Below are 72,089 nucleotides of genomic sequence, written 5' to 3'. Positions count from 1 at the left end.
GTATAACAACATTATCCACAGATAAGCATACAAGCTATATCCACATTCTACAACAGATATGTATATCCACAATACCCACAGATAAGCATATAAGCTATATCCACACTTCACAAAGATAAGCATATAAGCTCTATCTTCACTTCTCTAGACAAGCATATGAGCTGTATCTACGGAGTTCATCCCCTATCTTCTCCCAACACTATCCGATTTAGAGGTACATCCCCTATCTTCCCCTAAACCGCGGAGTACATCCCCCATCTCCTCCTCTACACATAACGTATACAAACACATGGGTTCTATATACCATCACTCAATACATATAGTTAATGTATTCTATCAACCGTCAAGTTCCATGACACAATTCATTGATTAGTTTCGGTTTGCCTAATCATCATGCATTGTCTACAACAATCACGACTATCCTCCACCGATAGCCCAAAGCAGTTATTTCTAAACAGAAAATAAATGCACAATAGATATTCAATCAACATTACATTTCCTCATTCTTCTCAATTAATTATCCCAATTAATTAAACAATGTAATTAGGTCAATTCCCATAATTAACATTTCAACCCTTAGGTCCCATTTTCATCAATGACTTAATATTTATTCCATTTCTCTATGCCAAACATGCATTCAGGTTTATTATGAATAAAACCCCAACTTTTGTAAAATTACACAAAAGCCCCCAAACTTTCACAAAATTACCAAACCAACCCCAACATCTCAAAATGCCAAAATTTAAAGACAAAACCCATAGAGAGGAGTAGGATATCCCTACCTCGAAGTTTGAGCCACAAAGGAGATGAAGACTCGAAGACCAACGTGCTCCAAATCCAAACTTTTTCAGATTAAAGCAAAGCTCTCAACGCCCTCTATCTTTTTAACAAAGGCCCTAGGCTAGAATCACACTCTAGGGAGATCAATTCTTAGAGAGAATATAAGTGTAGAGAGAGAGGGTCTCGGATCTAGGGTTTGATAAAAAGAAAAGGTGAAAAAGTGATGTTTAAAACGCTACTGTCCGCTGATATAAAACACGCTCGCTCGAGCGAAGACTTGGTCGCTCGAGCGACCAGACACAGAAAATCTCGCTCGAGCCAAGGAACTCTCGCTCGAGCCAAAAACTCAGAAGTGCGCTCGAGCGAAAGAATGCTCGCTCGAGCCAACAACTCGAACCCTCAGGTCTGCAACCACAAGCACGCTCGAGCGACAGACCGCTCGCTCGAGCGAAGAACAAACCAGACCGCTCGAGCCAAGAAAAGCTCGCTCGAGCCAAGAAACACAACTCTCAGGTCCAGAACCAGACGCCATCGCTCGCTCGAGCGAAGCCACTCTGGCTCGACCCACCAGACAAACTCAACTCTCGCTCGAGCGACAAACTCCTCGCTCGAGCGAAGGTCCAAAAATCTGGGCAGCAACACTAGGCTCCCAAACACAACCAACCTGTAACAAACCTGCCCAACACATCCTATAACTCAATATGAAGTAAAAAGGATGCAAACAAGATAATAAACAACTACCAACATCTACGGACACATGTCCGGATCACTGTACAACAAGGGTAAACCCGGGATCGCTATATTTCAGGTGCTGATGGTTTGCTTCTGCTAAGAGGATAGCTTGGAAGGAAGTTAGAGCTGAACGCTCATCTTTTGTATCTTATTTTGTGCTTAGCCTTAGGCTTTCATGTACTGTGCTTAAGTCCCACTTTTGTTGTAACCAAGTATAAACTTGAGAGCTTGTAGGCATCGACTTGTAATAGTATAGACATTACTACTTAACGCTCACATGCTATCAATGAATGTATTATGCATGTGTACTCGTTTTGTAGAAGTATAACATTGATCCTTATATATATATATATATAACCGATCTTGATTTATTTACATCTCTATAAAGTTTAAATGTTAGGATTTCAGGTAATCCGTATGTCAATATTTTGGGGGTGTCACATAATTTCAGCTCCGGTAACAGATTTTATTTTGTTAATTTGTTTCTTTCTCTGTTTCTATCATTTTGGTTTCATAGTACTCTGTTTTTAATGGTTTAGGGGAGAGAACATTTGAGTTCTTAGGCACCCTTGTTTTGTACAAAACATTAAATGGATTGAACAAAAATGCAAATCCTAATAAAAAATTAAGATATGTTTAACTGAAAGAGAGAGAGAGAGAGAGAGAGAGAGAGAGATGTTTTGTTGAAGATGAATGCATGGGCTCCGGTATTGTAAATTGAATGCAACTTGCCTATAATAAATTTGATGTTACATTTGCATTTTTTGACTATTTGTTCTTTGTACATAGTTTTGTTGATGATATTACTTTAGTTTAGATAGGGTTTTAATGTAATTGAGTTGTATTTTTGTTTTATTTTTGTATATCTATCAAAAACAATTATTCTAGCCTAGGATTGGGATAAAAGACAAAAGCTTTAAAATTGAAATGGACAATAGACCAAAAGATTATAGAGTGTGTTGCAAGCGGTGGACAATATACTAAGTGAGAAACAATGGAAGAAGGGGCAAACAATGGAGAAATCAGGGACAATATACTAGATGTGTATTTTTTTTTATTATTTTTTTTAAAGATGTGTTCAGAGAAATATTGATATAAAATTGTAGGTGTGTTTTGAAATCCATTATAGTAATTTTACTTTAGGGTACAATTGTCATTAAAATAATATTTCATTAAGTGTGTGCACAGTGTTATGTAAAAGTGTGAAAATAGAATTTCCCTGGGAATAGAGGCCCAAAAACGTGGGGCATCTTTTGGTTTACTATTTGTCCTTTAATAATTGTCAGGAAAAGTAAATGTATTTGGAATTACAAAATTGTTTAAGTCTTTTCTTTTTTTTCTTTTTCTTTTTCTTTTTTTTTTTCAACAAGAGCAAAAGGAATTTTATTAAAAACATCAATATATATTCGAAAACACGGTTAAAACAACACTAAGATGATAAGCATTCAAGTATAGAGCAAAATAATTTCAATATTTAACAATAATTTCAATCAAATTGAAAATAAATACAAATATTTTCAGAAGCTGTACAATATTAACAAAATATATACACATATTAAAAAAAAATAATACATAATGAATCCATAGAAAATATAATTTTGGTGGCATGAGACTGAGAGTAATTGAAAATATATATAATATATAGACCAATCTAGTATTATTTAATAGATTGTGCAAAGACTAAGATAAAAAGTAAAAACCATAAAGATACTAACTTTAGTTTTTTTTTTATGTAATTGATTGATTGTGTTATGTATGAAGACAATGAATGTTAATATCATTGAACTTTTTTTTAAAACGAAAATTAAAAATTAAAAAATTACATTTGACATGGGTCCCGTTTGGTAGAGCTGTGGAAAAGTGATGATGTTATTCCTAACGAACTTGGCCACCTGCAAAGCTTTTAACACAGAATATGATTGCGTCTCTACACATTTGGTGAAGTAGTTGATTACTACTAAAATGAACTCGTGTCCATTCAAGCCTTTCAAAGAAACTGCTCCAATGACATTTATGCCCCAAACCGAGAATGGTCATGGTGAAGTCATATTATAGAGCTTTGACAACGGAATATTCATGCGATTAGCATGGATTTGACACTTATGTCATCGCCAAACAAAGTTGACACAATTGTTCTCTATGGTTGACCAATAGTAACCTTGTCTGAGGATCTTCCTGGCTAGCATTACATCATTCATGTGTGCTCCATACTTGAATGGCTTCCATAAGACGCTTTGACTCTTCCTCTTCTACACACAATTTGTGCATTTCCGGATCCCCTCTTCTGTACATTTTACTTCAATAGATGATGAACTGGACGACTAGACATCGTATTCCCCTTTTATCTTTGGCATTTGCCCCTTATGGATACATGTCCTTCTCCAGAAAGTTCCATATGTCATGATACCAAGGATTCTTATCCTGAACCGCTTTTATTACGGCTATTGTTTCGTGCGTGGGCACATACTTTTGTTCAATAATGATCGGGCGCATCTTGACCCCAATCGGTATTTCCACTATTGAAGCCAGCGTTGCCAACGCGTCACCAAATCCATTGTTTTCTCTCAACAAGTTTATAAATGTCAGCTTTTTAAACCTCGGAATCAGGATGTCCAAGGTCTGGTGATAAAATTTCATTTTCTCTTCTTTAACCTTCCAATCTCCATTGCCTTGGGAAACAACTAGATTCGAACCTACGATGACATCAAACCTTATTGCCCCTAGTTCCAGGACAACTTCTAATCCAACAATACACGCCTCATACTCTGCTTCATTATTGGATACTTTGAAATGGAGTTAGAAAGCTAGGGGTATATTGTAACCATCGGGTTCTATAAGCAACACGCCTATTCCATAACCGTGTTGGTTAGCCACCCCGTCAAAGTACAGTTTCCACGTCTCTTCTTCTACTTGCAAGATCTCCTCATCTAGGAATAGGTACTCTACATCTTCCTTTCCCTCAACTCGGTGGTCTTCCAGAAATTCCGCTACAACCTTTCCTTTGAGTGACTTGTGAGTGACATACTTAAGGTCGAACTCAAAAAGAAAAAGCAACCAACGAGCTAGCATACTCGTAAGTACTGGTTTCTCGAAAAGATATTTAATGGGATCCAATCTTGAATCCAGAATTACCAAATGGGCTAACAGGTAGTGTCTCAACTTCCTAGTGGTCCAGACCAAAGCTAAATAAGCCTTCTCCAAAGGAGTGTAACGGGTCTCATATGCCAGCATCTTTTTACTCAGATAGTAAATGGCCTTCTCCACTTTAGCGTCCGACTATTGTGCAACCATACATCCCTTAGTTGACTCCGTCACTGACATCAGCAGCTTCCCTAGCTTTGGTGGTTACAACACAGCCGGATTTCGCAAATATTGCTTAACTTGTTCGAAAGCAAACTGACATCGATTGTTCCATTGAATTTTCTTTCCTTTTTTCAAGAGACCAAATAGTGGTTCAGAAGTCAAGATTAATTTGGAGACAAACCGTCTTATGAATTGCACTTTTCCTAAAAAGTCATGCACCTCCTTTTCAGTCCTTGGTGGTTGTATTTCTAGGATGGCTTTGATTTTTGGTTGGATCGACCTCAATTCCTCTCTGAGTGATCAAGAATCCCAACATCTTACCTGCGATGACCCCGAAGGTGCATTTCTGTGGATTTAACCATAGCCTGTACTCCTTAATCCGTTCGAATAACTTCTCTAGCTCGACTTAGTGGCCTTCCCGCTCTTTAAATTTCACAATCATATCATTCACATACACCTCAACTTTTTTATGAATCATGTCATGCAGTAATGTGGTTGCAGCCCTCTGGTATGGAGCCCCGACATTCTTCAACCCGAATGGCATGACTCTATAGCAGTACATCCCCGACTGTGTGGTGAAAGCAGTCTTTTTCCTGTCTTCTAGTGCCATCAAGATTAGGTTGTACCTTGAAAAGCCATCCATAAATGACAACAATGCGTGGCCAGCGGTGAAGTCTACCAATTCATCAATGTGTGGCAATGGAAAGTCATCCTTGGAATTAGCTTTATTCAAACCCCTGAAGTCGACACAAGCACTAATTTTTTGTCTTTCTTCGGAACTGAAATGATGGTGGCCAACCAAATCGGATATTCAGATACCATCAAGAACCGTTCGTTGGTCTGCTTGGTGAATTCCTCTTTGATTTTCAATGCCCAGTCTAGACGAATTTTGCAAAGCTTCTACTTAATTGGTTGGGCCTTGGGTTCGAGAGGGATCCTCTGCTATACAATCTCAGGATCGATTCCAGGCATGTCTTCGCAAGACCAACCAAAAACATCTTTGAAATCTTTTGACAAAACGATTAATCGCTTGCGCTCCTCCGAAGACAATGTAGAACCAATTTGGACCAAGCGAGGGTCCTCAGTACCAACGTTAATTGAAATGATCTTATCCATGAAAGGTCTATCAGACCTCTCCTCCTTTTTATCATATAAATAAAAGGGATAAAAAGATGTGAAGTTAGAAGATTATTACAACAATTCAAATGAGAGAGAGAGAGAGAGAGAGAAAAAGAGGGATTATTACAGTAATTGGATAAATAATAAAAATAAAAGACATGGGATTATAGAAATTATTACAACAATGAATAGATTCAGCCAAATTGTTGCTGAATCTAACAAATCATATTAAATAAATAAAAGAATTTGATCAGCAACTCCAGAAACACGCTGGGAGAGCACTCCCCAAAAATTGTCTGTCTTGCTCTAGGTAAAACCATCTGGCCAAACACAAAATGGACCATGAGACTACTAATATAACCGATCGAACATAACCCCCAGGTAGAATTCAAATTGGTGCAGAAAGTCCAGAACAAAGGCAAAGAACATCTTCCAAGGGGTGCTCATCCCTTCCACCTCTTCTTCTCACATAAACATATAAACAAGAGGTAGATGAGCCTCAACCCTCAACAATAGTATGCAATAGATATGCACAATAGATATTTTGCAATAGTTTATCAAATTAAATGGATTAAAGTAAGATCAAATTCAAGCATAAGAAATAGATGGGAACCTACATCATCACTTTGTGAATAAGGACAGGTCAATACACAAATCCATGCTATTAATTGGAGAGAGTAGATTAATGCACATCATTTCTTAGTGGAAGCTTTGTTTTAAAGCAATGGATTCATCAAAAGCTATTGTGAACTCATCTTCTATTCATGGAACAAGGATATTTCCACCCCTTTCCATGTTTATGAATGATTGAAAAAAGAGATTTCAACACTCTCGACATAGAATCTGTTGCTTTGCTTCCAATAAAAGATCAATGAAATAGAAAACCACAACCCTCTCAACATCAAATCCCAAGAATCATCCAAGTAATCTTATGAAACAACCACTATTACTCACTCATATTGAGCAAAGGTTGAAACACGTGGATTAACAAGCTTGAATGATAAGATATATGAGGAGAAGATAAGTAACAAGAAAGAAATCTACTCTACATATCAAACTTGTGAATAGATGGCTACTTTCTACTCCCAACCACATTCACAAGGTTCCACATATACATAATAATAATGAATTTAAAAAATTCTAGCTATGAAAAGCAAGAAAGTAGAGATAAACTGTGGAAAAAGAAGAAAAACTATCAACTCAATTGATGGGTGGCTACTTTCTACCCCCGACGACATCCATGAGGAATTATCATGTAATTATTGTGGGTATAGAACAAGAATAAAGCGAAAAATGAAGGATAAGAGGGAGAAAGATAATGAATAGTGAACGAATCTCACCTCTTGAAGAGGGTGAGTTACTTGGTTTTCCCAACCCTTTCTTGGTATCCTTACAACCCTCTAGATGTGTCTTAGAGTGTCCAAGATTCTCAGGAACAAGCTTAGAAGTTAGCTTTAATGGAGTTTTGGATGATAGAAGATTGAATAAGATAGGTTGAAGATGAAGAAGATGAAGAGAGCTCTCAATCCCTCTTCTAAGCCTTAGGCAACCCCTTGAAATGATATTTCATCCTCTACTTATAGAGTTTTGGACATAAATATCTGAGATATTTATGGAAAGTGTGCGGAACAAGCTGAAATTCTTGAAAATGCTCTGTACCCGAACAATTCAGCAGGTGCACTTTGGTATTCGGCCGAATATGTTTTGAGTCAGCCATGATATGTTGTCCAGCCAGTTAGAAAATACATCATTGGATCAACAAGGTAAAGTTAGCACAAGTTGAAAGGAGAAACAGGTATTTCAGAGGATTACCCACATTCTATTTACCCCCTTTATATCCATTGCTAGGTCTGTTTGAAAGTAAATGACATTTGGATTTTGAAAATGTGAGTCTCAAGATATTGTGGCAATGTCTAAAATTGCGCTACCAAACGTATTTTGGAAAAGGGTTTTCAACCGATCGAAAAGTATTTTGACCAAAACTGGTGCTTGGTTAGTTTCAAACTTGACCCTTGGGCTTCTTGCTGAGGGATTCATAGGATTAACACATCTCAACTTTCATCATTGGGTACCCAAGAAAGAGTGTCTAAGCCTTAGGGCCAGTTAAATGGGGTGTCTACAATAGGTTCCCACCATATTGAAATAGGTTCTATAAGCCTTTTTAAGTATTTACTTTGAATTTATAAGTTCTATTTATTTGATAAGTTTTAACACAATCTCAAAATTTTTAAAACAATGAAATGATAACAGAGTAAAATTTTACTATATTTTTAAAACAGAGTATCAACAAACAAAAGATATATTACATATTTATAACAAATCAAAGTAAACTTTTACTGTCATTTTTAAATAAAGCACCAACAAAACAAAATATAAGCCACATATTCCTAGGGCAAACCAAAGTAAAGTTAATCTAACAACAAATAAAAGTGCCATTATTCAATCAGATTCAACAAAAAATAATTGTAACGAACGAAAATACATATCGTTCAATCTTCAATCTTGCTTGAAAAAATCTTCAACAATTATTCACTGTTTCATCCGAAGAAACAAACACACATCAAACTCGTGATGTCATCCAATCTAAGCTACTTCGAAGTTCCATAACTCAATTGCAAGTGTCAATCCAAATAATCATCGAAATACAACAAATAAGTTCAAAATATAGCAATCACCGAAGTTCTACGACTCGATTGTGGAACCATCTCTTGCAATCTTATAGAAATTTTCAACTTGAAGCGTTGAAGATGATATATACATATAGATTTAAGTCTATGTATGTGTGGAAAGAGAAACTTTATCATGTTGATGGTTGAAATGTGAAAAAATAAGTAACAGAGGATAAAAAAAAAAAAAAGTATACGGCTATGTTTGGTTGTGTTTCCAAACAATGCTTCTACACCTATATTCAAATATGATGTTTGGTTGTAATTCTCAAATCACATTTTCAAAACTCTGCGGAAAACTCTGTCTTAGGCGCGTTTTCAAAAAAAAAATTTCAAATTTGGTCTAACCGGTCGTCCCACAGAATGTCCCACCGGTTGACCAGAACAGTGAAATTTTTTTTTTTTAATCAAATACATGGAAGCACTCCTTCGGGCATCGGGAACCTCCTCAACCTCACTATCTTATCTATGGCAGGGAATTATCTTACTTGCCCTATTCCATCATCTATTGGCAGACTTCATAAGTTGCAAATTGTAAGTTTATACAATAACAAATTGACAGAACTGCCATCTTCACTTGGTAATTTGACTTCGTTGTATATTCTCTACTTCGAAGAAAACAACATCCATGGAAGCATACCTCCGAGTTTGGGCGATTGTCATAGCTTGTTGGAATTAGACCTTTCTAAAAATAATCTCAATGGTCCAATACCCCCTGAAATTTTGAATCACTTGTCTAGTTCAATATTCCTCTTGTTAGGTCACAATGCACTAACAGGTTCTCTGTCATCAGAAATCGGGTCTCTGAAAAATCTTGAAATGATGGATGTGTCCTATAATAGATTATCAGGACCCATACCAAACACTCTAAGCAACTGTTTGAGTCTAGAAAGGCATCAATTGGAGGCTAATTCATTTGAAGGAGAGATACCTCAAAGTTTAAGAATGCTGAGGGGTTTAAGAGTCTTGGATCTTTCGTGCAACAATTTGTCAAGGTTGATCCCAAGTTATCTTGGCGAGCTTCAACTAGATATGTTGAATTTGTCTTTTAATATGTTACAAGGACAAGTTCCCATACAAGGAGTGTTTCAAAATTCGAGTGCAATTTCAATTGTTAGAAATAATGACATATGTGGAGGTATTACAGAATTAAACCTTCCTCCTTGTTCATTCTCCAACTCAAGCAAGAATAAGCTCTCTTACATAGTGAAAGTGATCCTAGTCGTGGTTAGTGGTGTGATATTTTTGTCTTTGTTAGTTATCTTCTTTATTTTTCTTCAAAGGCACCATGTTTCAAAAAAGAGGGCCTCTTGCACGCCATCAATCATGCATCAATTTTTTAGGGTTTCTTATGCAGAGCTTCTCAAAGCCACCAATGGATTCTCAGAGGCCAATCTAATTGGAGTTGGGAGTTATGCTTCAGTTTACAAAGGGATTCTTGATGAAGTTCAGATGATTGTGGCAATGAAAGTGCTCAATCTTCAGACCAGATGAGCTTCTAGGAGCTTCATGACATAATGCAAAGCACTAAGAGCGATAAGGCATTGAAATCTATTGAAAATTTTGAGTGTTTGTTCTAGTGTGGATTTCAATGGTGATGAATTCAAAGCTTTGGTATATGAATTTATGGCCAATGAAAACTTAGGCAAATGGCTACATCAAGTTGGAGTGGAAGACCACAGACAGGCAGAAGAACCCAAAAATCTTAAACTCATCCAACGACTGGACATTTCAACTGATGTTGCTTCTGCACTTGAGTATCTTCATAGTGGTTGTGAGTCTACAATTATTCATGGTGATCTAAAGCCAAGTAATGTTCTTTTGGATGATAAGATGACGGCCCATATTGGAGATTTTGGGCTAACAAAAATTATTTCTACCGGTTCACGTGATGTGGCACAAGGTCAAAGCAATTCAGTTGTGATAAGGGGAACCATAGGCTATGTTGCTCTAGGTACAAATCTTTTCAATTTCCTTGGCGTAGAAAAATTGAACTTGCAATAGGAAAAGTAATTATATATATATAGTTTTTTTTTACACAAACATGAATACATTTCCGCATAAACATACAAACCATGGCTTCTACAAAACAGTGGGCACCTATATATTTTGAAGCATTATTTTTATACACAGCTATTTATGAATGCTCCCCAATGTGTGCTTCCACCTCCTCACTGCTTGCAAACCAAGTACTAAGTTTACTTTGTTTCATGTGGTCATGCTTAATCTTAGCATAAATATTACCATTGAAGTTTACATCGTTTAATGTGACCATGCTTAAACTTGGCTCTGAAAAACTTGAGTTAATCCTCTATGCCACCTTTTTTTTTTTTTTTTAAATCTTCTTTATGTAATTGTAGTATGAGATTTTAGTTTTATCAAAATAGTCCATGTATCGACTAGCGTAAAGAATTAATTTACTAGTTTTCTACCAAAGCATTTTCTAAAAATTTACTCAATGCTTGGAAACTTATATAGTTCATTCTGACAAAATACCTCATGCAAGACTAATTTATGTTTGCTTCAATAAAAAATACAATTAAACTATGTCATTCTCAACAATTATCTTACTTAGTCACTTGCAAACACAAACAAAAATATTGTTATTGAGAGGGACATCAGAGCATTAAAAAGTTTTTTAAGTTTCATTAAGAAAATTATTAAAAACATTTATCGGGATTGCAACTACCCCAACTAACCAACTCATTTTTCACACTAACATTAGAAACCATTTGCAGAGTATGGCATGGGGGACATGGCTTCCACACTAGGGGATGTATACAGTTTTGGGATTCTTTTATTGGAGATGTTTACGAGTAAAAAACCAACTGACAATATATTTAAGGATGATCTAAATCTTCATAACTTTGTTAAGAATGGTTTGCCTAATCGAGTGATGGAGATTGTGGATCCCCGCATCCTATTGGAGCATAACACGAGGTGGATTAAAGACTGCATGATTTCCATTCTACGAATTGGGATTGCATGTTCAATGGAATCGCCAAGAGATCGAATGGAAATGGGGATTGTTATTAGTGAACTGAATAAGATCAAAAATACTTACATGAATCAAGGGTTGAACCAAGACTTGGAAGTTGGAAGAGATTGTGCAACATGAAAACCAAAGGTGAGTAGCCTTTTGACCTATGCATATGCATACTAAAATAGAAAATGTTGTACTCAAAACAGATTTTCTTTTATTCGCATTTCTTACCACTAGACCTAATGACATGAATTCCACCTATATTTATTAATATAGACCTTACTAAATTTGTGACTAGTAGTAAGAAAATCTGATACGAAATTCCTTTATATATAACATTACTCTACCAAAATACATCTTTCCCTATTTCATGTTCTCATTTTCTTTCTTTATCTTTTTTTATTCTAATCTATTCACATAGCAAATATGAGTTAGTAGATTAAAGTTTCATTTTCTATTTTTATTTTTATTTTATTTTTTTTATTTTTTTTTGGGGGGGCAAGTCAACTAAAGCACGTTTATTTTTTTGATACTCAAGGTTACTTCCAAGGTCCTCCAAGAATGGTAGCTTCATGTTAGTTATGGTTGCTTCATTGATGAATGTTCATGTGATCATCGGGAATCTTTATTCTATTGCTTGAATAAATAACCGTCACTTATTTTCCGTTGAATAGATTGTATTATATATAAAAAAAAAATGTGTTCATCTGTGACAATTTCCAAATAAGATTGTGTGCCTTGGATTACTATTTATCCCTTTTAAAATTATCATTTTGTTGTTCCTTTCCCTTGAAATTGCATGTGTTCCTACTCTTTATACATTGGTAAATTGTTGTTCAAAATTAGCGTTTATGTTTTGTTTATTTATGCAGAAAGTGTTATCTATAGAAAATGTTTTCCTATGGTTTGTTGTTGTGCGTAGAGTCCTTAGAAAACTTGATCATATTAAGATAGTTAATGGCCTCAAATATGAAATAAAAGAACCATACAAATCTAAGAGAGACAAACAACCACAAACTAACAAAATACCATTATTCATATTGTTCGGCCTAAGCCTACATCTATGAACAATCACAAAGAGAAAGATTCCACTAACAAAGAGAACAATGCTCCGAAGAGTTACAATGGTGACAAAATAATCTCTTACAAATAACTAAGCTCACATAAGTTCTCTCACCAAACACAAATCCTCTCTACAGAAGTCTCATGAAACTTACCAAGTGATCAAAGGCCATACCAAATACCTGAAGGCCTACCAACAATACCCCCTTGTGGGGGCTTCGAAGAACCAAAAAGTTCTACCAAATGAACTATAAGTTCAATTGAATTAATAAGAGTCACCACCTATTTATAACCAAAGAATCGTTCCTAAAGCAAAATATGTTTCCTTTCAATCAAATCCAAAACCAACTAGGAAACACTAAAGGTCTCTCACAAATCCAAACTACTATGGGAGTCAAAATCAAGTCAATGTTTGACTACCATCAAATCCTATTTTAATTAGGAAATAAAATACCAAATCCAAATCATATTGGGAATGGACATTGAGCCAATAATCCAGCAAATCTCCACCTTGGCGAGATTTCCAACTACTGCATCAAAACAAACATTGAACCAAGACAAACAAAACTCCAGCTAAGTGAGATACCCAATAATACAAATCAAACTGAACAAATTTTGTTGAATCGAAACAAAATACGAGCACTCAAATTGAAATTAGACCAAGCAAAATGAAACAGCAGAATCAAACAAGTGTTTGAGACACATCAAGAAAATCAAAACAAATTGTAGAACAAAACAAGCTAGCTCTACTAATTTTTTACAATCCCAAACCAAACTTCAAACTCTACCACGGCACCAAGTTCCGAGTTCAAAGTCAAAGGTGCCAAATAAAACAAGTTGTCTTCAACAACTCCAAGCAAACCATGGTGAGCAAACAAACTAACCGCTTGAACCAATGTGAGGAGACCAATCCAAAATTAATAGAAACTTCAAATTCTTCATCCAAGTAACTCCAAAAGCGATCAGTTTCAAGTTTGATCAATACCGAACATAAATTTTCTCTCGACAAGCTCTAACCAAACAAGAGAGCCAAACAAATTATGAGAGAACCCAAAAATGCTCTCATATAAACAAACTGCTGATGCAAACAAACTCTAACCAAATTTTGAAGTTTCGGAACAAACTTCAAACAATAACGAAAGAGTCAAATTTTCTAAAATATTGAGCAAACTCTATAATCCAAAACAAATTCAAAAGATCACCAGCAATCCCAATTGACTCAATCGAGTCTCCGAACAATCTATCTCCACCAAATCAAAAGGCCTATGTGAACAAATTTGATTTCTAAAGGACAAATCCAAAACCAATAAGGAAAGCCACAAGCAATATATCCAAAGCTTAACTCCCAAAAAGGTGAGATTTACAATCATCATCTTCAAATTTCACCTCCAAAGCAAAATTGCTAGAAGATTTCTCTTCACCAATCTTCTCTCCAATCTTCAAGAACCACCAACGATACAAACTTCAACGAAAGGAAACGAATGAAACCTAGACCATCACCCAAACTTTCATACCAATTTGTTATGTGGAAAGCCTTTAGAAAACGCAACCACACCAAAATAATTGATGGCTTCGAATATGGAGTAAAAGAACCTGTAGACGCGTCCTTGGGCTTCATGCTACAGTTCGGACTCAAATTGTCACGATTCTTAATCTGATCTCACAATGTACAATGTGAGATTGATAACTCACCAAAGAGTCCAAATCCGGCAAATCGTTTTGGAAAACTGATTTTTTGTAAAGAAGTGCCAAACATGGACTGCTTTGCTAGATATAGAGTCGCCACCTAAATATTTTATTTTGGGAGAATTTAGGAAACCCTGACTCGTTGCCTAAGGCCACGTGTCCGTCATCACCAAAGTTGCCTCGGCTCAGGAACTTGGGTTCGATTGGAGAAGGTCATCTATGAGCACCCCTGCTCGCCCGATCAAAGATCGGCCTGTACTAAACATGATATCTTGTTTTTGAAAACACATGCGTTCTTATTCCGATTAATTAGCTAATCTTACTATGTGATGCGCACAGCAAAAAGTATAGACTGGATCGCCTAATTTGGAACAAAACATTGCATATTCATTTGTTTGAAAACAGTTTGAAGTTTGCTACTCGTAAGTAGGCTAAATCAAAGATTTCAATGAATTGTTCCAGTTCAAGTAATCCATCCTTCACCCACAGGCATTCAGGCAATTTATATCAACTAAGCAGCTTGCCTCATGGCAAGCATGCTTCTATGGAAATCAATAACACACATGCAGCATGCTAAAGCATAAAAGCTTACCTAGTACTCCGAGCCAAAACAATAGCTAGTTAGTAATCAATGCATGATCCTAGTTCATGTTTAAAATGGCTAATGCAACACATGCAAAATGCAACTACAAATAGGCTCGGCTATTCTAAGATGGCATATGAGATGCGATTTAGATAACATGTATTCAACTTGGAATTGAAATACAATGCAGTTAGTATGATGCGTCGAGCCCGGTGCATGCAATGTAGATGAATGATGCAAACATGCAAAGCATAAGGATGCTAATTAAAACATGCCCTAGAACTAACCATTATAAGCGGTTAAGTAAAAGGGAGAAAGAAATGGAGGTTGGAAAGACATGCACACACGTACGCACCCTTATTACAAAATTCGCCCTCTCGACGGAGGGTCCGAATGAATAATACAAACCAACTAATTAACTAACTAACAAGCTAATTAATTATTACACAACGGAATTGAATAACTAGCTACAACTAATTATTACAAAACTTAATTAATTAACAAATTAACTAATTAAATTACAAAACCAAATGCTAACTAACAAGTAAGCAATTAAACAAAGCTGCCTCGGCAAGTTGAAGAAGATGAACATGCATGCTAGGTTCCTATCCCAGTAAGTTCTCCGGTTGCTCTCAAGAGGCTCTGTCTGCAGAGTGTCCTTGAGAACTTGCTGCTGGAACTTACCAAAAACATGCTGGGGAGTGCATCAGTGGCCTACCGGCCATGGGGAGATGTTGTCGACCACCTGCCGGCCAAAGATGGTACACTGCCGGCCAAGGATGAAGAGGTGCCAGCTATCTGTAGAGCACTGCCGGCCACTGATGTGCTGGGACACCAAGCTGCAGCAAAGCACAAAATAGAGAAAATTGAGGGTCTCCCAAGGGTATGTACGCACTATGCCACCCCATATCAACTCGAAACATCAAGGGAGAGGCATAGTCGGATCCAAGACCATCAATCACGCATCCCAATACATGATGGCCAAAGATCCAACTTGTGCAAATCAATGAGAAATGAATGCACAAATAAACACATAAATTCCTAGAACTCTATCATGGATAATCAAGAGCGTCGGCGACCGAGAATTGAGACACGTTTCATCACTTGAAGTATGAAACGTTTCTCATTTCTCGTGCTCGGATTAACACTTAATCCAAACAACAATGCAATGCAAGGATGTCATACACAATGCTAACTCGAACATGCAATCATGCAATATGACTTAAGCATGCAAAATGCAGTGTAATAAACATGCAACAACATGTAATGGAACTAGCATGCGACAACATGCAAAGATAGAGCAAGCATACAACAATATGCAAGACAAGCATGCAACAACATGCAAGGATGGGCTTAAACCAAGATGGGCAGACCTCAACTATGCCCAAATCAGTGGCCATAATGCTAAGATGAAGGCACCGAAAACACATACAAGCATGCATGCCAATTGGCTCACCAATTGAAGCATAGAGATGTAACTCTCAAGAATGCTTAAAGAGTGGAAAGCGTGGAAGTGTAACAACACTAAGTGCACTAAAATAAGATGATAAACGATGCCAAATCATTTAAACAACACAAGTAAAGCATGCGAAGGTCCTTAAAGCATGGAGCTATCAAAGAGGATTACAAATGAGGCATGCAATACATGGCACAAATGAATGAACTAAGCATGGACAGAGCTTAAATAGGTCAAAATGAGTACCTAAACAAGCTGAGATGAGGGCCCAAAGACCTAGGCATGCAAGCATACAAGCTAAGCCATAAACTAGGCAATTATGCACAACACTCAAAGGTACTTAAAGCATGATTGAAGTGGGAATATGGCAATGCTATAGGCTCTGAAATGAAGTATTAAGTGATGCCAAATCATCTAAATAGCTCAAAGATAGCATGCATGAGTCAACAAAACACAAAGCTTGCAAGGTCAATTACACTACAGCTATACAAAGCATGGAGCATATGGCAAAGACAACCCAAAACAGTCCTAGTACATGTTAATATGAGACTAAAACATGCATGGAAGGAAGCCAAAATAAGCTAGCATGGTGAGCATGAGGAATGATGCGTACAAGGCAAATAAGGTGGATTACACTACACCTATTAAGACCAAGCATGGGATGACTCAACTAACAAAAATCAGAGTTAAGGCATGGGATAATAACCCCAAAAATCCACTGAGATGGCATCTCAAAGACCTAAGCATAGAGGCATGCACAATGATCCATTCATGAGACATAAAACACAAACTCTCTAAGACATTGAAAGCATGTCAAATGCAGGTGTATGACCACATTTCATGGACTGAAATAACATTCGAAATGATGGCAAAGCATGGAGACATCACACGCATGGCATGGTAGGGGCCTCAAAACCCAAGGCTAGCCAAAACATTTACACTATAGCTATACAAAACATGAGTGGTATGACCATGGCAGCCCAAAAAAGTCCTAGAACAACCCAAAATAAGAATAAAATCATGCTTGAGCAAAGCCAAAACATGCTGGAATGATGAGTCAAAACATTATGCACATAAAGCTAGTAAGCAAGATTTGTTCTACAAGTATATGGAGCATGCAAAAGATGACCAAACCCACTTTAGACAGAGTTATGTCATGGTAAAACATCACCAAAAACATGCTGAAATGGACTCAACATAAGCTAGGCAAACATGCTACTTTGATGAGCCACAAATGGGATTACACTACACATACAAGAAGCATGCAAAATATGACCAAACCAGCCATGGACAGAGTCAAGGCAGGTCCAAAAAGTCACAAAAAATGGCCTAAACCAAGCCTCAAAAGCAAAGGGATACATGCTCCTTTGATAGACCAATAACCCAAGCAAACAAAAACAAGAAGAGAGGGGGCCACCCCCTCTGATTTGAGACCTCAAAACCACATGCCTACCACTGAAAATCCACTTGATTTCAGTGGTTAAAAGGCCAAACAAAACCTAGCTCAAAGGCCTTAAAGCATGGCTCAAAACAAGGCCAAACAAAGCATACAAGAGGGTTGTACACCCCTAACACCAAAAAGACCTTAAACAAACTTCAAAAGAACTTAAATACAGAACTTTTTTTAGTAGAAAGAAAGGCCAAAAACAATATGCAAGGATGGCCAAAATGAGGTACAAATAAATGCTAAAAGGGGGAAGAAACTCACCCTTGAAGGCCAACTTCGAAACCTGCAATCTCAGGGGCCAAAAACCAAGTTTCAGAGCTCAAGTAACCCCCTCAAGAACCTCAGCTCAAAGATGGTTGTGTATCTCTATGTGTTGTAGTGCAAAAGTGTAAGAAAAAAGGACTTTAGAGCACTATTCTATGCAATATAGAGAGAGTGAGAAATATATATATATATATAGAGAGAGAGAGAGAGAGAGATACAACTCCTTCAAAACTTTTTTCAACCTCTGATATAGAAGAAGGTTCCTTCCTTATATAGAAGAATACAAGAAGAAGCTTGTTAAACAAGCTTGGCAAGAGCTTCATCCCCCCATACACGTGTATGGAGGGGAGAGGAGTGCAAACCAGCTGGCACAAAAGATCTGGCGTGAAACCTGCTGAGACAGGGGGTCTGCCGGCCATCAGTGGTGGCCGGCAGTGGCTCATTGATGGCTGGCAGGCATCATCAATGGCCGGCAGTGGCAAAGGCATGGCCGGCAGGGCCAAAAAGGGGTCAGCAGTGGCAAAGGCATGGCCGGCAGGGCCAAAAAGGGGCCGGCAGTGCCTTCCACAAAGCATGCAGAAAAGGCCAATACAAGGTCCAAAAATGGGACAGGAAGGATACAGGGTTTGGAACGTTCAAACCTGTGACGTTCCGCGATGAAAGTCGAGTACTCAGCGAGCAATCGAACTAGTTGTTGGGTGTACCTGCAAGCACAACCAAGTCTTGAGAACGGTCAAAAATGGGGTGTCTACAGAACCATACAAATCTAAAAGAGAGAAACAACTACAAATTAACAACAACAACAAAAAAAAAAACTACTATTTACGTGGTTTGGCCTAAGCCAACATCCACGGACAATCACGAAGAAAAGGATTCCACTAGCAAAGAGAACAATGATCTGAAGAGTTACAATGGTGACAAAACAATCTCTTACAAATAACTAAGCTCAATAAGCTGAAAATTCAAGTTCTCTCACCAAACCCAAATGCTCGCTGCGAAAATCTCATGAAACTTACCAAGTAACCAAAGGTCACACTAAAGACCTGAAGGCCTATGAACAAAAACCCCCATGGGGGCTCCAAAGAACCAAAAAGTTCTACCAAATGAACTAAAAGTTTAACTGAATTAATAAGAACTTCCATCTATTTATATCCAAAGAATCCCTCCTAAAGCAAAATAGATTTCCTTTCTTTATTTATTTATTTATTTTTGTGGTTACATAATAGATTTCCTTTCAATTCAATCCAAAACCAATTAAGAAACATTAAATCCAAAACTTTAGGAAGTCCAAACTAAGTCAAATAGGTCTCTCACAAATCCAAACTAATAGGGGAATCAAAATCAAGTCAATGTTTGACTACCATCAAATCACATTTCAATTAGGAAATAGAATGCCAAATCCAAATCATATTGGGAATGACCATTGAGCCAATAATTCAACAGTGACCTTGAAATAGGTTAGAAGGGAGATCAAAGTGAAATTTTGATGTCAGGTCAGTATCATGTTAAGGTAACACAATTATAAGTAGGTTAGGTCTGTGCTAAAGTAATAGACACGTTTAATTAAATGGGCTGTGTTAGTGTTGGATTGTTTTGAACACGACACGAAAACAATACTTCATGGCACGATTCCCCCCTTAAGTGTGATTATAATAATTTTTTCTTTTTACCAATTATATGAGTGTGATAAAAGAATCTAATTAAATATTTTTATGTAAAAAGTATAAAGTCAATTAAAATTTTTAATTATTTTTCAAATTTCAACTGCATGTATAGATCAAACAGCTTAATTGAATCAATATCTAAATTTTAGTATATACCAAACAACTTTTTAAATTAAAAAATTCAGCATTCAATTTTTTGTGCTTAGTTATTAGTTTTATCAAACAGATCTTGTTTCTATGTTTAGATGTATAGAAACAAAATTGCAATATAAAATTGCAGTATCCAGAACGTTATAAATATTAAACATCAAGTACCAAATTTATTTGTCATCTTATAAATTTTAAATATTTTTTAGATTTTGAAACATAGAGGTCCGAAAATACCTAATTTATTCTCAAATCCCAAAATTGTATCCTAATATAATGTGACTGGTCTTACCACAAGTCTCAAAGTTTATTTTGATGTCTTCTTATCAATTTTTTGGAAAAATTAAAAAATACTATTTTTTATTAAAAATTAAACAAACATATTTATAAATAAATAGATAGTACAAAATTAGGAAAAATTATCAAAAAGTTATGGTCATGGTTTTGGTTCGTTAATTTTCCCCAATATCTCAAATATCAAATAAAAATTATGAAGGTAATTTTTAAATCTTAATCAATTAACATATCTAGGCTACTGATGCAAATTTATTTGGAGAATATAATCTTCTTGAATGAGATTTTATTACTTATATTATATAATTGAAAGAAATAAACCTGGCATGGTTGGCCATAATAATATTATGCATGGTGGCACAACATGAAAGTCCCACAATTCGAGATCTTTCTCAATCAAAAGAGTATGATAATACCATATAATATAATTTTTGTAATCATATAAAAAATAAAAATAATATTTTTTTAAAAAAATCAATGTACTCTTTTGTGTACTGATTTCATTTTAAGTTAAAACATCAATGGATGATAAACCCAATCGAAAGATGCATAACGTTCAATGAATATTTTTTATTACTAAAGATCTATCATTTATGAGATAGTTTGGTAAGAAATTTTTTGTTTGTTCTGAAAAAACATTTCATTTTCAATTTTACTCTTTAATTTATCTATTGACTTTTTTTTTATCTATGGACTTTCATTGACTATCTGTTTTCAAATTTTTTAACCTATTTGTTAGCTTTTTTAATCTTTTCAATTCAAATTTCCCCATCTGTTTGAATATTTGTCCGAATAAAATTCTTTCTGTTCAAATTTTTTTTTAACTACCTATTCAAATCATTTTCAAATTTATAAGATTTCCTATCTGTTCAAATCCTATATGTTGTTCATCAACATCACCAAATCCTATTTGTTCATCATCATCATCATCATCATCAAAAAAAAAATTAAAAAAATTTTTTTTTTGATGAACTCATCACCAAATCCTATCTGTTCATCATCAACAACATCAAAAAAAATTAAAAATAAAAATAAAAAGAAATAATAGATTCAAAGCTACACAAAAAAAAAACAAAAACAAAAAAATAGATTTGACAAAAAAAAAATGAACAGATCAGATCAGGTCAGATATTGTTCTGACAAACAGATAAGATCAGATCAACTCTAATCGAACGACCACATCCACGAGGGAGACTGACTTCTCAACTACAAAACATGTATTGTATATAAATATGCATATACATATCTGTGTGTAACGTGTATATGTAATGGAAAAATAAATAAATAAATAAAATAAGAAATTGTGATTGTAATGAAATTGTAATGGCCCTCATCCTCGTCTTAGCCATGTTCATGTGCATCTGCATGATTTTGTTTTGATAAGCTTGCATTTGTGGATCTTGACTTGTTTTGCCTAAAGTAAAGGTCTCTGTCTTGTTTTGTGCTTATGTGATTTTGCTTGAGTATTGCTTGCATGCTTTATTCCTTGCTTGGTGTGGGTAGCCTAGGTCCCACCCTTGAACCTCTTACACCTAGGGCCATCTTGGAACCACTTTGGTTGACCCCCATCTTCACCCTGGTATATTGGCCGAGATGTCATCATCTAGGCCGAGGTGTGCATCACCTAGGCCGAGATGTGTATCATCTAGGCCGAGATGTTGTCATCTAAGCAACCAACATCCTTGATCCTTGAACCTAGTGATCTTGTTCCTAGACTGGTATGACCTAGACCGAGGTGTGGCACATCTACGCCGAGGTGTGGCACAGCTAGGCCAAGTGTTATCCTTCCTACCCGAGATCGTTGAGACCTTACTTGTCGAAGCCTATGTCTTGATCCGAGGTCATTGCCTTGTCAGAGTGCCCTTGTCACCTTACTTGTTGTGCACGCTTTGTCATGCTCTTGTCTTGTCATTCAGTCACCTTTTTGAGGAAATCTAATCCGGCATTGCCACATGTCCCAGTAGAGGATTAAGTCAGGTACTAGCTGAGAACCCATATCATTTTGTGTCATACCTTTTGCATTGTAGAGAGAGAAACGCTAGGAAGAGGAAGAGAAGTTTAGAGTGAGAGAGCTAGATTCCAAGCTTGATCTTTAGAGTTTGAACCGTTAGATCCACGTTTTGAGGTTAGATTCTTGATCTACTCTTGTTGTTCTTTATGTTTATTTGATCACATTGCATGAACTAGCATGGTACATGAGCCATGCATTGATTTAAAGTTTTGATTTAGAAAGAGAAAATGATGTTCTTGTGTTCTTGAAGAAAAACCCACGTTTTGATCCGGAAGTGTGTATCAAGATCCATGTTTCTGTGTTTGTTTTCATGGAATCTTCAAGTATGGGTACCCGAGTCCATATTTTTTAACTCATGTCATGAAATCTCAGATTTCGAATAAAGAAGTTATGATTTTAGCATTCATGTTCTTCATGTTAATATTCTTCATGCTCTTCAAAAGGAAACCCAGATTTTCCAGACTTCATTTCCCTAAATGTGGTCACCGGGACCACACCTCGGCCAAGAGGTGTGGGACTTCGGCCAAAACCTGGTTGGTACCCAACGTATTTTCCCGAGATGAAAAACAGTGTCTTAACTCCCAGCACATGTTTTGCCTTGTCTTGACTTAGGGGTTGTTTGGGGTGTCCTAAATAAGTGCACTTTTTGTCTTTTTGGACTAAAAAGTTGAGGAAAAAAATATGGTTGTTTGGGTTAACCTTTTGACTTTTTATGGAAAAATGTGTATTAAAAAATTGTATAAATTAGTGTGTAGGGAAAAATTGGGATTGGGAGTTGTGCAGCCGTAATTTTTTATTTTTGATGAATAGTGATAACTTTTTAACTTTTTGAGTAACTTTTTGACTTTTTGGCAATTTCCCAAACTTTGCCTTAGTTTTGAAAGAAATGTCGGGATCATTTACACTCATGTAGAGCTTGTTTTAAGGATGCATTGCATAGCCATCTTTGAGCATCTCTTCTTATCTTCTTGAAGTGCATTCAATGGGATTTATTATGTATTTGTAGGTCTTGGATTCTTTCCTTAATCCCTACACCCGAAGAGCTATGTGAGTGGTATTTTTAATAAAGCTATGTTCTAATGTTTTGATAAAAGCTTTGCTTGTTTCGTTTGGAAAAGTGTTTGTTCAAGTATGAATGATTATTCCTAGTTTTGTATCAAGTACTATCTTGTTTTGATAACATTCTTGGAAAGTCCTTAGTGCTAGGGGACTATAATGCAACTAGTACCCTTGCTTGAGATATCTCTCTTGCCACCGACGGTCTTGTACGGGTAGGTTTGTCTAATCGATTTCGGGTCGATTATTACCTTGTTTTATCAGGAATGTCATCCCTTGTATTGTATTGATGCTAATAAGCATCCCTTGAAGCTTTGAAAGACTTGATAAATGAACTTGGTTCATCCCTTGATTTTGTACAAGATATGCTATGTATTGTTTTGATAAAGATCTCGAATATCATTCATTCAAACCTTTATTACTAATATCATTCACTGAGTATCCAAGCTCACCCTCTTCTTATATATATGTAGGTGACGAGCAAGAAGGCGGTGACGCCTAGATGTATTTTGCAAGATTGTTTTGATTTCATGTTTTGCTAGCATCTTGAAGATTATGCTTCTTAGCTTTGTAATTCATTTCTTTTGTATATGTCGGTTTGAGAAGCCTTTTGATCAAGATGTAATATGTACTTTATTTTATTTGTATCCAAGTTGTAAACCACGTCATGATGTATGTCATTTCATTTGATCTATGCACAACTCTTGTGGATTATTTAGATTTAAATTTATTACTTCCGCACATGTAAGCCCCATATGTATACTCTGATTGTGTGTGAATCCTTGTAAGTTGGCCTTTGGTAATCTCGGATTATTGGCCATCATGGCACCATTCTACTAGAGGCGGAATGGGGTCGTGACAGAAATTAAACTCACCGATTGAGGAAATCAGCAAGAGTTCCATCTACGAGAAGAATATAGGTTCAAATAATTCTTCAAGTGATTACGAGTATTCCTTGGAAATTTTCTTGGAATTGGGTCTACTTCTTGAGCATCAATGTACATAAAAAAATCATCAGACCAACTCAAATCGAAGCACCACGGTAGGCAAGACCCATCGCTGAGATCTATGAAGGCTTCCTCCTCTAGATCTGAGGTCACGCCAAGAGAAAAGGAGCAAATTCTGAGGCCAAACACAGGTCGTGGTGATATAGATCTCTTCATAGGCCGTTGCCTGCTATATCGACGTCGTAGAGAAGAGAGAGAGAGAGAGAGACGCGTGATAGATCTGAGGCACTGACGGCAGATCGAAGGCGGCACACGGCAAATCTGGTACCAACGACAGCGCCATTGCTTGGGAACTTAGGGTGACAGATGGTGGCGATGGAGGGGAATAGAGGCAGGAGGAGGAGGTGATTACTCGGCGGTGATAGAGGTGAAGAGAAGAGGAAAGAGGATGAGATCAGGCGACGGTGGAGTAGTTGGCCTCTTCCTTCTTCACTGATCTCTCTTTCTCTCTCATTTTTCTCCGTCTATCTCATTTTGCTCCTAGTGGTTGATGTGGTATATATATACAATATACAGGCACTTTGGTCATTTTATCCTTATGGACATAGTAAATTAACGCCTAGACCTTTCAACAAGAAAAATATAAAATCAGACTTTTCGCCCAAGCACCCTATATATTATAGTCACAGGAAAAAAATAAATCCAGAGTAGACACCCCATTTTGACCGGCTTTAAAACTTAGACACTTTCTTCTGAATACTCGATGATGAAAGTTGAAATGTACAATCCTTAAAGTTCCTAATCAAGAAAATCGGATTCAAACTTTAATCTCAACCTTACACTCGTTTTGCACAAACTATTTTAGACCCTCTTAAAACCCTTTTCAAAATATATTCTTTTCATGTGGATTCAAATATTTCAAAGTTCCAAGGCTCGCATTTCAAATTTCAAGTGTTATACTTTTCAAGTAAATTGAGCAAGGATAAAGTAGAGATGAGAGGAAGGGAGGAGAATTCTCTGGAGAAAACCCTGTTTTCCCCTCCAAAAAATTGATCTGGCCATACAAAAAAGGTATTGGCCAAATGAATAATTTACTGGTTGGATGAATTTTGTTTGGTCGGATGAGTTGTTTGGGAAATAGAGTAGTTTCAGAAAAATTGGCTTCCTATGTAAGTTTTTACACAAATATCTCAAATATTTTGCCTTAAAAATCTATAAATACACCTCTCCACCTCATTCTTTAGGGAAAGTGTCACGACCCAAATCCCGTCCCTAGAAGTTTAGATCATGACCAATCTATACTCAGGCCTCAGAGACAAAATTTCAAAACTACTTATTCAAATACGGGGCCTTAAGTGGAAGCAGATACCAAAAATAATAATAATGTCCATTAAGCTGTGCATACATGATGACCTAAAATAATTAAACTATTTAACTACACTTTCCATATTTACATATATAATAACAGAGCTTATACAGATCTCACACACTATATGAAAGACTTCAAATAAAACTAGCCTTGGCGAAATAACGCTATGCCTCTACATGGAGGCACTTCCTGGAAGGCTTGACAGAGAGGCTGACTTGGTACAAACTCTAATGTTGATCCTTCGATGGCTCAGCTACATATATATATATATATATATATAAAGTAAAAGGGTGAGCAAACGCCCAGTGAGTAATAATAAAGTAAAGAGATTAATGAATGATGACCTTAACATTAGGAAAACATATTTCACAATTCTGAAACGTATCTTAAATCATTTTAAAACAAACATTTATCGTATCAAAATTCATGTTTTTGCAAATGGAATACATAGGACATCCATTTATCGTAACAAACATTTTACATGGTACGTTGTACGCCCACTTATACAAATGGTCAGAATCACATTTCAAAATAGGACATCCATTCATTCATATAAAATAGCATTTCGTAACATGAGTCATATAGCGATGTAAAAATATTTGTATTCATATCATATTTTCTGAATGACCTCGGGTCCACGTATGACAAAACGGCCTCGGGCCCAATTATATATCAAAACGGCCTCGAGCCCAATCATATATCAAAATGACCTTAGGTCCAATCGTATCATTGTATCTTATCATGGAGTAGATGGAACATCGACATGTCTCCACCTCTCTCGGGGTCCAATTCATGTATGTATGGACCCAAGAGGTGACTCGTACGGACTTTAGAGGTGACTCCTACTGTAGCACTTAGTTTCGTATAACACTTAGTTTCGTATAACACTTTGTTCCGTACAAGAAACGAACAATTCATATCATGTCATAGCATAAACGGAAGAGATAAACAAAACGGCCTTGGGCCCAACATATCATATTACAAACAATTCACATTTCTTGTTCATAACTCATTTCACATTTCTTGGAAAACTTATGCATTTTGACAAAATACGATATTTAGAGGATCATGTCATACATAAATCAAAATAAATAAGGAAAAACATATCTTTACTATACTATTACTCACAGTGATGGGCTTCTGGTAGCAGTTGGGTGATGTCCTCATCTTGACCTACAAACACAATTACACAACGTAACATATCGAAACATAAAATTACTCTCTTGATCAAATTTACTTCTCTTAATCTTTTGTTAATCAAATAACCCGATCCCTTACTTTGCCTTAACCAATTATTTATGTTGGTTCTAAACTCATTAGTCCTCAATGGGTCATAATTCATATCTAGGAAAAATAAGAAGAAACGAAAGGAAACTTTGTTAGGAAAGAAAATAGCATGAAACGATTAGAAAGAAAGTGAACAGACTTCACTAATTTGAATGTAGACATTTGTGTACTTAGAATTTAGATGTAACACCACCACCATTGGAAACTATATTTTCAGGGCTTGAATTTAGGCTCAAGAATCACTTAAAACGGAGTCCGGATAAGGGAGATATGCCATTTGAAGTTGGGCTGAAATAGGGGTTTTCCACACGTGTGGGATAAGGTGCGGGATAAGGTGTGATTATTTCAGAATACAAAAGTGTCTAGGGTTTGGCTAGCTGCATGCAATTTTTCGATCTCAAGCATCCAAGTTTCGGCCTTTAGCGATTCAATACCTCCTAGAAAAGTCGATGGCTTCATTTTGTTGAACTTCTGAGTCAAACTGATGATGTCATTGTTCACTGGCTCTACTTGTACCGAAGAAGATAGATGAGGCAAACGTTGTTGTCTTTGTTGTTGTCTCAATGATTCGGTCAGAGTTTCTATCATTCTTTCTGATTGATCGATATAGGCATCAAAGGATTCAATCACATCATCACTTTTTGTCCTTTCCATTTGCAATAAGTAAACAGAGCACTAATAAACATAGGCAAATAATCTTTTCGCAGTGTTTACAGCGTTCAGTTTCAGTTCATTTCATATATGACAAGTTCGTATTTTCATTTTATTTCAGATATATTCACATAACTCACACCCACTCACATATGCTGATGTAATGCCTCTAATTCTTTTCTAGGACATCCTATAACTCATATGGACTCTTGTGTGCTCTATAACTCGTGCTTTGATACCACTTTGTCAGGACCCAAACTCGTTACGATAAGTTTAGCATCGTAACCAGCCAATAATCCTGAGATTGCCGAAGGCCACTAAAACAGATTAAGAAAATAAAATATAAATATACAATGTCCATAAAGTTGTGCAAACATATATGGGATAAAAAATTTAAACTTAATTTACATATATTATGACATCATTCTAGCATCATCACATCGTCACATGTATAGATAGAACAGAATGGGGCTTAGCCCTATATACAGATTAACAAAAGTTGTCCCGACAAAAACAAAAGAAAATAAAACTTGATCACAAAAGACAAGACCACTTGCCAATTTTGGAACCTCCATCAGAGACGCACAGGTTGGCTTGACACAACAGATCTCCAGGCAGCAACTTAGGCCTAGTCACACACCTAATCACCTACATACATAATATAAATAGATGAGCTAGAGCCTAGTGAATAACAATAGAGTAAAGGTTTGATAAATGATGTCCATAATAGATTCAAAAATTAGAATTCAGATCAGAAACAGATTTGTAAATAGATTCAAATTTTGCATAAAGTCATATGTGGTACATTCATTAGCGCTAATAGATCAGATTGGTCATAAAGGCTCATGTGCAAAGTAGGTGGTCATTTGGATGACCTTTATTCACATGAGATGGTCACTAGGACCCATATACAGATCAAATAGGTAATTATGCATAACTAGTTTCATAATTGGAACCCATATGCCAGGTAACAGATAACAGATTCACATGATCCTAAGGATGCCATGAATACATTTCAAAAAACTAGACAATCATTCATGATTCACAAAATAGCATTTTAGAAAACAAATCATATCATATTGTTCAGAAAATACTTATAGTTAAACATAGCTTTATAGAGTTATTACTCACATATAGCTCTAAAAGCAAATTAGAAAGAGTAGACCAATCAGACAGATCAGGCAGCGATAACACGTGACCTACACAAACACGTGACAGATACACATTAAAACACACGCTCTGTTGACGTTTAAACATATTACTTTTCTTTCTTGGTGTGTTTCTAATTCATTTCCTCATTATTGTAGCTTAAGTCATGGCCTAAGAATGTTTTAGATGAAATGTGGATGCAAAAATGCACTTGGAAAACACTTTGTAAACTTTTTGAAATAGGGCAGTTCGCTTGAGCGGTCATTTGGTCTCTCGTGTGGACCTCTTCGTCTACAAAAGTATTGGATGCTCTCATTTTATGCTCGAACCAACTTTCTGGTCGTTTAAGCCACGGCTGAATAAAAAAAGTGGTCGCTCGAGTGGTCTTTTGGTCGCTCGAGCCAACTTTCATTCTCTACAAAAATACTGAGAGCTCGAAATGTGTGCTCGAGTGAAGCTTTCTTCACTTGAGCGAAGAGGCAGAATTCTGGAATTTCCAGAATTCGATTCCAAGTTCAAAGCTTCCAAGCTCATTCTTTTGGGCCAAAACATGTAGAAACTTATAGAAAACCATGGAATGAAGTTCAATTCGTAAATCAAAGCCCAAAAGAATGCTAACTATTCAAAATAAAGTTGAAACTTTATATATAATACACATGCATACATGAACTTGAAATATTTGCTTTGAAAACATGATCAACTAAGACAAAGTGGTATAGAACGTGATGAATTCCCAAAATAGAGTTAAAATAATGACATGCATGTGAGTATTCTTTGGAAATTAACTTCAAAGTATGAAATGAAATGATCACGCATGCATGAATTGATCCTCAATTCTACATTTTTAGCTCAATTCCTATGCTTAATCTCTTAATTCACTTGAATTCTTGCATTAATTACTTACCCAAAAAAAAATTCTTGCATTAATGTCTCAAGTATAAGTTTAAGTGTTGATCTCCTTACCTAAATTCCTCAATTGAGCTCCAACTAGTTAATTCTTTGATTTTCCAAGTCAAGTCTTCTAATTTTCCTTCTCAAAATTTGATTGATCTCCTCTCTAGTTCTCTCTCTCACGATTTTAGCCTCAAGAAGATGAAGAAGTATGAGTGTATGAGAGTTCTAGAATGTATATGAGCCTTTTATAGGCTTAGTTAGTAGACTTAATTAAATTTGATTAGAGTTAATTAATCAAACTCTAATTTATTCTAGTTATTTGATCCCGAATCGAATTCAAATTAAACCTACCATAATATTCCAAAAAATCTAAATTATACGTTGACCTAGTCAATTTCGTGTTCGGTGGCCAATAAGGCCTTCAATTCACATGTCGAAACGGAAATTCAAACAGATATTCCTACGTCAAACAGATATAATCACAAATAACACATGAAACGCACAATTAACACATGATTTCATCTTAATTACTTATTAGGCATTCTTAATAATGGTTTATTAGCTAATTACAGATTGGGGTTGTCACAAGCGTGGAGTACCTTATAAGCTTCTTCAACCTTCATCTTTCTCTTCATACCTACATAGCACAAACATAATTGAAACTTAAACTTGGAGCTTCTTACTGAGAATTCAAGCTATATCCTAGAACCTTAAGGGTGTTTGGAATAAAGTTTGGCAATTAAGAAGCTTTTTCTCTCTTCTAGAGGTGAACTTTTAAACTCTTTCATTTACACTCATTCCTTTTTCTCTCTTACTTTCAGCTTTGTTGTATTTAAATATGTAAGTTAGGTCTTGTGGATGCAGAGGGGATTGGAAAATAGCCACCCATCCACAAGAACTACTTGAATGAGGTAATTTATTTTTTTTCTCACACTTCCTCTTGCTTTCTCACCTTGTGGATGCGGAAGGATGTAGACCTTTGCTACCCATCCACAAGAATTGCTTACGTGATGTTATTTTATTTTATTTTTTGTTTCTATGCACTTTTTCGTCACTTTCCTTATCATCCAAGTGTTTTGGTTCATATGAGTCAATCTATACTCAATCTTAAGGAGTATTTCTGGTTTCCTCATAGAATCTATTGGATGATTATTCACTATCCTTTTTTTTCTCCTTGTTTTCTTTCAAGTCTAGATAAAAGATTCTTTGTCAAAATTGTTGGAAATGCTCTTCTCAATCAACTGTGAACATGGAAATGGATGCTGAATCCATATTCCATGAGAAGGAGAATGAGTTTCCAATCACTCTTGATAATGTAATCCCTTACTTAAGCTTCTCCCTTAGAAATGGTAGCAATCTGCTCTCTCCAATTAATAGCATGGATTTGGGTATTAACTTACTCTTGTCCACAAAGAGATGAATGCAGGTTTTCATCTTTTTTTTTTTTTTTTTTTGCTTGACTTTCTTTTAGCTTCAATTTCAACACATATTAGTTTTTGTCCATTTAATAGCATTTGTACGTATGCAGCATGACTAATGCAACACATGCGATATGCAATTACGAAGCTCGACTACTAATGTCGCATATGAATCAATTAAATAAAATGCGGTCTAAGCATGTATTCAAAGAATGTTTAACTAACAATGCAAGTTAGAATGATGAACCAAGCTTCGGTGCATGCAATACAAGTGGATGCAAAGAATGCTAAACAAAACATGATACCCTAATCTAACCATCATAAGCAGGTAAATAAAAGGGAGAAAGACGTGGGGTTAGAAGATATACACATTATTACAACATTGCGCCCTTACACAGGAGGGTCCGAATGAATAAACTAGCTAACTAATTAAAGCTAAGCTAATTAATTAACTATTACAAACCCAAATGAATAACTTAGCTAAACTACTTAACTAATTATTACAAACCGAATAAAATAATTAGTTAACTAATTGAACTAACTAACTAATTAATTACAAATCAAAACGAACTAATTAATTACAAATTAACTAATTAAACAAGAAAGAAGTACTAAACTAGCTATTCTAATTAGTCTACCTCGGGAAACGAGGAATGCTCATGCATGCTCAGGATTTCCACCCGAAAAAGGCCACTGTCCTGCTGCCAGATGTCTCTATTGCACAATAGAACACTTGCACTGATTTCCATCTCAAAACCAACTTTATTCTGCTTCACTAGTACACTGCTGGATTTTACACAGGTGGGCGGCAGGCTAGAAATAATGGCCTGCCATCCACTAATGGTGGCCTACCGGCCACTGATGACTGGATTTTCCTGCTGCAACAAAGAGCAAACAGAGCAGGAATAGAGTATTCTTAAGGGTTTTTTGTACAACTTACCCCTCCTTATCATCAAACAGCTCAAAGGAGTGGCAAAATTTGATTCACAAACCATCAACGGATGCAATTTCATTGCATGATAGCTTATGAACCAAAAGTGTGCAAGTTCAATGAATGCAACAAAACAAGAGTCTCAAAACTATCTCCCTATCATAAATGATCAAGGGAAGTAGCTAACAATGAATCTTAAGCCGTTTGCATCACTTATGAGTATGAAACGACTCAAGACTCAAGGGTTCAATTAACGTCTGATTGAACCCGAACCAAATTATTATCTTGCCCTTTTTTAGTAACCAAATTTATTACTCCATTTTAATTACCTTTCAATCATTTAATCAATTAAGTCCAAAAAGTGAGTTTACGTTCTCTAAATGAGAGAAATGTCAAACCAAGAGTTAGCTTAAGGCATGAGAGAGATGTCATGCCATTGATAATGAACCCTTAAAAGCGATTAAACCATTAAGCATGACAACCTCAATCTCAAGTTTAAAAGAACAATAGGTTTGAAACAACTCCCAAATCAAAGTAAAGCAAAAGCCAAGAAATGAGGGAGGTTGCAAAGGTGATTAAAGGTGATCACAAGTAAGGAAGCATGAAATAAATGCTATCAACTCAAATATGATGGTGGCTAAGGCCTAACCCACGAAACCTATGAGGACAATTGCACTACAAGCATGCAATACAAGGCTCAAATCCAATGAACACTCAAAAATAGTCCTAAAACAGTCCTAACTAAGTCTTAAAACATGCTGGAATAAAGCTAGCAAAAGCTGGAATAATAAGCTAAAATATGGAGCATGCTAGGCTAGTGAACAAACACAAGGAGGGGAGGTTATATGGAGACTATAAAAATCACTTGACTTAGTAGAGACTGATCTTTTGATCGGGTGAGTGGAGTGCTCAATTCATGACCTTCCCCTCTGATACCTAAATTCATAAGTTGAGACACTTTGGTTATGATGGACAGTGGCTTTTGGCACGAATCACGGATTTTCTAGTTTTCCCAAAAAGATTAAGTAGCAACTCTAAGATTTGGAGGTGGATTTTCTATACAAATTGTCGGATCTAAACTCTCATTCATGTTTCACCTTACACTTGTGAATCTAGATTAGGAGATAGGAAGTCCAAACTATTGGGCCCTCTCGGTAACCCCAAAAAAGGCATCCCACACTCAACTAAACGTTTTGTCACACTTGTCAAATAAGATGAAAGCAAGAAGAGAAAAATCTACTCGAGTGAATTTATACTAGAAGAAATGAGAAGAAAATAGAACGGAAGAAAGGAGAAAAGGAAGAAAAATCAAAGGAACCTCAATTCTACCTTGTAGAAAACTAAGAAATTCACCAAAATGTAAGAAAACTCATCAGCTTTCTTGTATTGTTGCTTTGATCTAGCAAGAAAATCATTAAAGATAGGATTTGAATGATTGAAGTTAAAGTTTTGAATGTTAGGTTGGAAAAGAAAATAAGTTTTGAAGATTTGTTGTGAAAATCATGTTTTAATTTGGTTTGAACATTGAATTCTTGCATACAAATGTTTTTCCATGGATTTCCTATCATTAATTTATGTTTTGAGACTTGAACTATCATGAGTTGAAGCTTTGGATGGAAGGAATGGATGAAGAACACTAAGAACACACACTAACCCATTTTGCTTGCCTGAAACCCGCTTGCGTGGCCAAAAATTCTGCACGAGCAGATTCAAAGTACACTGGCAATGGAAATCCCTACCTCAATCTGCCCGAGCAGATTTACCAAGCTTAACCAATTCGCCTGAGCAGATTTGCTAGGGCATTTGCCCGATTCATCCTTTTCGTTCATTTTGATGCATCGGACCTCATTACAATCTTTTGAGACCTAAAATAGGATTAGCGCAGAAACCAACTTAAAGTAAGAGTAGTTAAGAAAGAAAATTGAAGTTAAGTAGACACATTTGTTTCGCATTTCGCTTTTTGTATGCTTGTTTGTGTAGGTCAAGCACTTTGAAGAAGAAACCCTTTGTTTTGAAAAGCCATTTGTGAATAGTAATGTTGTAAAGTTATGTTTGTTAAGTTATGATTTGAAACGTGAAACCTATGTCATGTTTATGAAAGCTAAGTTCATGTCCTACCATGAATGAACATCCTATCTCTTGTATCATGTATGAAGATGACACCCTTGCAAACGTCCTAGTAATTGGGAAACACCATGATGGCCGAACTCTTTGCCACCTTCAGGTGGGTTGTCTAATTATTCACTTTCAAGGTCCTTGAAATGTTCATCTCTATGTAAATGTTTGAAAGTTAAGCTTTGTATTATCATATTCATGTTAAGCTATTTTCAAGTTATGATTCTTGTGCTATGTTTTATAAACTCATCGATGTTCATTCATTACCACTTTACTATGTTATTATTCGCTTGCCAATGGCTCACTCTTCTTTCCTATTGTATGTAAGTGATAAAGAAGAGCACAGTTGTAAGGAGGAATTTGCTTAGAAGTCTTTTCCTTTTTGTTTTTGCACTTTTGAGAGATGTACCCTTAAGAAGATAGCCTTATATATTTGTTTTGGTTTTTGTAAGCTTGTATCATAAATGGTGTCTCTTACTCTTTTTTTTTTTTTTTTTTGGACTTTGTAATAATGCAAGACGTCAATCTAAAAGGGATGTATGTTTTCATTTCATATGACTTATGCACATGCTCTTAATGGACTTTTTGGTAATCAATTAGATGAATAATTTCGCATAAGGCCCAAGTATTGTTAGTTCAATCTTGTCTCGTCTTGCTGTGCCTTTGGTAGTCAAGCACTACTAGCCAGTCACAATGCTATCCTGTTTGGGCGAGATGGGTTCGTGACAATAATTTATTTCCAATTCCCATTATTTAACCAAACATTTCATTTGAAATAACATTTCACAATCCAACTAATCTCACCCTATTAAATCCTCTCCAATATATATATCTGCCAATGGCCATCACTAAGCACATCTAAGCCCTACTTTACCAGTTGCTAATTGGAAAGAATTGGGTGCCTACTATCACAACCACATCCCGTCCCAAACAGGATAGCAGTTGTGACTAGCTAGTAGTGCCAAACTATCAAAGGCCTAGCAAGACCAAACAAAACAGGACTAAAAACATTGGGGCTTATGCGAAAATTTTTGTCCATTAATTACCAAGAGTCCATTCAGAACATGTGCGTAAATCATATGAAACAAAACAAGAAAGCTTCTCATTCTATTTACTTACAAGTTCAAACAACAAAAAGAAAAAGTACAGTATTTACAAACATACTCTAAACAAAAACCCAAAACATATATACAAGGCTATTGTCTCTAAATCTCCACTCCCAAAAGTACAAAACAAAAAGAAAAAGACTTCTAGCTTGACCTCTCTTCTTGAACTTGTTCTTCATCATCACCTACATATATATAGGGGAGATGGATGAGCCAAAGCCCAGTGAATAGTAATAAAGTAAAGTAGTAAATGAATGAATATCGATAAATTTTATTAAAACCAAACACAAGATCATTTCAACAATAATATAATTTTGTCGAGACAATATAAGTTTAACTTGCAAGCATATACATAGCGATAAACATTCCAAGGTTTTCGGATCAAGAGTCTACAACAGGTGACAAGAGGAGCTCAGTTAGCTAAAGGTTATTGGCATGATTCCCAATAACAAACATGATCCAGGATGTCATCTTAATACATGATACAAGAGTATATGATGTTCATTTATAGTAAAACAATATTATAACTTTCTTAAACATATCATAGATTTGAATCATAGTTTTAACAAACATAACCTTTTTACACTACTACTCACAAATGGCTCTTTGAACAATAGTTATTCTCTTCCAAAGCTCGACCAACACGAAACAAGAACAAAGCATTGAAGTGCTAAACAAACTTATACAAACATGACAAGTGTCTAAACTTTGCTAAATGTTTTCCTTAGATTTCTTTCATGTGTTTGGTGTTGTTCTAGGTCTAGTTTGGGTACCAAATAAGTGTTAAATATGTACTAGGAGTGTCCTATGTGAAAGAGGCTTCCAATACAAATTTGTACGCAAAACAGGGGATTTTCTCATGTGTGGGGCTCAAACCACATGTGGGGGACAAGTAGGGCACATGCGGCCCACATGTGCCTTTTTTTTCAGAATTGATCAAGTGTTCTGGAGACCTAGCCACACATGCGGTGCTCTTAGCGGCACGTGCGGAACTAGGCAAAATAACCATGTCCGAAGTTCTTTCAAGTTCTAAGTGTTCTCTTCTTGGTTCTAAGGCTAGGGCTCAAGCAAACTTCAGCCTAAACCAAAAACCAAACCAAACCAAGCCTTAAGTCCCATCAAATGGGGTCGGCTACATAAATCATTCTTCATCACTCAACTCTATCAACGGCCATTTGGTTAGTCAAGTAAAAGAGATTCATATCTTTATTTACTACACTAGCCCATGTTAATCTAGGTCTGTCCCTTCTTTTAACACTTTCATCTACCGTTACTGCATCGCATCTCTTCACTACTACTTCTGTTGGTCTTCGTTGTATATGACTATAGCATCTCAATCCATTCTCTCTCCACTTATCTTCTATCAGTACTACTTACCCATTCTCGAATATATTCATTCCTAACTCTGTCTTTTCTAGTTTTGCCACACATCCACCTTAGCATCCTCATCTCAAAAACACTCATCTTATCTACATGTTGATTCTTAGTTGCCCAACATTCCGGCCCATACAACATCGATGGTCTAATAGCCGTTCTATCAAACATATTTTTTTTTAATCTAGTAGGTACTCATTTATTACACAGTACCTCAGATGCACTCATCTACTTAAGTTACCCTACCTTAATTCTATGGACCATATCCACTCCAATCTCCAAAGCAATTATGATAATCGATCCTAAATAACAAAAATGTTCACTCTTAGGTAGTTCTTGGTTCTCAATCTTCACTTTTCCTTTGCTTTCATTGTTAATGTTACTAAAATTATACTCGATGTACTATGTCTTAGTTTTGCTTATCTCATATCCTTTAGATTCAAGTGTTTCTCTCTAAATCTCTAGCTTAGTGTTAATTTCTTCTCTTGTCTTATCCATTAACACGATATTATCTGCAAAAATCATACACTATGACACATCATCCTGAATATTTCTCATCAACCCATCCATAACTAAAGCAAAAAGATAAGGACTTAAGGTAAATCCTTAGTGCAACCCCACAATAATTGGAAATTCACTTGTCCTTCCAACAGGTGATCTAATAGTGGTCACCACGCCTTCGTACATGTCCCTAATCACATCAATGTAACCTTTTGTAAATTTAATGACAAACGTAAAAGAATGATTGTTTTCCAAATCGATAACATTAAAACTTAACTTGGTTTCAAGATTCAAAGATCAAACTTCAAGTTTTGTTGAAAATTTCGTTGTTTCAAGTTTGTATCAAAACCCTTCCTTTTCATTCCTTTAAAACCTAAAGTTAGCTTGCAAAATCATTGGAAATCAAGGGAACATATGAAGATGAAGACCTAGATGTATCATGAACATCAAAAACTTAATCAAGAAGATGAATTTCTAAACTTCCTACCTAGTTCTTCAACCTAACCTTTCTCATTCTTTTCCAAATTTCTTTATTTCTAACTCAAATTAATCCTAATTTCTTCTTGTTCTTAGATTTTAGAAGGGTTTACTACAAGTTTTGGAATTGAAATCTTACCTTACCTTGGTTAAAGGATGAGTTTTGGTCAAATTCTTGGGTTCCTCTTCTTTTCTCTCTTCTTTCTCCCTTTCTCTAGCTCTTTCTTCTCTTTTCTAGCAGATTTTCGTCTCTATTTGACTTAGCTTGGTTTTTATGAGGTAGAAATAAGAGAGACTAATTGGGACAAAAAGGAGATGTGTATGTATGCTTAATCAAAATATCTAATTTTTGTTTGCTTAGCTTAACTAATCTTACTTATTTAACTTAGTTACCTAAGGTTTGTACTAATTAGGCCTTGTTTGGGAACATGTTATTTTAGTTACTTTTTGATTTTTTGGCTAAAATATGAGATAAAACAAAGTAGTATGTTTGGAATGACTTTTTGATTTTTTACAAAAAAATGTGCAAAAAGTAGAAAGAAAATGAAATCTTTGACTTTTTTGTACAAGTTGTTATCTTTTTAGTTTTTTTAGTAACTTTTTGACTTTTAGGCTAAAATATTGAGTTGCCAAATGAGACCTTAATCTAGGTTTAATTTTAATCATACTTAACTTAGTTAATCCTAATTAAGGCTCACTAATCATAATTAATAGTAATCCCGATTAGCAAATCATATAGCATGAAATGACAAGCACATTAGACTACAACTTTTAAGCTCCTTAATTAGTGTCATGGCATATCCTTTCATTCTCAAATCAAGTCTAAGGTCATTTCCTAACCCAAGGCACAAAGCAAATGAGTCATAGACATAAGGTTTCAAACTAACTTCTCCTTCTCTTTTCTAATCCTAAAGTCTTATTTCACATAAGCATGTAACACAAGGACAAATGCAATAACATGATATACATTATGCATGAATGGTTGGTTGTCACACCTACTCTGCACAGGTTTTCGGTCTTTCATCGTGGACTCTCTCACAAACTTATTCTCATTCTCATTCTCATTCTTACCTATACATGACCTAAATTCACCACCATTATTCAATTTAAAACCATGATGTTTAAATAAAAGTGCAACACATATTGTTGAATTTATCATCATAGGATGAACTAAAACCCATTTTATCGAATTATGAAGTGTTGAATTCATATATGGAAAACTCATTGTTGAACAGAGGTGGTGTTGAACACATTTTGGAGAAAGTTGAAAATGACCAACAATACAATTTCTACCAGTGCTATAATTTCATAAATTACATGCACTTATCCTCAATTTCAAGATATAGATACAATTTCATCATTTTATAAAATCAAGGTTTCTATAAAATTAGAGTTTTCTCCAATTACAATACCCTCTTGCTATTTTATACAAGAAAATAAGTTTGATAGGAAAATTATAAAAAAAAAAAAAAAATACACAATCGATTCCAAACCTCAACTCTCTGTCATGCATTTTTTCAAAATCTCTACCAATACCTCAATGTAATATATCAAAATTACCACACACACATAGAAGCCCATATTGAGTAAATGGACAAAACCCTACCTCAAAGAGAGAAGAGAAGAAGGAAGAAAACTTGAAAGCTAACGAAAAGAATATCAGCTTTGGTGATATGAAGCCCTCATTGTGCTTTACAATGTTGAAGTTTGAGTTTTTATTTATTTATTCCAACTCTAGCTAGGGTAGATCTAAGCTTGAATGGACCATTAAGGGTGAAGAGAAGGTAGATAAAGAAAAGTGAGTAGAGAGAGAGAGAGAGGTGTGAAAATATCGAAAGTCTATATATAATATAAGCAAGTAGCTTTGGCCCCACAAATTTGACTAGAAGTACATGATTTGACGACTAAAGTTGAACAAATGATCGAATAGTCAAAAGTTTGCTCTAGCAGTGAATGGGTGCTATCAATATCTCTGTTTTTGCAAATCTGAGTTGTTCAGATTTACAAACCGCTAAAGCGGTCAAAAATTTGCTAGAACAAACTATGCTGATTGCTTTGATGCCTAAACTTTAAATAGATATAACTTTCCCGTTCAAATTCCGTTTTGGACAGTTCATGTGTTTAAATCGAAGCCCTAGAAGTAAGTTTCCTAATGGTTCTAGCGTCACACGAAGATTCAAAATGTGGAGAGAGAAAAGAGCCCAAAAAAAAGTAAAAACTACTCAAACAAATATCTGAATTTAAAGTTTTTGATCCAATCTTACCCAACCATCATTTAAAAACATTAATCAAGGCTCTAAACATTTATAAGTCCCAATTATAATAATTAAAAGGTCAAATATAAACCTCTCGTTTCTAAGAGTTCAAAAATAATGCAAGTATACAAGGTAACAGGTACTAATTAACATAAATAAGTAGGTTTAAGACCCAAAACGCTACACATTTACAGTAATTTTACAACATCCACTCAACACAGCCAAACTTAAAATACAGAAATTCTTAGCTTGGGCTATTCAAGGTGAACAATAGGACTATAAACGAAATAATTTGTATATAGCCATGGAAAAGGCCATGAATATACAAAAACCAATCTAAAAAACCAGCCCTTGCTCACAATAGCCAAGAATAAACTCTAAACTATAACAATCAGGTTATACACAGCTGAATGAGACAAGTACAGAATCTAGCTCAAACCATTATGACTTGAAAAACTCCAGTCCAACAAGGGAGCACCATCTCACAAATCCTTTCTCCACCATAGAAACTTGAAATCACAGCAGTCCCATTTAGATGTTCAATAGATAAAACCATATGTTCATTTATCTTAATCTGAAAGACCAAATCTGTTTCATAGATCTAAACAGTTCCAGCCCCACTTAAGATGCAGCAATCCAAACTCTACTAGAATGGTGCATCTTTGAAAGATCAATTAAATACGCTTGAAAAGAACTAAAAGCTTCAAACAAAAAAACTACAAACAAAACTATACCTCTGATGAAGCATCAGCAAAACAGATTCTATGCAACCCAGACAATTTCCTCTCAGAGAATCCAACAAAAACAAGTGACCAAAAACCGCAAAATGAAAACCTAATTTCTGGTCCAACATCAACACTCAACAGTAGCACCACTTGAGCCAAGGTCTGGAATGCCGCTGCAATAGGCTTTTCAAAATATATTCTTCTTTTTTGTCCTAGAGGAGATGATGGTGGTGTATAGCTTTCCATGAAGAACACAATGATACATATGGAAACATAGCACAATGAAGCATATCATTTCACATTAACTTTAAAAATAATACGAAACACACTATCCTCAAATTGAAAAAGAGAAAGAAGAAAATAACCACACAAAAAAATAAAATAAAATAAATAAAATAAGTGTCCAACTAACAACAGCTAATAGTAATACAGAAGAGCAAGGGAGATTACTATGATCAATGTTGCTCTACATCAAACCAGAAAAAGACAGAAGTTCGAGCATAAATAGCTCGAACTCGCTGCACTGCCAGGGTTCCACTTGTTGAAACTGCCTTTGCACCTCCTTCGATACGAGTGCGAGAAACGGAGACGCCATCGCCACGACCATTATTCACCAAGGATGGGAAGACCTCAGGGCCATTGGCTGTGCTCACGATCGCATATGAAAGGTAGTCTAAGGGGTTGGACTCGCATTGAAGAATACACCCATCAATTATCAGCCTCCCACTCCTATGAAGCAAGCAGCAGCCTAGCTCTGCCTTCACCGTTAAGTTTGCGACTTTGCAGGTGGACAGGAACTCCAATGCACTGCCCAAACACAAGGAACAGTGCGTACAATTTATTTTGTCAGCAGTGAAAACAAACACTACCGAGTATCTAGGAGCCAACCCCAACCACTTTTTTCTGATTGACTTGGCATAAAAACCAGATTGCTTTTTACATTTAATAGAAATCTTGAAAGATAAATCTATTTTAAAATTCAAGTTTTTGAAAACATTTAGAATAAATTTTCACTTTACAACACTAAAAATTTTAAAAAAACAGCCAGTGCATCTTGAATAATTTTACCAAATGTAAGTTTTCACATCTTGAATATTTTACAAAATGTTATCATCAAGTGGAGAAAATTCTAAAATCATATAGTCCAACATGTACCCAAAAAATTCCAGGGATTGAATCAGGCAAGGCTAACCTAGTCACGGGCCCCATACACTAAGCATTTGCCTGCCACCTTCAGCCTTGGGGCTCAGAGGTAATCCTTTAAACAAAAATAACTGCCAAATTCACCAGCTCGGAAGTGGCTCCTAAAATTCCCATAAGCTACTGAGTACAAGTAAGAGGTACAATAAAAACTTGCAAACCTGTCTGAGCCTCGAGAACAGGTAAGTGTTGTATCATCTGGAAGCTCACCTCCACCAATCTGGAAAAAGATGAGGTAAAATATGCACATGGTAATGTTCTGTATTCAAGAATTACATTTCTACACTCTGGTATACAGTTAAGTAGGGCGTCCTTGAATTAAGCAGGAAATGTGTACAATGGTCTATGGTGCTGAGATTAAAAAGGGAAAGCCCAGTAAGCAAGCTCAAATAAACATAGCTTTTGTAGACTTTTAAAACCACTTTTCCAGCTCTGGAAACCCAAGAAACTTCATCCAACTTGGTTTTCACAAGCATGGATTCACAACAGAAATATAGTAAATTTGGTTTTTGTTGCCAAAAACCACAAAAATATCAGCAGGACTAATGGAATTCCTTACTTAGAAACAAAAAATTCTAAATAGGCTAGAATACATGCATGTTACAGTATCGATCTTAAGTTACAAGAACTTAATTATCAATCAATGACGTGAACAGAAATATTCACTGATAACTATAACCAAGAGTAGATATCAACCCATAAGAAGAAAGACAAGGGACTATAAACAAAAGCAAACAATATGCGCAGCATCAGATGCTCAGACACCAATTGAAATTACTACAACCCACAACCATCTATGAGAGGAAAATTAACATGATTTTTGAAACCTTATTGACTATGAAGCACGGACACGGATACGGACACGGACACGAACACGAACACGAACACGAACACGAACACGGACAAGGGACACGGCAATTTCCAAAAAGTGGGGGCACGGACACAACGGGAGACACATCAAATATACATAAATTTATATATATTTTTTTATTTGCTAACAAAAACTAACATAATAACATTAATTCAATAAATATAATATATAAATAAATACATATAAATTAAAACAAATATATATATATATATATAATTTATAAAGGCTATATATATAATATACAAATAAAAACATATATATACACATATTATATATAAGTATAATTTATAAAAATATATATACATACATATATATCTATATACTAATATTCTAGGTTATATATATATATATATATGTCTATATATGTCACAGATCTTGATCAAAGATGGAGAGATGAGAGAAACAAAGCTCTCGAAGGTGAGCGAGAGAGAGATAGAGTGAGAAATCGAAGGTGTCGCTCGTAGAAGGTCGTCGGACTTTCAAAAGTCGTCATTGTTTGTTGAGATTGAAGGCAAGACAAAGACAGATGGAGATCGAGGTTGTCGCTCGTCGCTTGTCAAGTTCATCATCTCTTCTGGTTAGGGCAAATACCAGGTCACTCACTCCTCTCTTCTCTCTTTCTCTCCTCTCTTCTTCTCTCTTTCTTCTCTTCTGATTTCCTTGCCATGTCCCCGCCGTGTCCCAAACCCAAAAAAAAAAACAAAAAACAAAAAAAAAGGGGGACAAGCCAAATGGCATGTCCTGTATGTGTCCATGGCATGTCCCCATTTCTGACACCGCTATAGCACTGAATTTGCCGTGTCCATGCTTCATAGCTTATTGATGAGAGAGGAAACCTCTAAACAGAAACACAGGGCAAGAAAATCAGCAGTTGTATCAAAAATATATTAGCATAAAGCCATAAACTAGAAGCATGTCAGAGCTGTTTTCAGTAGGGCAAGTCAAATACCTAGCAAGCATAAATTTCACATTATAGTGACATTTCAAATAAAAAAAAGCCTCAGACATACCAGGCAGAGTGGCTTTCTAATCTGAATGTTAGAAGCAATGTGAGCTCCCCCGGCTGCAATAAGAATTGTGTCACCAGGCCTACATGGCACATAGTCTTGGTGAGGCTTTCCAAGCTTACTTTATCACCCTGAACGAAATATAAGGAAATGAATCGTTACTAACCTTGCAGCAGAGACTGCTACTTCAATGTTGGGAAAAACTCCAGGCTGAGACAAGTCTTTGACAGACCGGTCTACTCGCAGCCAAAGACGAGGATGACATGCCAGGAAAAGCCATCTGTGGCAAACGAGGGCGGTGTTATACCGATCTGCAAACTCAATAGCAATTCGTGAAAGAGACCACAAAGTTATATCATACATGCATAGAATTTTGGTTTCATTTTCAGCAGTTCAATTGCAAAGAATTTCTGAAAATGAGTATGCATATTATATAGGCTTTAAACCTCCTCTGATAAGGCTAATATTCTGCAAATTTGATCAAAACACTTTTCTATTTAAGTAAATTTGACCAGCACTCTGTAATAACCTATGTATTACTTTTACCCATTTTATGTTGGTATTTATGAATTCCTTGTATTAATATGTTTATCCAGAATTAAGTGTGTATTCTATTTGAATTCAAAACTTCAAAATTTAATCATCTCAATTGAGATTTCAAATAATTGATCATGTAATTTTGGTTCGAGTTAAAATGTTGTTACTTCCACTTAATTCATATTATTTTCTTATGAATAATTTCTAGGTGGATTTGTGAACATGATTTGTGGTTAAATTAATTAAGATTAGCTAACTAGTGGGAGATTAATTAAGTATATTACATGTGTTGGCTTGTAAGGTGGACACACCTCATCCATAAAAGGATTGGGAGAAGGATATGTCCCATATCATGCAATGCAAGTGAGGTACAGATACAAGTCTCTCATTGTTCTTTTGTTTAATGTTAAGAGACAGTTCAAGGGAAAATTATGAAGCTTGACCAAGGAAATCCAGTCCTATACTATACTCGTATTCTTGTTACAAATTGTAAAGGAACTAATTAACCCACATAAATTGGTGAAAATTTGTGCATGTGTGTGAAATTTGAGCTAAAACAATATTTTAGGAAATTTTCATGTGTGAGATTACCATTCCACAGTAGAGTTGAAATTTTAACACCATATTGTTGTCTTGGGCCCTTAAATAACTTCTGTTTAAAAATCCAGCAAGCTGTTCTACATCATTTTGGTTTGGTATCAAAGCTTCAAGATCCTACCTTTGTTCACCACCAATTTTTTTATTTTTTATTTTTTATTTTTTCTTCTTACAATGGTGTCAAACGCTGAATTGAACTCCAAGTTTAAAGCATTCTCAAAAGATTATAAGGCTACCAAGGAAGAAGATATTGCGATGTTAAAGAGCAATGTGAATACTATCAAGACAAGTTTGAAAGAATTAAAAGCTTGCTATTTCAAAAGAAACTACTATCAAGGAGCAAAAAGATGATAATATTGAGGTTCTTGAAGAAGCTACAAAATAGTGAGATAAACATGTAATAATGAGGTTATTGAAGGGAAGAAGGGAAAATTAATGTGCTTACTAAAGAAAGCATGAAAGAACATATTGATCAAGATTCTAAAGCCAAGGACGCCAAAGAAAAAGATGAGAATGCAACAAAACTTTTTTCTTTACACAAGAAAAAGGAAGTTCATGTTGAGTTTATTATTCCAAATAAATCAACATAACGTTGAGCTTTTTGGTTTTCTCATTGTTAGTTAAAGAAGAATAATTTGAATGGAAGCGAGTCAGAGAGTCCAAAATCCTTATACTTCCAACATTATAAAACTCGACTTCGAGTTTTTTCAAATGCAGGGGACGATGATGAAGATCAGGGAAAGAAGAGAAATGACAAATTTGGAATTTCATATGAAGCATGTTTAGGGTATCAAGGATTGAAGTTTTAGATTAATTTTGAGTCCTTATTTGTATTTATTATAATTTACTATGTTGCTAGACAGATTTATATTATTGTAATAGGTCTTACGCTCCGTTTGTTTGGATAGAAAACGTTGTCCACATTTTCTGTATTTTCTGGTGTTTGGTACAACGGAAAATGAAAGTCAACAGAAAATATTTTATACGGTCAACAAAAAACAAGACTATATAGGCAAAACATGTTTTCCATTTTTAAAAGGCGGAAAACATTTTTCGGACCAAAGTCTTACTAATATCACCACACTACTACCGCCACTCTCACGATTTGATTTATTATTTTGATTGGCTTTTTGATTTATAAATATTAGGGTTTGCATTGTATTATTTAGCTTTGAAATAAAATTAAGTATTGAAGACTCTGGTTGTGTTAGTGTTGTGGCCCTTTTCTTCTTCTCCTCTCTTCTGTTTCCCCTACTGCATATTACATCTTCCATACATGTATGTTTTGTATAAGTTGGATGACCAACTTGTTTTGGAGGCAAAGTTGTGATGTATTGTATGTATCAAGCACTTGATTTGTTTGGAAAATGATGTTGGTTACATTGTCCTCTCACTAATTAATGATGGAATGATAGTGGTTTACAGAGTCATCTAAATGTTTACAGATAATTTTGAATTAGCTACCACCAATATATATTCCAATTTGCATCAGTAGAGGCCTTTTGTAGCTTAGACTACGGGCTAGTAATGTCCACCCATTCCGAAGGGTTCAGGGTAGGGATGCATCACAAACTAGGTCCTATTGTCATATATGATAGCTTAGGAAAATTATACAATCACATATCCCAGTGTTTTGAAAAGCGCACTTAGGCGCACGCCTAAGCTCAAGGCGAGGCAAGGCGCAGCTTTGCGCCTCAGGCCTGGTGAGGCGAGGCGACATAGGGGAAGCGCTGCCTAGGCGATGAGGCGAGCGCCTTATTACGAAACGCAAGGCGAGCGCCTTGTGCGCCTCGGCGTTCTGTGTGGATACCCACATGGGATGAAATCACATTTACAGTATAAAATTTTCAAAACGTGAGTCAAAAGAGCAAAAACATTATTAAAAAAAAAACCCCAGTGGAGAAAAAGAAGAAGACGCGACGAGTACATACCACGCCACGCCTCTTCTTCTCTTCTCTGCTTCTCTTCTCTCTCTGCTTCTTCTCTTCTGCTTCGTCTTCTCTTCTCTTCTTTCGTCGTCTTCTCTCTCGCGATCGCTCTCGCCTTCTCTCTCGCGATCACGATCGCGATCTCTCTCTCTCGCTTCTCTCTTCTATCTCTCTTTATCTTCCCGATTCATATATATATATATATATATAATATTATATAATACCTATTATATAATATATAATATATAATATACTTATAGATATTAGATAATATATAAAATATAATTGATTCAAATATAAAATATATAATACAATATTATATAATACCTATTATATAATATATAACATACTTATAGATAATATGTAAAATATAATATATACTTATACATAGTAATAAAAAAAAAATACACATGTATATAAAATAAAATAAAAAAATTAATTAAAACACATTATTTAAAAAATATAATAAATAAATAAAATAATATATATATTAAAAATTTTTTTTTTTTTCCTCTCTTCTTTTTAAAAAAATTAATAATATACATATTAAATATTTGCTTATGTTGAAAATTGTACTATATTAATATTTTGCTTAACTTCTATAACTTGCGTTTCGCTTTGATGAGGCGCCCGCCTCACCTCGCGTTTCGACGCTTAGGCTCCAGGTGACCTTGGCGTCTCGATGCGCCTAAAGCTTTTTAAAACACTGACATATCCTACCATAGAGCCTAGTGACTATAATGTCTGCTTTTAAAACAAAATATACATTTTCCAAAATGCCTCTCTCCCTCCCTCCTAAATGCCATAAAATTGTTTCTTTTCTTCTTTTTTTTCCTCTATCCATATCCATTCAAATGTAAGGGCATGCATGCATATTTTATCATATTTTATGGGGAGGAAACTAGCCTTCTCATGGCTCACTCAAATTCTCTACATTTTTGCATGTCTATTAACAAGAATGCGTTGCTTTGCTCCACTGAGTTGCTTCAATTACAACAGTCGCAACGAGGCACTTAAATCCTTCCATGTCTACTAATATTAAATGGGCAAGTCATAAAGATTTTATTGTAATTAATCTATTTAAGTTTGAATAGTGAAGTAGTGTCCCAATTCCCTATCCTTTCATTCATTGATTGGACACCTCACGCACTGCACATACTTGCTTCTAAAAGCAATTAATAATATATTAAGAAGCACCGACACTTCAAAGAAGGGGTTGTGTTTGTGTCGAACACTAACACTCATTGGATAGTGTCGGACGCACATCCAAACATGTCTTATTACTTAAGTTGTAATGACCAGATAAATTTGAACTTCTAATTAATGAAATTAAGCCCCAATTAAGTTTAATTAATTATAATTAAGCCTAGAAGTATCCCTATTCATTTTAGTTAAACCTCCGTCGGTTATACACAGTCAATTATCTAGGTTTGCATGCACCGAATCTCAAGCCAACCCGGGACCCAAGGGATAGACCCTCCGGGCCTAGTAGGTGATGTTAATGTGACCATAGAGTCAATCATCTTAAATTAGAATTTAATTGCTTGTTGAGAAAGGCAGTGTAACAACTGTCTCAAGTTGCATGCATGTGACACCCCAAATGATGCCATGTATTAATACCACATTCATTTCTATATTCAAATGTCCTAAGTCAAATTAACTATTTCATTACATAAAATACTTGAATTAAAGCTTAGAAATAAATAGTTAAGAAGCTCTGAACATGTGAATTTCCTTGTCAATATTAACAGTTGGGAAGTAGTCTTCTCCTGAACTTAGAAAACAAATGTGTGTAACATCAAGACCTTCTTGTATGATAAAATTATATCTCATCCTTGTTTAATTTTTCTTGCATTCCATTAGAAGTTGGGACATGAATCGCTTAGATACCAACTTAGAAATGTAAGCTACAGTTAGAGAATTTTGAAAGCACAAATCCCTTAGATTGTGTTGAGAATTAGAGAATTACTTTCTCTTGAACCTAGAAAAGGAGTAGGTACCACACCAGAAGCATTCTTGCTTGACATGAACCAACACTTGACCTTAATTACCTTACATGGCAATAGAGATAAGAATGCGGATTAATTAAACTAATGAAGGAGCCAAGAGATGAAGGTAACACCTCAAAATTACATCTCCTGCTTTGGAGGATAAGGAAAACAAATTAGAGATAAGTTTCCCCTTTAATTATAAAACAAAATAAGAGAGAAAGAGGGAGAAAAATCTGCTGGAGTCTTAGAGAGGAGAGAGATGAGATAGAAGGGAAGAAGAAGAAGAAGAAGAAAGAGAGAAAGAAGAAGAAAAATCTGCTGGAGTCTTAGAGAGGAGAGTGTTAAGTGTTAGGGGTAGTTTGGTTTTTATGTATTATTCTTATTAGTATAAATAGTTGTGTGTAAGGGGGAAACCCCATGTTTTTTGCATTAAGGAATACAGCAGCTCTCTCTCTCTCTCTCTCGTTCTTCTTCCTCTTCTTCTTCTTCTTCTTCTTCTTCTTCTTCTTCTTCTTCTTCTCATCATCATCTATACATTCAACATGGTATCAGAACAATATCTTCCTCCTTGAAGATGATTCCTCTCATTCTTTAGGTACGTCTATAGTAGCAGCAGTAGCAACCAAAAAAAAAAAAATCAATATGCTCAAAATGTAATGGGTATTCACCCTGTAATCTCCTTTTGATGTTTTGGTCCTTGATTGCTTTTTCTAATTTTTTTGATTTTTCGTCAATTTTGGGTGATTTTTCGAAAGTTGTTGTTCGAACCCTTTTTGCTTGGATTTGTCTCTTCCTCTCACATCTGTGGGAGCCGACTGTAACCCTTAAATGGTTTATTTCGACCCTACCTTGGCTTTTTTCTGCGTTTTGGATGATCTGCTTCAGTTTTTTGGTTTGTAGGTGATCTGGTTACTGTGTTCTGGGATACTCTTGCCCTTTTTTAGCCTTAAAATGTGAGTTGCTGAGTTGGTTCAGTGTTTTCTGGATTTGTTTGATATCTTGCTTGTGTTTCTGCACCATCTTTCTCTCATCTAATGGTTGCCAACGAAGGTAAGGGCAAGGAGGAGAGTGGACTGAGTCATAGTATGACTCTTGGTGATAGTCCATCTCTTCAGATTAGTCCGGTCAAGCTTAATGGTACCAATTACTTGATTTGGTCCCGCTCCTGTAGTCTTGCCATTGCCGCCCGGCGGTTGACAAGCTATATTATTGGTCACAAGATCTGGATAGCTGCCTCTTAGATGTATTCTCAACAGGGGAATGATGCACAGGCCTATGAATTGCGTAAGAAGATTAGGAGTTTGGATCAGAAGGATCGCTCTCTGGCAATCTACTATGTTGAGTTGAGTGGTTTATGGCAGGAGCTAGATTTCTACCAGAGTTTCCAGCCAGTTTGCTCCATGGATGCCACTATGTTTCAGCAGGCTATGGAGAAGGAGCGGGTGTATGACTTTCTTGCTGGCCTAAATTTGGAGTATGATCAGATACGGGTTCAGGTGTTAGGTCGCTCTCCGTTTCCTACATTGCGTGAGGCTTATGCACTGGTTCAACAGGAGGAGAGTCGTCGTAGTGCTATGGTGCATGCTCCTGTTCCAGATCGGTCAGCGATGGTTATCGGCCCCAAGTGACATGATACTCCACCTTGTCAGCCTCAAGGTGGTGGTAAGGGTCCATTGGTTGATCGTGACCAGTTGAAGTGTGAGTATTGTGGGAAAGATAGACATGATAAAGAATATTGTAGGAAGTTGCATGGCTGCCCTACTCGAGGCTGTGGTCGTGGTCGTGGTCGTGGTGTTCGTCCTCAAGCACATGTTTCTAAGACTACTGTTAGTGCCTCGAATGATGCTAATTCTATTTCCCAGGATGAGCTTCACACTCTCAGACGTTTGATGGCTCGACTTGATTCTTCATCTGCCTTAGCTCCTTCCTCTTCTGCCTCTTCCAACTTTGCCCACACAGGTATTTCTACTAGTGCACTTAGTGCCTTTTCGTCATCTCCTTGGATTATTGATTCTGGTGCTACCAATCACATGACGGGTACTTCTAATTTTTTCCATTCTTATTCACCTAATTCTGGACGAGATAAGGTTAGAGTGGCTGATGGCACTTTATCTTCCATCTCCGGCAAGGGTTCTGTTCATTGCACCTCTTTACTTTCGTTGTCATCTATTCTTCATATTCCTAATTTTTTAACTAACTTACTTTCTGTTAGTAGCCTTACTACTGCTCTCAATTGCTCTGTAACATTTTTTCTGACTCATTGTGTCTTTTATGAACTAGCTACGGAGAAAATGATTGGCAGTGATAGAGCACAAAGTGGATTGTACTTTCTGGATGCCATTCCTACCTCACATTTGTCCTCTCATGCTCTTCAAAGCACTTCTGGCTCCTCCCTTCATCTTCTTCATCAGTGGCATCGCCGTTTGAGGCATCCTTCCTTTAGCATTTTAAAGCAACTTTTTCCTTTATTAGTTCATGATTGTCCTAGGAATAACTTTGTTTGTGATGCTTGTGAGCTTGCTAAGTATAAACGTACTTGTTATCCTTCAATTAATAAAAGAAGTACTTTTCCTTTTATTCTTATTCATACCGATGTGTGGGGTCCTTCCCCTGTGGTTTCTACCTCTGGTTATCGGCGGTTTGTCACCTTTATTGATTGTTATTCCCGTGTGACTTGGATTTATTTACTTCGCACTAAAATTGAGGTTTTCTCGTGCTTCAAAAGTTTTCACAAATGTTATCCAATCTCTTCAATGCTACTATCAAAATTCTTAGGAGTGATAATGGGACTGAATATGTTGATGGCGCTTTCAGGGCATACCTCGAGGAGCATAGCATTCTTTATCAAACTAGTTGTATTGGCATCCTGAACAGAATGGAGTTGCTGAACGCAAGAATGGCCACCTCCTTGAGGTTGCTCGCTCTCTCTTGTTTACCATGAACGTTCCTAAGTCTTTTTGGGGATGTTCTTCTTACTGCGGCTTACCTTATTAACCGTATACCTTCTAGTGTCCTCCACTTCCAAATTCCTCTTGAGCTTCTTCCTGTGACTTATCCCGCTTCTTCCCTTCCGCCTTGGGTTTTTGGTAATGTCTGTTTTGTTCATCTTCAACCTCGTACTCGTGGGAAGCTTGATCCTAAGGCTGTCCGGTGTGTCTTTCTTGGTTATTCTGCTACTCAGAAGGGCTACAAATGCTATGACCCTCACACTCATAAGTTGTACGTTAGAATGGATGTCACCTTCCGTGAATTTGAGTCCTTTTTTTCTGGTCCTCCACTATTTCCTTAGGAGGAGAGTGGTATTAATGAGATTGCGGATGAGACGGCATCACATCAACATGAGTTGTCTTTTTTCCTTTCTAATCGCGGGCTGTTATTTGTGATGAGGGGGAGCCTAGCAGTTCTGTTGATGAGTCGTCGGATATCGATGGTCGTTTGGACAGAGCTAATCTTAAGACTTATTCACCGCGTCAGAAAGAGCAGGCTTCTCTTGTGCCACCAAGTCAATCATCACAGTTCCACACCTAATTTCCACTGCCTCTACAGGTAATGATTCTCAACCCATTTCTTCACCTGTTGTTGATGGTCCTATTACTGATGACTTGAGTCTTCCTATTGCTCTCAAAAAGGGGATTAGAGCCCATATTCAACACTCTATTTTCTAAATTCGTGTCATATGATTCGTTGTCTTCTCCATATCGTACTTTTGTTTCGTATCTTTCTTCTGTGTGTATTCCGCAAGGTTGGAAAAAAGCCATCAATGATCCTAAGTAGAAAGTAGCTATGGTAGAAGAGATGCAATAACACATGGGAGTTAGTGTCTCTTCATAAGGGGAAAAAATCAGTCGGATATAAGTGGGTGTTCACCATTAACCACAATGCAGATGGGACGATTGAACCGTACAAAGCAAGACTAGTGGCTAAGGGATTTACCCAGACATATGGAATAGATTTTCAAGAAACTTTTGTCCCGGTAGCAAAGATGAATTCCATTCGAGTTATTCTGTCGTGTGATGCTAATTTGGAATGGCCTTTACAGCAACTAAATGTGAAGAATGCTTTTCTTCATAGGGATTTGGAGGAGGAGGTATATATGAATGTACCTCCAAGATTCTCATCTCAGTCTACAGTTGAAAAGGTTTGTAGATTGAAGAAGGCTTTGTACGATTTGAAACAATCTCCTAGAGCCTGGTTTGGTAAATTCCTAAAGGCAATGGGATTTGGGTATCAGCAAAGCAATGCGGATCACACCTTGTTTGTCAAACGCAATGTACATAAGGTAAGAGTGCTTATTGTATATGTGGATGACATAGTTGTGACAGGTAATGATGAGGAGGAGGAGGTGACCCATCTCAAGACACAGTTAGCCAAAGAGTTTAAGATAAAAGATCTTGGTCCACTGAGATACTTTCTTGGGATTGAAGTTGCCAGATTTGATAAAGGCATCTTCATTTCTGAAAAGAAATACATTCTAGATCTTCTTGAGGAAACCGGCATTTTGGGCTGCAGAGCGGTTGATTCACCGATTGAGACTAATCATCGGTCTTTGTAGTGGGGTTGGTGAGCCTGTGGAGAAGGAAAGGTACCAAAGACTTGCGGGAAGACTGATATATCTATCATACTCGTCCAGATATTGCCTATGCAATTGGGATAGTGAATCAGTTTATGCATAATCCTCGTGCAACTCATTTGGATGCAGTCTATCGCATTTTGAGGTACCTTAAATCTGCCCCCTAAAAAAGAAATTTTGTTCTCTAATCATGGTCACTTGAGGTTGGAAGCATTCACAGATGCAAATTGGGCAGGCTCTATAGATGATCGACGCTCTACCTCCGGTTATTGTGCTTTTGTAGGGAGAAATCTAGTCACATGGCATAGTAAGAAGCAGGCGGAAGTTTCCAAATCTAGTGCTGAAGCTGAATACAGGGCTATGGCACATGGAACATGTGAACTAATGTGACTTCAATCTTTGTTGAGTGATATAGGGCTTGATTGGAGTGATCCCATGACTTTGTATTGCAACAACAAAGCTGTTATTAGTATTGCACACAATCTTGTCCAACATGACCGGACTAAGTATATTGAGATTGACAAACATTTCATTAAGGAAAAGTTGAATAAGGGCGTGATATGTATGCCTTTTGTTAAGTCTGAAGATCAACTGGCAAATATTTTTACTAAGGGTCTTAGTAGTAAAGTCTTTCACCCTATTTGTTGCAAGTTGGGCATAAGAAACATCTTTGCACCAACTTGAGGGGGAGTGTTAAGTGTTAAGGGTGGTTTGGTCTTTATGTATTATTCTTATTAGTATAAATAGTTGTGTAAGGGAGAAACCCTATGTTTTTTGAATTAAGGAATACAGCAGCTCTCTCTCTCTTCTTCTTCTTCTTCTTCTTCTTCTTCTTCTTCTTCGTATATTCAACAGAGAGATGAGATAGAAGGGAAGAAGAAGAAGAACAACAACAACAACAACAAAAGGGGAGTTTCAATCTTAGCCCAAAAATTAAGCAAAAATCACCAAAAGGTAAGGTTTTCAACCCTCTTTCACATGATATAAATATTAATCAACAAGAAAATGATTTAAGATATGTTCTTGATAGAATAAAAGAAAAGATATGGAAAAGAGATGAAAATAAGCTAGGTTAAGAAGAAATTGTAGGAATTCAACCATTTACTTGAACAAATCAAAAGATTTTGTGTCGAATCTTTCAATTAGTCATCCTACAACATTTTTGTATGTTTTGCATCATGTTTAGATGCCTTGAATTGAAGAAAATAGGAAGGAGTGAAAGAAAGATGGAAAAAGACTAAGCTAGGGAAGAAATGAATTTGAAATGATTAAGAGAAAGTGAGCAACCTTCACTAATTTAATCATATCTCTTTGTATATTTGGACTTTGGATGTGAGACTATCACCATTAGAAGCTAGACTTCCCGGGTTTGAATTTAGAATCAAGAATTGCCAAAAACCAAGTCCGGATAAGAGATATGCCCATTTGAAGTTCGAAGGTAAAACCCATCGGGAGGACTGCTTGAATCCGCACATGCAGCCCGGAGGCCCCACATGTGCAGCCAACAGAGCATTTGCTTAGTTTTTCTCCTTTTTCACCTTTTTGGCTTGTCAGGCCTTGTTTCGCCTAATTGGTACTTGAAACAAACTTGAACAAGACTTGAAAATGGACCTAAATGTATATAGTTTAGACAAATAATATAAACATAGGCTAGAACATTAGAATTAGAACCGAGAAGAGTAGTATTACATTGCTTTGGACTGTATTTCATTGAATGCTTGTATTATACTTGTGTAGGTTACATCTTTGGAAGTCTTCCCCTTTCCTAAGAGCTATTGGTGAGTAATATTATTGTAAAGTTACGCTTGATAAACTATTATTCAAATGCAAAACATATGCTATGTTTATGAAAGCAATGCTAATATTTTATCATGAATGAATGTCCTATACTCTTGTATCACATATGAAGATGACACCCTTGGAAACGTCCTAGTTATTGGGGGACATGATAACATGCCAATAACACCATGATGGCCAAGCTCTCTTGCCACCTTCGGGTGGGTTGTCTAATTGGTACCCGGGCCAGTTATTCATAGTCAATGTTCTTGGAATGTTCATCTCTACGTAAATGTTTGAAAGTTAAGCCTTGTATTATGATACACTTGTTAAGCTATGTTCGAGCGATGATTCTTGTACTATTTTTTTTTTTTTTTTTTTTTTGAGTAATTAAGTCATAAAATAAAACAGCAAAATATACAGATATACAAGGGGTATGCTCCAAGCCCTACTACAAAGCTAACAAACCCAACACAAAACTGAAAAAAAAAAAAAAAAAATACTAGAACATAACCTAACTAGGAAAGCAACAAACAAAACAACATAAAAGCAAGGAGCCAACTAGACAAGCACAAAGAGCAACCTAAGGCAGCAGCTCCTACAAACACACGTACAACAAAACAGCCGAGCAACGGCACCTAGAAGAAACAACCAAAAAGCATCTGTGAAGCAAGCCCATCAAAGTCCATCAGCAACATGAACAACATAGCCCAGATCAATAATGAAACAACAACCAGCAGCAGCCTGCCATCGGAGAGACCAGCAGCCTAAACAAAAGAAATCAAACTTAATTTCCTGTTCAACATCCACATATGACAGATATGGGGATGTTGAACAGCCAACCAATGAAGTATATCCCATGCACAGCCCGCATGAGTAAGCAAAAGAGAACTAGAAAAGAAAAGAGACGGGGATGACAAAGCCTATCCCTTGCACAATAAAGCAGTAATAACCAAAAACCAAAGAAGCAAAAACTAAACAAAATAAAGTTAACTCCTAAACATCCCACGAGGAGAGCATACTAAAAAAACATAAGGAATAAACCTTGCACACCCCACAAGGAAAGGGAAAATAACCAGAAGAAACCAAGGCAGGGCAGAAATCCCCAACAGCAGCAAGACTGAACCCCTTACATTCCATGCACAAATGTACTAAGTTTTATAAAGCTCGTCGACATTCATTCATTTACCACTTTATTTTGATATTATTTACTGGGTTTTGGCTCACCCCCTCTCCCTTATATGTGTGTAGGTGAAAGAGACGTATCACGGAGAGTTTGGCTTCTTAAGGTCTATGTGTATATCTTTGTGAGAAGAAATTGTATTTAGATTTGGAAGAAATGTTCTTATGAAAAGTTGTACTCTCAGTAAGAGAATTAAATAATGTAATCAAGAATGATGTATGTTTCATTTTATATAGATATGCACTGTTCTGAATAGATTTGCAAATGGACTCAATTAAATAAATTAATAGCTTCCGCAACTTAAAACAACATTTTGTCCCAATTATTACGTACTAGAGTCCAACTTGTTTCGTAAGTTAGGCCTTTGGTAGTCCATGACTACTAGCCGGTCATTGCATTATCCTGTTTGGGTCGTGACGGGGTCGTGACAATGCACCTGGGCTCAAACTAGCACGAGACCCAAGAAATGAACTCACCGGGCCCAGTATTGGATGTCAAAGTGGGACATATGTCACTTCAGGAGGTTCAACACCCCACTAACAGAAGTTGTTGCAGATTTTCAGGGATTTTCAGGATCTATAAATACAAGAAATGCAGCTGGAACAAAGCCACCCAATTAATCCAACATTCAACACAACTTAGTACATAGCCCAATTCTATTTATCCTTAATTTAGCCCTAGTTTAAGAGTAGACTTGAAAGGCATCTTTGCCATAGATTTAGCTTTAGTTTCTTAGTTTCCATGACATCCGTGTCAAATTAATGTTATTTTGGCCTTCATAGGCATTGTTTTGAGACTTAAATTGTGTTTCAATTCCGTTTTGCAACTTAATTTCATGTTTTCAAATTTGTTCTTATGCTTTTGTAATTTTAAATCCGTTGAATTTATAAAAGTATGTGTTTTGGTGTTCATTTCCCTTTATTTACCTCTCTTGTTGACATTAAAAACTCCATAAATCCTTTTGATTTAACCAAGAGGTCTTTTATCCCTTTGAGTCTCACATAGCCTCCTATTTTCAGAAGTCAGATTTTTTCCAAAAGTATTTCCACAACGTAGGCACTATTGCCTTGGCATGCCCGCAAATCACACAAATCCTCATGGTTTTAGCCAAAACTTTTGTTTTAATCAAAAGATAGAATTTTTGTATTTTTTGAACAAACACACTCAAATTCTGATTCAACAACACAATTTTAATCTTTAGATTGAAATTTGAATTGAATCGTGAATTGTATGATAAAAAAAAAGTCAATGTTTACACAGTTGAGCAGATATTTCTGAAGACCAATTGTTAAATCAAATTGTTTGAATTGAGCTAAAACAAGAGAAAAATAGATCGCATTATATTTGTCAAAATTTAGAACGTTATGAAGACAAATAGGTAAAATCACAAAAGGGTTTTCACGAAATGAAACACAAATGTGCAAATCTAAAGTGAAACAATAGAATTTACAATAAAACCAGGGATTATGAATTCACTTCAGGGTAAGCACACAAGTATAGATATAAGAGCAATCTGAACAATCTGATCTTGATTCATATTAATAGGCAAATGAATAACTTCGTTCCTTAATTTATTGAATCAAAACACTAGAATTGAAGTGAGAAAACAAATTTCCAGTTGCGGAACATGTAGAAAAATGGCAAATGGATAGTATATACCTGGAATAGGGGATAAGAAGCTGAAGATGTGCATAAGACAACCATCGTCAAGATTGTTTATATGCGAATAAGCCGACGACGACGAGTGTTCGGAGAAGCGCCTCCACTTTCGCTCCTCTTCCATTCCAATCGGATCAATTATGGTCACAGAGCTCACATCACAACCGCTCAGGCCTCTCCTCCTGCTTCTACGTCTCAGAATAAATTTTTTTATTTATTAGAATAATATCATATTCATGTTGGTCGGGCCGGGTCAGCTGGGCATTTCACTAACCTGACTTAATTAATTTTTTTTTTCCCTTATAAGTTTTTTTAAGTAATAATATGGTTGTTTGAGATGATCTATATAAATGTATTTTTTGATTTTTTAATTAAAAAATTTGAAAAAAAAATGTATGTCTGGAAAAAAAATTTGATTTTTTACTAAACAATGTATAATAAAATATTGTAACAAATATCAAAATTATCAAATTACCCTTCTTGACACAGTCAGCAACACTGCGCTGCCTTTTCAGGCATTTCAATTTTATTTTTTTTATGGGAATTTATGGCTTATATTGTGCCACGCTTTCCTTTTTTTTTATGAGAATTTGTGGTTGCACTGTTTTTTTTTTTTTTTTACTCGACAGATTTCCCGCCAAAATAAGGTGAATAGTATGAACTTTTTTGTTTTTTTAGTGACTTTTTAGTTTTTGTAAGTGATGCCAAATCAACCCTAAATCACATTTTTAATTAAATTCACCATTTTTATTTTTATTTTTATTTTTTTGTAAAAAATAAAGTAAAATGTATATTTGTACCCATTTGTGAATATCCTAAAGAAGAAGTGGTTTGAGGTGCCCAAGTTCTAATCGAGTTAAACCATTGCACCTTATTATATTTATAATAACAAATAAAGAATTGATTAAAATGTCTATTTGTGCCTTATTTATGAATATCCGAAAGAAAAAAGAAGTGGTTTGAGGTCAATCATCGAGCCCAAGTTTTGATCAAAGTTAAACCCCTTAATATATTCATAATAACAAACACGGAATTGACTTGGTCAAAAATAGCAGTTATGAGTTATTAGTTTTTAAGAAACAATTTGAAATCTTGCTCTTATTTTCTTTCAATTCGGCAATTCAAAATGTGCAAAGATGATTTAGCCTTGATGCACACCATATGTTTACATTTTAAGATTTCTTGATATTTACTCCTGTAATCTCAACTAATACAATATTCTATTATTAATTAATAATATCAGGTGTTGCCTTGGTGTTCAATTCTACCTCCTCGATTTAAATTATTTTGTGACATTTTCTACAAATATTTGTGTAATAAAATTTTAATCTAGGGAACTAAGTTACAAACTAAACTATTCTAGTTAGAAGATCCCTTGCCAGTATATATATATAGAATCTAGTTCCAACCCAACTACATTAAAAGCAAAAACAGAAAAGAGAAAAGGCCGAATTGGGGTCTCCCTCTAGGTAGAAAGGACACACTTCACCAATCATTTTACATACAAAAATATTTGGTTTCAAATTATTTTTATTCTATCACTATTATCAACTATACAATGAGACCCTCAGCCCCCTTTTTCCTACATTATTCACAGGGACAGAACCAAGAATTCATTTGCAGGGGCCAAGACATGAATAAATTTTTTTTATATGAATTGATACAAGCTATTATTTTTTTTTGAATTTGAAAAATAAACTAAAATTTAATATTAAATTAGTACGTAAAAAGTAAAACAACCATATATTTAGTGAATTTAATATATGAATAAAAGTAAAGTCATGTATTAAATAATTCTTTATACAAATCAATGCAATCATCTATCAAAGTGGAACTCGACGTTCTTTCATATTTCAAAAGTATTCAATGATTGACTTTGTGGTAAAATTTTTAGCAAAGAGTTTGTAAGAAATTCATCTTCCATTTTGTTGTGCAGTCTAGTTTTGACAATTTTCATGTCTGAAAATGATCGCTCTGTAGTTGCATCAGAAACTGGAAGAGTAAGAATAAGTATAATCACTCTATAAACAAGTTGATATACCATAGATTTGTTTGTTCTTACCAACCACTGACACAATTCAGAAATAGTAGACAACTTTTTGTAGTCCTCGTGCTAAACTACATTATGCTATAATGGTAAAGTTGCATTCTCAAGTGTATTTTCTCTTTATATGTGAAGTCTTGCAGATGAAATTTTTTCTACCAACCGACAAATATCATCAATTCTAAAAGTTTCAGACATATCTCGAGGATTTAGAGCTGAGCTAAGATTAAGTAATTCTACTTAATGTTCACTACAATGCCCATTTAATTATTGTAGTTGAGAATCTATTATAGCATAAAAACTATTTACTCAATAATGATGCTCAATTGTTAAGTCATCTTGATGATCACAAGCTCAACCACTTCTCTCAATATAACGAGCATTCATATTCGGGACATCTATGTTACGTACCCCACAAAATGATTTCACATTGGCTAGTAAAGCATCCCATTTGTCATCTCTAAACTTTTGCAAAAGTGCCTTGGTGGATGAAACTAGATTCATAGCATTTAAGATGTCTTGAGATCGGCATTGCAAAACTTGACAAAGTAAATCAGTGATCTCCAACATTTCTTTCATGAGATGCAAAATAATGACAAATTGAAATGAAGTCAATGTTTCATAAGCTGAGTTTGCATCTCCTCATTGGGCAGAAGTTGTTCCTTCATTAATGATGTTAAAAAGAACTTCACATGTTGGACTGAACATTTTTATTAAGCTTGAAACTGACTTGAAGTGAGAACTCCAATGAGTATCTCTAGCTCCCTGTAAAGTGCCGATATGATTAAGTCCTTTTCCAGTCTCGTGCTCATCAATGTCAATCATATGTTCAATTTTAGCAGCTTGAGCAACTTTGAATTTATCATTGCGCTTGCATGAAGCATCGACAATATTGACATCAAAAGTCCATGTAAAAAAAAATTTATGAATTGGGACAACATCTTTTGATGCTACCACTAAAGCCAATTGCAAGTGATGTGCAAAACAATGAATAAGCATATGGACAATCAATCAAAACCAATGCTTGTAATCCTTTTCACTCACCTTGCATATTGCTTGCACCATCGTATCATTGCCATCGAATATTCTGAATATCTAAATTGTGACGAGACAATACAAATATATTCCATCTTTTAGGGTTGATGTAGCAATGTTAGAGACATGAATAAGCCCAAGAAAAAGCTCTCTCACAAAACCATATTTGTCAAGGAATCTCAAAACTATAGCCATTTGCTCCTTCTTTGACTCATCATGAGCTTCATCAACAATTATGCAATACTTTGTATCACCAATTTCTTCACAAATTGCATTCTTCACTTTGGTTGAAAAAATATGTAAAATTTCTTTTTGAATCTTTAGTGACATATGAGAGGCATTTTTTGAAGCTTTATACAATACTATAGCAACATTGTCATTATATGATCACAACAAATTCACTAGTTGAAGAAAATTTTCGCGATTGATTGAATTTGGCCTCTCATCACAACCTCTAAAAGCATAACCTTGTAATGCAAGCAATTGGATTGTATCAATTGAGACCTTTAATCTTAGCCAATTATTTATAATTTGTTCAAAATTGACATTGTCCAATACCTTTTGTATATGTTAAAATTAATTCATCAAGTCTTCACATGATCTCTTGGCAACATTGTAAAAAGAGTCAGTGTGATGACCTTGACCTCCGTATTATTTTTATATAGTGTTTGATTGGGCATAAATTGCATAATTATGTGTTTATTAGAAACTTATCTGCTTGTATATGAATTATCTGTTTAATTGTCAACTTAGAATTCGATATTGAGAGCCCAAACGGATTCAGAAACCAAAATTGGTTGATTCAATAGGCTAGTTGGAATTTTTAGAACCACATGGTAAGTTTGATTAAAATTTGATTCAGATCAAAATAATTAGAATAAGTATTTATACTTGTTTAGATTTAAGCTCAATTGATTAGGCATAACCACACTTAATTAGTCTAACTCTAATCACCCTATATATATTTGTTAATCAAGCTTATTACCTCATTTCAACCACTCTTTGAGCTGAAAATTGAGAGAGAACAAGAGAGTTAAATATTCTAGAGAAAGAGAAGAGGAACTCGAGAATTCAAGGGAAAACAATGGAGATTGTAGAGATTAAGCTTAATTGAGGCTTAATTCAAGCACTTGGTATGTTTCTAACCTACAATTCATGAAGTTAAACCATGTTAGAAGATAAATTCACCAATTTGTAGGACCATTTGCATGTAATTGAATAGAAATGAGTTAAATGAAAAGAAATGAGCTAGAATCAATAAGAGTTTAGTGAATTCAAGTGAATTGTGTACTTGCATGCATAATTCTTTACTTTTGAACTTAGTTTCTTCAAAATTCATACATGCATGGGCCTTACTTGGATTATCTCTTGATGCTCTTCATGGTTTTGCACTCAACATTTCATACAAGCCTGTTTTGGAACGAAAAGAATTGAATTTGATACATGCATGTTTTAAACAAGTTTTGAGCATTGTTTTAATATTTGAAAGAGAATTTGAAGTTATGGTTTCATACTTTCCAAAGGTACATGTTTTATAAAGTGTTTCCAAGTGTTTGAGAACAACCATAAGAATTTTGATCGAGAGAGCATTGTTTTTGAACTTCAAACATCAATCTAGAAAACCCAAAATTCATCCAGTTCGCTCGAGTAAAGGATCCATCGCTCGAGCAAAAAATGAGGGCATCTAGTATTTTTACAGACATTTGGCCATTGGCTCGAGCGACCAAGTGTGCACTCGAGCGAACTCACTTTTGTTCAGCACTTGGCTCAAGTGACTATCGAGCAATCATCGAGAGTAAAAATTGAGCATTCAGTACTTTTGTAGTCCTTACAGATGGCTTGAGCGACCAAGTGTACGCTCGAGCGAACCTTTTGCATATTGCTGGACAGCTTGAGCGACCAAGTGTGCGCTCGAGCGAACCTTTTGCATATTGCTGGACCGCTCGAGCAAAGGCTCTATTTTTAGCATTTTTTTTTTTTTTGACTAACACTTGTGAACATAATTGCATCCCCATGCCCATTTAGGCATTCTTAAGCCTCATTTGAACATCCTTAAACATGGAATAAGCTAGAAACACACGTAAGAGAATAATTAAGATACGTTACTCATTTTGAACATGTGCTTCAATGTGTGTTGGCGTTATGTGCTTGTGTAAGCGGACGTCCGGGGCCTAGTACCGACCTAACCCACTGTAAGTAATGTCTTTATAAAGCTATGTTCGAAATGTACTTGGAAAATTGTTCAAGATTGTTATTTTGAATTCTATTTTGCTATTTATGAATGAATGTCAATTTTTGAAACATATTTGTGGCATCTTTTAGTGAGACCCTTGCCTGGGGGAAACAATACCATCGCCCATTGGCCCTTGCCTGGGGGAAATAATACTGTGGTCCATTGGATTAATTGAAACACAGAGATCTCTGATGTTAGACCTTAAAGGTCCATATTGAATTATTGATTGACCCGTTGAGGTCCCATTAGATTGACCCTAGTGGTCATATTGGCTTCGGCACATTGTTTATTGATCTCTATTGGATGTACCACGTAAATTGATTGATTGTTAATTGAATTCTATTGAATCGCTTATTGATAATGTTGTATTGTTTTGAAAATGGAAGATATGATTGTAATTGTTGGATTTCATTCATATAAACCTTTATACTGATATTACTCATTGGGCTCCAGCTCACCCCTCTCCCTTAAATATATGTGTGTGTGTGTGTGTGTGTGTGTGTGTGAGCAAGCGGAACATCATGTTTAAAGTCGCCTCGGTGTCTACCCTTTTAAAGCCTTTTGGAAAGCACCTCTATGAAAGGGGGAGCTTGGACTCGAAAGGGGTCAAGCTTTGTCAACCTAACTTTTGTCTTGCTTTGTTTTTGTTCCTTTGGATAATTTTGCAGCTTGTATGAATGATGTTGGGCGAGAAATCTATCTTTGGGCTATTGTATATAAGTTGTATGAAGTTATAAAGTTAAAGTTTTTTTTTTTTATACTATTTATGGTTTCAGCATGTATGCACTGCTCAATGGCTCATTATTATTTTATGCTTTTACTTCCACTAAGCCCTATTATTATATTATGATTGATTTGACTTTGAGGCCGAAGGTAATCTAAGATTACTGGCCGGTCATGGCCTGTACCTCTAGGGGCAGGCTAGGGTCGTGACAGTTAGGATCTTTCCCTATATGATTTAAAAAATCACATTTTGCTCCATCCCTAACTTTCTTCCAATTCTTAAATCCATCAACAATGAATGCTTGTTGCCCAAAATATCTAGATCCACATGGTTTAAAAAAATAAAAATAAAAAAGCATGGTAAACAAAAAGTTGCATCTTTTGCAGGTGAATATTCCAACCACAACGAAAATAGCTTGAACCATGACGATTGAAAGCTACAAAAATGAGTTTCTGATCTAGATTTCGGATACTTTGAAAATATAGGTTGGTATGAACCAGCCTTAATATAAGCTGTTGGAATTTCATCACATTGATTATTATGATAATCTCAAATCTATATACGTAATCTAGGATCTTGCTCCAATAAACCAATATCAATTTCTTTAACAATAATTTTTTGAGATTTTGTGGACGGATTTTCAGGGATATCAATATTGGAAGTTGGCAATGATGCATTTTCAACATTGACTTCTGAGGAACTTGCATTTTTTCTTTTAAAAAATCTATCAATTGTGCATAACTTTTCGATAATAATCTATAAATCAAAATAGAATTCATTACATACATGGTCAATATTCTACTTAGAAGTTAGAACCAATTGCTAGTGTAATAAATATATATATATATATATATATCACAGGACATAGAATTTTTTTGTGCCTAGAATAACAAAGGCATTTAAAAATAAATTTCATATTAATTTAAAAATTTAGAATTTAGATTGAACACATAAATTATATACAAGTCTCAATTCATTTTAATTTTGAATTTATAACACTTAATCTGAATAAAATTAAACTTGCCCAAATATGATTAAAAAAAACCCTAGTAATTGAAATATTACATCCTAATTCATGGATTTTTTTCTTAATATGTAAAATTTAAAAATTTGTAATTGTATCAACATGAAATTGAAAAAAAAAAGATAATAAAAGTATTACAAATTGAAAACAACAATAAAAAAGAATATGAATCACATACTTGTAATAATGTGAATAGAAAAAAGAGACCAAGAAAAAAAGAGTGGCCCCATACCACTTGACAATGACAAAAGAAGGAGGCCATCTTTCCTAAACAATTATATATTATTAATATTAGTTTCAAAAGTAGTACACTTATATATATATTTTTATTTGAGCGGCAGGTCGTGGCCTCTGTTAGTCCATGTGCCGGTCTATCCCTGATCATTTGACCGATAGAGAGAAAGGAGAGGGAGAGAGAGAGAACGAAAGACGGGGGAAAGGGAGAAAGAAATGAGAGGTAGAAGAAAGGAGTAAGGACTTGAAACTATTTTTGTAAAAGCTCTTGAGGTGGTGTGGACGCCGTGTCTTTTTTGTTATTAGGCACATTTCCACACTCATGTTGTGCCAATATGCTTTACTCTACATCGAAATAGTCGCTACTTAATTTTATGGGGAATCAAGAAACCTTTAATAATGAAAACTAAGTAAAAAACCTGATACATCATAACCAGAGAATTTCGAATTTGGAATCTAAGGTACGAAAAGGAAAGGTCATTGAATGAAAGCACCTCCTTTTGCCCAATCTAAAGATTAATTATTTCAAAAAATCCATTATTAGACCCTAAAACCTTCACTAACCCTAAAGTTAGGTGATTTGAATAAAATAAATGTCATTTATTTTAGATTCAAAGAATAAACCCATATTTTCTATTAAAACAATGATTTTCCAATAAAAAGAGATTTTTAATACATCATTGCCAATAAAATTAAACTAAAATAAACAATATTTACAACAACAAAAAAAATAATCCAAAACATCCAAGTTTTGCATAGAAAAGCACAGACTTGAATTATTGAAAAATAATGCAAATAACCAAGCATATGCTATGAAGAACAAGGAAACTTACCTGGATGCCCTTGTAACATGCAAAATATGATTAAATAAAATACACATGAGCCTAAACATGCAACTAAATACACACAATACAAACCTAAGTCCGGTTTAGTGGCTACTAACATGATTAAATGCAAACAAAACAATCAACAAATGAAAAAAAGAAAAATATACTAAAACTAGATGATGGTCAAACTGGGCTATATGCCTGAATATTACATGATTAATCTAGCCTAAACATGCTGTTTTGATAAACTAAACAAAATATGCAAAAATAAAGCAAAAAACTAACAAAAATACTAACCTAGATGAACATGCATACAACCTATCATCCCAGCCATGATTACATAATGAAAAATAAACTACAAGCTATAGAAAATTAAAAGAAATAGAGGACTTACTTGTTGGTTTATAACAAACTGAAGAGCACAACCGAAAAGTAAGCAAAATGTTCTCGAATACTTTTCTCAAGCTTTGGCAAGGCTATGGATGTTTTTCTTCAAACCCTAAATCTACTTTTAGTTGCTAGAGCTACTGTAGGGTTTGTTATTTTCGAAGTTTAGGGTTTGGATGGAAGGGAGGAGGTTATTCTCTCTCAAAACTCACTCAAAGTTGATTTGAATTCCCAATCCCTTGAAAAGGGAGGAGGGGGAGGTGTATTTATAGGCTTAGAGGAGCCTTAGGGGCTAAGAAAAGTCCCCTTAGGGTTCCCCCTGCGGTGCCTCCTACTTAATTCATGCAAATAGTCTGTTTTCAAGCAAAAATCTAAGTGTCGGGTGGTTGTACAGGCACACAACCAAAAAAATGCTAAAAATAGGAAGTGCGGTCACACAACTCCATCAGACTTTTGTATTTTGGGGATCTCTCTCATCTGACATCAGATTAAGGCAAATCAAATAGCGTTGAAAAGATAAATCAAAGGGCTAAAAATTTGTATGAAATAGGCATTTTCAAATTTCAACTTTTTCTAGGTTAAAATAAGCCTTCAAGACCAACCAATAAATGGTAATTTTGACAAAAATAGTTTTTTTTGCAAGAAAATGGCAACACAACAACTCTAACAACTTCAAGCATCTCTAAGGTTGCAATTATGACACCTTTTATCATCGAGAAGCATTTCAAGCACCTAAATCTTATTGGTTGGTCAAAATGGGGTGACCGTCGCTAAGCTCCTCATAAACCCATCAAATTTACCGACTTCTAACAAAAGGACCTTCGCACCTACATTGTGCGGGTTTTTGGTCTTTCACCATGGATTATTGAGCCAAATTATTCCCAACCTCATCTATACATGTAACAGCTCAGGTTGAGATCTGACCTATTTTCTTTTTTTCGTATGGCAATGGTATTGTTCTTCACTTCATTTGATTGGGTTTTGCACAGGTTACCCTTAAAATTGTCCTAGAAATTTGGAATCAACATTTTCTGTGAGTGTGTTAACACCTGTGACCATCACCATCGTGCCCGCAATTAGGAAGGTTGTGGACCAAAAACACCATCCAATACTTTTTCTATGGAAAGTGGTTATGCTCGTGAGCGTGGCCCGTGATCTGTTTGGTCGCACCTGCGAACAAGTTGATCACACCCACGGTTGTGTCTTTTGAGCCCTATGAAAGTAAGTTCGCACCAACGATGTCTCCGTCTATATAAGATTTTTAGTGAGCGAAAAAGCTAATTTTCTACTCTCTCTTTCTCTCTCTCTCTCATTCAGCCATTTTCGAGCCCTCAATCTTTTTGGTTTAGTTTTAGATAAATCCAGAGAGAGAATTTCTCTGGATCAATATTGAGGGACCTTAGACACCCAAAAATAAAATTGTGGATCTCTTCTATTATTAAAAACGGGAGAGTTAGACTAATTTTTTCTTTTTCTTTACCTTATATGCTAGCCAAAAATTCAAAAAAAATACCAAAATAGCCTATTCTCAAAACAACATTTAGTACCCAAAAAAAAAAAAAAATCAATTTGAGATCATTGCATGAGAAATCATACTCAAAATAAACCCGGATCACACAAATAATATTCCTAATCATATTTATGTAATTTTTTTTCCTTATACACGTTTCATTAACCAAAGCCATAATTTCATTATTTTATTATAATGATATAATATTAACCCAGATTTTCTTTTATTTTTTAATATGGAAGTACCACTTATCTAATCTTCTAATTGTATAGCAGGTACTTCTTCTCACCGTATTTTCTTATCGTCTTCAAACGGTATATAGAACCACATTTTCTTTATTGAGGGAATTTTATGATAATATTACAAATTGTTTTAACAAAAATTCCATAAAAAATTAGGAAAATTTTCAATTTAGTGTGAGATTTTAAAAAAAAAAAAAATTGCAAATAAGTGGTATATTTTAAAACACCTATAATTTTATGATAGGATCACTAAGGGTAATTTCCCAAAAAAAATATGTATAATTTTATGGTCTTTCATCTCAATCTTTGGGTATAAAAATGTTATAATCACATTGTTTTATATGAGTTTTATGTATAACAATTTTGTTGATAAATCATTTTATTTTGAAAACAGTGGCAATATGAAAACGAATTGGGTTAATTACACAAAAAATCCTAGGGTTTTGCGCCTTTTTCATTTTAAACCCCAGATTTTCAATTTCGACAAATTAAACCCCATCCTTCCACCTGTGTTTCAATCCGGCCATCTCTGTCATATTAAACTAACGAAAATTTGAGCAGAATTTCATATTCAAGCACATGTATCTCCCTCGTTGTAACTCTGTTTCGCCTTGTTTTCATGTTGTTGGATTCATCTCTATGCCTTGTTCCGCCTCTTTTTGCGTGCCATCAAAGCTCCGAAAGTTGGTCGAAAATAAGATTTTTGTCCTTCTTTTCCCCCCTCTATCTTCTATCTCCATACTTTTTCCTTCCTCCTTCCTTTCCACAATTATTCTCTCTTATTCTCTTCTTTCATGGCCCTTCCCCTACCCTTACGTTTCTTCCCCTTCATGTAAGTCATATACCTCCATACTTGACGGCACTGCTACTGTTGGAGGTTCGATGGCCACCACAAGCTCAATGGAAGGGCCATGAAGGAAGAGGAAAATAGAGAATAATTATGGAAAGGAAGGAAAAAGGAGGAAGGAAGAAGCATGGAGATAGAAGATAGAGGAAGAAGGAAAACAAAAAAAAAAATGAAAAAAAGAGAGAGAAATCTTATTTTTGGCCAACTTTTGAAGCTCTGACAGCACGTAAAAAGAGGTGAAACAAGATGTATAAAGGGTGGAATGACAACTAAGCCATGAGGTGAGTCCAACGATGTAAAAATGAGGCAAAATAGAATTACAGTGAGGGAGATACAAGTTCTTGAATATGTGAGTTTAAATTTGAAAATTTTGTCCAAAGAGAGAAAAAACTTATTTTTAGCCAACTTTCAAAATTTTTATAGCACGCAAAAAGAGGTAGAACAAGGCGTATGAGAATTAGAATGAAAACTAGACCGTGAGGTGAATCCAATGACGCAAAATGAGGCCAAACAGAGTTACAGCGAGGGAGATACAAGTGCTTGAACATGTAGGTTTGAATATGAAATTCCGCCCAGATTTTTGTTAGTTTAATATGACGGAGATGGACAGAGGGGTCAGATTGAAACACGGGTGGAAGAATGGGGTTTAATTTGTCGAAATTGAAAACTTGGGGTTTAAAATGAAAGAGTTGCGAAACCTTAGGGTTTTTTGTGTAATTAACCCAAAAGAATTTGTAAAAATGTGAAGGTTATCTTCATTGATATACAATTCCCATTCTTTATTTGCTCCCACAACAACAGTGACATAACCTCGGCTTTTGGAGTATAAGACAATGGTGTACTTTTAAGTTCATAGACAAAGTGTTTGTAGACATGCTTGAAAGAATATTGGTCAATTTGATATTGATACCGATTGAGCTCTTGTTTGGTTATTCAAATTTGCCTCAAATTTTATTATTTTTTTGAATCAAATTATTTTGTTTCTAAATTATTAGAAACATTTTCAAATTTTTGTCACTAAATTTTTTTTTCCCCAACATTTTGGGATGACGACAAGAATTGGTCCTTAAATATTTTTTGTAATAAAATTTTCACTTTTTTATACGACAAATTTGGTCCCTAAAACTCTTATATGTTATAGTAAATTTGATTTTCAAGTTGATCTTAAATGATTGTAGTGGCTTAGATTTTTATAATGTAACCAAGTAAAATAATAGTAATTTTGGTGCTTGAAATTTTAAAAAAAATTCAATTATATTCAAGTTTGATTTATTGAAATAATAAGCGATCTTGAATGCACTTTTAACAAGTTCAGTAATTTGATTCGTTTTACGCCTATATTCAAAATCTAACCATATGAAAGTACTATTTTTCCCAAACTTTTTTATTGCCCAATTACAACAATTAATATTAGAAAACACAAAGGAAAAAAATGCTAAGATATAAAAAATTAGGCAATCAAATAAAAAATTTAAAAATTTAAGGAAGACTACGAAAGATTGCCTTTTTCAACAAACATGGAGTATGAGACAACCAAACCTTTCATGTATGCTAAATCTATTTCTTTAGTGATTTTTTTTTATCAATATTTCAAAAATAAAAAATCACTTTTAGATTTTACTAGATGAGATGGGCCTAAAAAAACAAAAAGCAAAAATCCAATTAACGAAAAAAAAAGGTTAATAGTTATTTTGTTGTAACTTTTTTTTTTTTTTTTAATTCCTTCTAAATTAGACTAAATTGAAAAATAAAAATTTTGACATAAATTTTAAAAAATTACCAAAAAACAAAAGTTTGAAAAAACAAATGTAATATATCTGCACCATACATATTGTCAAAATGCTAGTTTGGACCTTGGAAATAATACCTGCACCATACATATTGTCAAAATGCTAGCGAATATAATGGAATTGAAAATTTTACAGCTTTTGATGATGCCAAATGCTAACGAACTTTCTTAGAGTTTTTGCCAGAAAGTTCCAACTACGTAATGAGGTACTTGTTTCATGATTTATTGCCAAAGTTAAAATGCTTACGTGAGTTGCATTTTGTAGTTCAGGAATAGATGAACTACTAGATTCCATTGGAGATCTAAAGCATCTATGCTACTTTGATGTATCCAAATCTGGGATTAGAAAATTACCTGACTCGGTAATGACTCTCTATAATTTACAAGTCTTGTTTTTGAAATCTTGTCATCAACTTGAGAAGTTGCCTCCAAACTATAAAGCCTCCAAATTATTAAATTAAAATATTAGCCGTAATATTATTTATCTGAAATCCTGTCATGCCCAATGATAACATTATCCCAAAAGTCCTCTTTCTCATTGAACTATAGTTTCAAATTACGAGTTCTACGTTGAAGAAATAAATACATAATCAATAACACAGTTTAAAAAGCTAGAGGATAACTTAAAATGCCTTAATGGCTTACAAATAAACAAGGCAGGACCTTGATACAACAAAAAATAGATGCTCAGTCCCAAAACATATTAGCTCGGAGCTTCCACACAATACACCGATGAGCCTTCGTGCTCCAACAAAACGAAAGAATCCATCTCATCTTCATTGGGGAGGGTGCACATCACCAAGTCCTGAAATGTTAGATAGGAATGAGCCAAATGCCCTATAGAAATGCTTTTAACAGAGTGTCTAATTGTTCAAAAATTCATATGGTATTATCATAACTAAAAATATTACTTATGCAACTCATGTTAGAAACTTAAGCAACGAACCTTAGATATTATAGTTTCCATAGAATCACAATTTTTAACACCGGGCATGAGTACCTAAAGAGAGTCCCAATCCATACATATATATAGGTTTATATCCAAAAATATCCCTACATTTGCCGGCTATTAATATGGTAGGAAATAGGCATCCAAAATCATCCGTTTTTTTTACTTTTGCCAACTACAATATGGCAGGACCAGTGAACACCCAAAAACATTTCCCCACATTTGTCTGGTGACAAGCTCAAGACAGGGCAATTGGGTACATAGACTTCCTCGCGCGGGTACCAACATTACACAACACTTTCCCAAAACCGACTCTTTACTTAGACTCACACGCTATTTACTACCCCCTCAAAACAATCTTTCCAAGGTTTCCAAGTATTTATACATTCATGAGGATAAAAGTAATCTTTCACTATTCAAGAAATTACGACAGTTATAACATGAAAATTTCCAAAATCTCAAATCAAATCTTA

The 72,089-nt window shown here is 35.3% G+C and overlaps 3 protein-coding genes across 3 annotated transcripts; 2 read left to right on the top strand and 1 right to left on the bottom strand.

Annotated features, from left to right (window-relative positions):
* Positions 1-9,068: 9,068 nt before the first annotated feature.
* LOC145819001 (uncharacterized) lies at positions 9,069-10,217 on the top strand. Its single transcript, XM_082912977.1, has one exon. It carries the CDS (start codon positions 9,069-9,071, stop codon positions 10,092-10,094), a length of 1,026 nt encoding a protein of 341 aa, XP_082769103.1. The 3' UTR covers positions 10,095-10,217.
* On the top strand, positions 10,091-11,946 carry LOC114302514 (putative LRR receptor-like serine/threonine-protein kinase At3g47570). Its single transcript, XM_082913587.1, has 2 exons — positions 10,091-10,554; positions 11,339-11,946. Exons 1-2 carry the CDS (start codon positions 10,227-10,229, stop codon positions 11,716-11,718), a joined length of 708 nt encoding a protein of 235 aa, XP_082769713.1. The 5' UTR covers positions 10,091-10,226; the 3' UTR covers positions 11,719-11,946.
* A 28,780-nt stretch (positions 11,947-40,726) lies between these two features.
* SKIP5 (SKP1/ASK-interacting protein 5) lies at positions 40,727-58,047 on the bottom strand. Its single transcript, XM_028247551.2, has 5 exons — positions 57,772-58,047; positions 43,697-43,841; positions 43,534-43,612; positions 41,814-41,872; positions 40,727-41,259 (listed from the first exon to the last, which is right to left on the bottom strand). The coding sequence occupies exons 1-5, from the start codon at positions 57,893-57,895 to the stop codon at positions 40,908-40,910; spliced, it is 759 nt and encodes a 252-aa protein (XP_028103352.2). The 5' UTR covers positions 57,896-58,047; the 3' UTR covers positions 40,727-40,907.
* Positions 58,048-72,089: the final 14,042 nt, after the last annotated feature.

This window comes from Camellia sinensis, chromosome 2 (assembly GCF_055761805.1).
Source record: "Camellia sinensis isolate YWXY chromosome 2, ASM5576180v1, whole genome shotgun sequence".
Lineage (NCBI taxonomy): Eukaryota > Viridiplantae > Streptophyta > Magnoliopsida > Ericales > Theaceae > Camellia > Camellia sinensis.
The sequence above is the reverse complement of the archived record's forward strand: the minus strand, read 5'-3'. Positions and strand labels throughout refer to the sequence as shown.

What these genes read in the sequence shown, in the direction of transcription:
- LOC145819001 (XM_082912977.1), top strand. Translation starts at nt 9,069, where the DNA reads ATGGCAGGGAATTATCTTACTTGCCCTATTCCATCATCTATTGGCAGA.
- LOC114302514 (XM_082913587.1), top strand. Translation starts at nt 10,227, where the DNA reads ATGGCCAATGAAAACTTAGGCAAATGGCTACATCAAGTTGGAGTGGAA. An exon ending in CATAGGCTATGTTGCTCTAG is followed by an intron (nt 10,555 to 11,338) that starts GTACAAATCTTT and finishes AACCATTTGCAG; the next exon opens with AGTATGGCATGGGGGACATG.
- SKIP5 (XM_028247551.2), bottom strand. Translation starts at nt 57,895, where the DNA reads ATGGAAGAGGAGCGAAAGTGGAGGCGCTTCTCCGAACACTCGTCGTCG. An exon ending in CTTCTTATCCCCTATTCCAG is followed by an intron (nt 43,842 to 57,771) that starts GTATATACTATC and finishes TTGAGTTTGCAG; the next exon opens with ATCGGTATAACACCGCCCTC. An exon ending in TTAGAAAGCCACTCTGCCTG is followed by an intron (nt 41,873 to 43,533) that starts GTATGTCTGAGG and finishes ATCTTTTTCCAG; the next exon opens with ATTGGTGGAGGTGAGCTTCC.